This window comes from Microcebus murinus, chromosome 6 (genome assembly GCF_040939455.1).
Source record: "Microcebus murinus isolate Inina chromosome 6, M.murinus_Inina_mat1.0, whole genome shotgun sequence".
In the NCBI taxonomy this organism is placed as follows: domain Eukaryota; kingdom Metazoa; phylum Chordata; class Mammalia; order Primates; family Cheirogaleidae; genus Microcebus; species Microcebus murinus.
In genome coordinates this window covers 54,433,424-54,505,512 of record NC_134109.1, presented here as the reverse complement: position 1 = coordinate 54,505,512, position 72,089 = coordinate 54,433,424, and positions in this window count along the sequence as shown.

Below are 72,089 nucleotides of genomic sequence, written 5' to 3'. Positions count from 1 at the left end.
TGTATAAACATAGCATTTTGTCTTCTAAGGCATTTAACATATTCTCTTCTGGATTATGCTTATATATGTTTATATTTCTACCATGTTAGATTTAAACCTTTTTCAGGACACTTGATTTTTGGAGTTCTACTGCAAAAGCACACATTAAGGAAAAACAAAAAAGTATGTAGATGGAGAGAATAAATAAAGCCGAGTCAGTATCTGTGTGCCAAATAGCCTTGAGTGAATTACTTTAAGTACTAAATGCCTCATAGACAAAAATGTTAAGGGATGAATTATTATTTTAAATGAAGTGTGCTGTATATTTGGATATTGCTATTCTGAAGATTGATTCTATTGTATGCCTGTTCTATAACAACACTTTGTTGTTGTTTTAATAATTTTTCTTTGTTATAAAATATCCACCTTTCCTAGCTCTCTGCCTATAACACTTAACTGGCTTCTAGTGTCTGTCATCTGAATGTGACTTAATAATTTATCAACTACAGTGACTCATTGTTTCTAATAACAGCCATTGACTGAAATTTTTGGTTTTGTGAAATAGTAAATACATAAGTTTAAAAATCCTGAAAAATATGCACATTTTTATAGGAAAATAGATTGGTTGAAATTTTTTAACTGTCACGTCTGAAGTAAAAATGTCTATACCGTTAGTATCCATATTTGTCTTTTCAAAGAAAAAAACTTGCCCATGGCTTGTAATTTCATTGCTTACTCCTAGTAGTACTAGCTTAAGACTGATCCAAATGTCTAGGGCTTTAATGTCTCCAAAGTCAGTTAGCATGGCTGGTTTTACATCAAATGCAACACCAATCAACTACCTTCTAATTCTGCATACAGAGGGGGGAAAAGAGGGTAATATACATGAGCCAAAGGAAACTGTTAGAGAAAAATATTACTGAAGGTTTACTGACTGCTAGTGGATAATCAATTCTGTTGGAAGCTATTAATATAATGTATAGGACCCTACTGCTGTCAGTGAAGATGATAAGATTGAAGTATTTTCATTCTGCATAGATGGCTCTACCTAAGTCAGTCAGAAATGAAGACAACCAAGAATGACCACACTACTTACTCATCATTACCTATTTATGCTTATTTGAGATCCCAAGTGTGCTATTTAACATGATTAGCCAAGATCCACTTATTAATTTTGCCATTATTTTGAAAAAACCATATTTACTAAGTAACTTTTTTAAGTTAGAGACCATTCTAGGCTTTGGATAGACAGCAATTTTAAAAAGACAAAAATATCTTCCCCTTGTGGAGCTTGCATTCCCCTGAGGGAGGATCAGCAAATTAAAAACAAGTAAATAAATAAACAAGTTATCTATAGGATGTCAGATAATAAATCATTTGAATATAATAAATCAAGAGGAAAGACAGATAGTGGTGAGTATATTTTTTTATTAATACCAGGTATACATAATGGGCTTATTGATATGATGAAATTTGAAAGAGTTGAGGAGGAAACCTTAAAGATATCTGAGGAATGGGCTATCAAATCAGAAGCATAGAGTACTTGGTTAAGTTGCATTACTTGTGTGTTCAAGAAAAACAGGGAGGTAGAAAATCTGGAGAAGAATGATACAGAAGGAAAGTGGCGGGGAGAAGAAGTCACAAGGTACTGGCCGTTGAGACCCTATAGTGTCATTTCCTATTCTTTTCAGATACAGTTCACTCGCCATAAAGTTAACTAATTTGAAATTTTAAAAAATCATTGGAATTTATTTGTTGTATATTTTCTATGTTCTGTAATATTCCCACAATTTAATTTTATTATATTTTCTTTATCTTAAAAAGAAACTCTATACCCATTAACTCTTTCCCCAATTCACCTACCACCAGCTCTAGGGAACCTTTAACCTACATTCTTTTTCTGTTGATTTGCCTATTTTAGATAGTTTATGTGAATGGAATCATATAACATTTTCATTTGTGAATAGATTCTTTCACCCAGCGTAGTGTTTAATGATGCATCTATGTTGCAGCATCCAATCCATTTTATTGCATACCTTATTTGGATTATTTGTTCTAAGTATTCTTTATATATTCTGGATATAAGTTCCTAACTAAATGGATGATTTGCGAATACATTCTGTTGTCTTTTCACTTTAACTTTCTTATGTTATCATTGGAAAAATTCACAGCACAAAATTTTTATTTTGATGAAGCTTAATTTATTTTTTTAATCACTGTGCTTTTCATATCATATGTAAGAAACCATTGCCCAGTTTAACTTAATAATATTTATTTCTATGATTTTTATAAGAATTTTATAGTTTTAGATCTTACATTTAGGTATATGATTAATTTTAATTTGATTTTTCTATTTGTGTGAGTTAGGAGTCAAACATAATTTTTTGACATGTGAATATCCAATTGCCTCAGCACTATTTGTTGAAAACACTGTCCTTTCCTCAATTTATTTGAGTTGGCACTGTCATTGAACATCAAATGACCATAAATATATGGGCTTATTTCCGGATTCTCACTTTTATTTCTAGTGGTATATCTGTCCATATTTACGCCGGTAAATTGTCTTGATTACTGTAGATTTATAGTGCAGAACGAGCAAAATTTTACCTCTCCCATCTTAGAGTTTTTGGCTATGTCTGAAAGGAGTGGAAGTCCTAAAAAGTGGCAAAACCTAAACTTTAATAGAAGGTTGAATAAAGAGAAGCAATTGTGGAAAAGAAACTAAATTATTTGGAGAGGCTAAAGGAAGATAGGCATTACTTTAACAGTGTCTGTATGTACAAAATTCTCTTGACTATTACTCCCTGCTAAAGAATATTTCTTTTTTACTGATACAGGGAAAATATTTTCACATGGGAATCTGTAATCTCCTGTATTCAGGGGGAAAAAGGAGGAAAATTAGAATGTCCTTGCATCAGCTGTTTCTCAAGTGATTTTAGCTTAAAATAATCCTTATGCCAAACTATCATAATCTGAGTTAGTGTATTCTTCCACCCTTCAAGAGTAATTTTGAAATGAATATATTTGAGTCCTCCTATTTTGTGCTTTGTCAAGATTATTTTGGGTATTCTAGGTTGAATACTCAAGTTGGTTGGCTATTCAAGTCTGTGTGAGTGTAAGGATCAGTTTGTCAATTTCTGTCAGGAAACAAAAGATTTTGATAAAGATTTCATTGAATCTGTATATCATTTTAAGGAGTAATGCTATCTTAACAATATTAAGTATTTTCATCTATTGACATGAATTTCTTTCCATTTATTTAAAGCTGTTTAAGTTTCTTGGAACAATATTTTTTTCAGTTTTGTATAGTATATACATCCTGCACTTCCAAGAATTTTATTTTTTGATGTAATTATTAATAGAATTTTTTAAGTTAAAACGTGGATTTTTCATGCTAAAGCATAGAACTATAACTGATTATGTATATTGATTTGTACTCTAAAACATTGCTAAACTTGTCTATTAGCTCCAATACCTTCAGTGCATGACTTAGGATTTTTTATATACAAAATCATGTCCTCTGCGAATAGATATATTTTATGTCTTCCTTTATAATCCAAATGCCTTATATTTGTTTGGTTCTTGCCTAATTAACCTGGCTAGAATCTATACTGCAATGTTAAATATAAGTGGCAAGAACATACATCCTTGTCTTTCTTCCTGATTTTAGCATGAAAACATCTAATCTTTTATAATTAAATATGATGTCAGCTGTGGGTGTTTAGTAGATGTACTCAAGGAAGTTCTCTTCCATTTCCAATTTGTTGAGTGTTATTACCTTGAGAAGGTGTTTGACTTTAATATTTTTTTGTGTCTATTTAGATAATCACGTGGTTTGTTCTTTATGATACTAATATAGTATATTGAGTTGATTGATTTTCAAATGGTAAATCAACCTTGCATTATTGGGATATATCTCACTTCATCATGGTCTATATTACTTTATGTAATTGCTGGATTTTGTTTGCTACTTTTTGTTGAAGAATTTTGCATTTACTTCATAAAATATATTGATATGTAGTTGTCTTGTGATGCCCTTATATGTTTTTTGTCACAGTTATATTGATTTCATAGAGTAAATTAGCAAGTGTTCCCTTACCTTTGAGGTTCTTTGAAAGGATTGTGGAGGATTGGTTCTAATTCCTTCTTATAGGTTTGGTGGAATTTACCAGTGAAGGTATACTACTTGAGCTTTTTTAGGGGAGGAGAGGTTAAAATTGCTAATTAATCTCTTTATTTATTATAGGTATATCAAAGTTTCTATTTCTACTTGAATCAGTTTTATAATTTATGTTTTCTTAGTTATCTAATTTTACATAAATTTTCCCATTATATTCTCTACAATCATTTTTATTTATGTAAGTTGGGGGTGATGGCATTCTTTAATTTATCATTTTAATAAATTGAATAATGAATAATCTCTGATTTTTTAGTATCAGTTTAGCTATAGATCTGCTAATTTTTTTGATCATTTAAAAAATTGAATTTTGTGTTGCTTTGCTCTACTGGTTTTCTATTCTCTATTTCCTTTATTTTCTCTCTAATTTTTATTACTTATTTTTTCCTGCATGCTTGAGTTTAATCAGCTGCATTTTCTTTTTTAAGATGAAGGGATAGGTTTTTGATATTCTATATTTTTAAATGTAAGTTAATACATTTCCTCTAAGCACTGCTTTAGCTACATCCTCTGAGTTTTAGTAAGCAGTCTTTACATTTTTATTTATCTTAAGTACATTCTAATTTTCTTTGTTGTTTCCTCTTGGACCCATTGGATATTTAGAAGTGTGTTCTTTAATTTTAACAAATTTGTGTCAGCTTTAAATTCAATTCTTTTGTGGATATATTTTGTATAAGTTGAATCCACTTATATTTATTTAAACTTATTGCTTTAAATATGGCCTATCCTAGAGATTGTTTCATGTACATTTGGTAAGATTCTGTATTCATCAGTATTGGGTAAGTGTTCTCTGAATGTCTATTAGTTCCAGTTATTTATGGTGATCAGATCTATTTCCTTGTTGATGTACTACTGCTTGGTGATTACATCCATTGTTGAATGTAGAATATTAAAGCTCCCAATTAGTATTGTTGAATTATTTACTTTTCCTTTCAGTTATATGAGTGTTTGCTTAATGTGTTTTGAAGCTTTGTTGTTAGAAATATAGATACATGCTTATAATTGATTCTTCTTATTATAAAATGTCCCAATAACAGTTTTTCTATGAAAGTATATTTTAAGACATTCCAGTATTCTTTTTGTTACTCTTTGCAAGATATACATTTTTTTACTTTAAATCTCACCCTATTTGTGTCATTGAATCTAAAATATCTCTTTTAATTTTTATTCTAATAAAAATAAAAAGAAATTGAAGAGTTATGAATAGAGCACTGACATTTCTCTTAAATTTAAAAAGATTGTTTATTATTGTGTCAAATGATAAAGTTAGTGTAATGGTTAATACACAGTGATACACATTTGATACAACCCACACAGCTATACAAGACAGAATGAACCTTAATATAAATTATGGGCTTTATATAATGACGATGTAACAATATTTATCAGTTATAAAAAATGTACCACATCAATGCAATAATCAAAGGGGAAACTGAGGGTGGAAAGAGAGGATAACTCTGTACTTTCTAAGTTTTCTGTAAACCTAAAACTTTTTCTAAAAAGTTAAGTCTGTTTATAAAAATAAAAGGTTCCTATAAATGTCCCATATTCAATTTTGCTTCATCAGTTAACATGTCTTAAGAGTTTTTTAAGTCATACAGAAAGATTTATTTTTGAAAAATTATGTAATTTTCTAGCTAATGAGTCTCTTAGCATCAACAGTGATTAAACAATCTCTGAAAATCAGTGTGTCAAATTATGCTCATTAAATGGAAATATGTCCATATAAATATAAATAGATATATATTTCAGAGTTGAATTAAAGTTACAGCTTAAGATGATAACATGATTATTCTGAACAAATTAGAAATATTAGAGAATTCTACCTTAGCAGAGAAATTGTAAAGGCTTAGGTCCTGCTTAAATATAAAGAGATATATTCAAGTAGACTAAAAAGTAAATTATAGTAATCATGGCAGATATATTTTATATTTAAGAAAATTAAAATATTTTCTGAATACACACAATTTATATTTACTTTACATACAAGATTTGTTAACTGCATAGGTAATATATTTGTGTTTTAGTTGTTTTTATGTCTTTTACTATTTACTAATAAGATTCTAGAACAGTTTTTTCAAAAATATTTCCCAGAAAACACTGACCACAATAAATTTTATTAATTTTATACAAAAAGAAAGTGATGAAATAGATTGGTAAAATGAGTTGGAGAATCACTGAATAGCAAAATTCTCCTCTTACAGAGTTGCAGTGGGCATTAGCATTTTAAAGACTCTATGCTGTCTTGCACTAAAGAAAGCTCTTTTACTTTCTTTAACTCGACATTTTCAAACTTATTTGACTAGATAACACTTTTTTTTTTCTTTAGAGAACACTACTAATGTCTCAAGGAGACTGTATGCTCCAAAGGAACTATTAGGAACATACCAGTCCTATCCAATCTCCTAATTTTATAGTTGGGAAGATTTAAGACCCAAATCACTTAGACCATAACCCAAGATACATTAAGTAAAATAATTATGCCAAACCATATAGCAAACTAGTGACAAAAGTGAAACAATTCAAATCCAATTATCCACAACTTACTTTAATTTCTACTATCTCACACTATGATTTTCATTATTGGAATGAATTTCCTATCCCCCAATGTAAGTAATTTGGAGGACATTTAAGTGTTGTTATTTTTACTTTAAAAGACATCTATATGTATGTGTATATTTATTCATAGATTATAAATTCATGTGTGTATATATTTATGTCTTTATGTGTTTCTTTATGTCTCCATGAGTCTTACATGTGCATATTAACCTGCATACTTATGTTCATTTATATATACCCTAACAAGAATTGAGAAAAAACAGTGGCATGTACAAATTACCCTAGGTAAGGGGATCATTTTAACCTCTCTGTGTGTTGTCTTGTAGGGAAAATACATAGCTCTACTGGGTACAGAAAGAGCTTCTCTGAAATGGGCTGCATTATATCATTAAAACCTTGAAATCAAAGCCTAATACAAGAAAATTGATTCATTCAATGTATCAGACATTAATTCTAGTAAGTATTAATATAAACATGAAGGATAGGAAGATGGAATAAAGAAGGAGACATATGGCTAAGAGTGGCATTTATCACAAATTCAGCATTACTCAGTAAGTAGTTCTGGATATCAGATAAGATTCTTTATCTTGGTCCATTCTCAAATTATTATTTTCTTTGCATTGGTCCTTATTTTCCTAGAAAGTATAATGTACACAATAAATAGAAGTTTATTGCCCCAGGAAGCAAAATACCAGTCTTATTTCCTCATTCTCCTTTTGATAAAATGAAGTATTTTAAATAGTGACATAATATGAAATACTTTCCTTTCTTATGAAACATGTATTATTTTTACTCATAAATTTAGCATAAGCTACTCAAACATGGAAATCCTGAGTTACTAAAGTGCCTGATTGAGTTTTAATAGCATTCCATAGGAATTATAATAGAACCCATGTTTCTGTCCAAAGGTAAAAATCCACTTTTAGCTTGGTCCACAATGGATAAGTTATTCTTGTCAGAGAAATACATCTATAAGACTCCTATCTCCACATTAGTATAGTGAGAATGCCAAATAGAATCATCTGGACAAGAAACTCAGACAGAAATGCTAATTATTTAAGACCATGAAAACAGAAAAGAATGTTCTTCCTTGCATAAAAACGACTGCAGGAAATATTTTAGGGCCTCATTGGAGAAAACAACTGTTGTTTAAAAAAACAGCTGATAAAGATGATGTTTAAGATTTGAACACTGACATACAGTATATAGAGTCTTAAAATCACTGTGCAGTAAAAAAAAAAAAAAAAAAAAAAAAAAAAAAAAAAAAAAAAAAAAAAAGGATCACGAGGTGTATTAGTTTTCTATTCCTATATAGAAATCATCACAAACTTAGTAGCTTAAAACAAGAAAAAGTTATTATTTCAAAGTGTCAGAACATGAGGTACTGGGTTCTCTGTTCAGGATCTCATCTGACTGAAATTATTATTTTGATCAAGGGTTCATCTCATCTGAGGCTCAGTGTTCTCTTTCAAGCTCATTGGTTGTTAGCAGCATTTAGTTCCTTATGGTTGTAGGACCAAGGTGCCTGTTTTTTTGTTTGTTTTTGTTTTGTTTTGTTTTGTTTTGTTTTCCCCTAGTTTTCAGCCACTGGTGTCTTTCAACTCTGTAGGCCATATTCAAGTACCAGCCATAGGGCACTTTCACAACATGGCAGATAATTTCTTCAAACTTAGCAGGAAAATCTTCTTTTTTTTTTTTTCATTCACTATTGTGGGCCTGAGTCATATAAAATGTAACATAATCACAGGATTGATTATTCCATTACCCTTGCTCTGGTATAGCCTGAGCAAGAAAGCAAGTATCCCATTATGTTTTTGCAGATCACATCCAGCCTCAAAGAGCATGGGAATCTTGGAGGCTTTCTTAAAATTCTCGCTACTACACTAGAAAATTATATTCCATTTTACAACAGGAGGGAATGAGAAAAGCATAAGAACATAGAAAAGTTTCAGTAAAATTTGTATAATTTAACATAAAGTCAGAATGGAACCAATTATGTTATTCAAATGCAGATAATGGAAAATGTAGGTTCTCAAATTGAGATTTACTTCATTATTCATTAAGGCTCACATTTCACTTCATAGGTATCTTTCCCTTTTATAAAAGTGCATATTTCTTTCAAATTCTAAATATATTAAACTTTTTAATCATTGAAAATAGATATTGATATTCCTATTAGAGTCATTTTAATATAATTTAAATATATTATTTACAATAATTACTATGATTGAGGTAATTATATTTATATTTCATGTTGTTAGATCAATCTTTCTTAACTGAAAATACTGCTTCCCTAAAGTCTGACAAAAATAGTTCCTTTAGCTTGACAAAACTTTAAAGTAGTTTTTTCCAGATAATATGCCCCTGATCTCTCTTTTCTTAGAGCATTATTTTAGAAAATTTGCAATTGTAAATTCTCTTCTTTGACATTTACAAACTATACATGTTGTTCTCAAGGGCCCAGGAGCCATCCCTTTGAAAGGTAGTTATTGAAGGTGATATCACCCCAACCTTCTAGTTTCTATGGGAGTATAGTAGCCTAGTTTTAATAATTCACAACTAATAAATAAAGATAGCCTAAACACATTAACCACCCTTCTGCCTAACATCCTTCAGTACTTTTCCATTAGTTTCTCCACTGTTTAACAATCCTCCCACTTTTAGTTTCAGATCAATTGAATTTAATATCTTTCTACTCCTGCAATGGACTTGGCTGCTATTACACTAGTCTTGAATAAAGTCTTTTTAAAAATACTTTTTAAAAAAGTATCTGGTGCAATGTCTCTTTGATAAGTCTAGATTAAAGAATCATGAAAATTGTTGTTAATGTACAAGATGAATCTTAAATGACTATTTTATTTGAGTGTTTTTGATACCCATAAAAGATACATTATGTATATATGGAATACCCTTATAAACAGAAATAACTCAGTGAAGGATTATTTGTGTCAGAGAGTGCTATATACTATACTTTTACCTATATTATTTGAACTCAGGTGAATGTTTAGACAACAGCATTTACAAAGCAGCCTTATCTCATTATTAGGCAGCCAGCCAAGATCATCATGGTGCTATTGACTATGTAGCAAAAAAAAAAGAAAAACTTTGGTTTAATGGAAAGTTAGAATCTTTAACTAAGATTTACTTCATCTGCAATCATAAACTTGAAAATTCACATTGTAGGTAGTTTCTCCTGTTGCACATTTGCTTTTCTTTATCTTAAACCTTTTAAATATGTTAGAACTTATAAACTTAATTTTTATTAATGAAAACAATGTAAATGTCTTATGCTAAGGATGCTATATGAGTGAAAGTGCTGGGGAGAGTTTTTTTGAAATACAAAAGAAAAACTTTATTACTTTGTTGTAGGTTTGCTCAACTTCAACACTTGAAGTTTTGGGCTGAGTAAGTCTTTATCGTGAGGGGGTGTCTTGTGCATTATAGGATGTAATTATCTAGTTTCTTACCTCCTGGATAATAGTAGAATACCACTCCCAGCTGTGACATCCAAAAGTCTTCAGACATGGTGTGGCATCCCTGAGCTGTGTATGTATGTTGAGGTGGGGGGAGGAGTAAGTAGAAAAAAAAATACCCCTTAGTTGAGAAGCACCATTTTGTTGTTAGAAGATTAGCAGATAAAGACCTTGCTGCTGATCTAATGCATTTGGAATTTATCAAGGCATTAATATGAAAATAGATAATTCTCTTCCTTACATTGGAAATTATAACAGAAGCAGGAAATCATCATTTTTCATATATTCACTTGTTAGAGTAGGAGACTAGGAGACAAGGCTGAGACCAGATGCAAGGACTTGAAGATCAGGTGCAAGTGTTAAAGTAAGCAACTCTCAAGCAGAAGCTAACTAGAGGGGCAGAAGCTAACCACAGGTAAGGACTGGCTTCAGCTGTCTTATTAGCTCTCTCTGCCACCTTACATGAACTTTGGCTAATTGCAATATCATTTACATTGTGGTTTTAAAATTTCTCTACCTTTGAAATCGCTATGACAGTTCTGAAACAAGCATACAAAGTATGAAAATGGGAGAAAATTTAGTTCTAGAAATTATTACCCAAATTCTGAGTAAAAGCCAATCCCTTGGCTTTGAGTATTACCCTCCACTCAATTAGTATGACTACAAAAGACCTAAAACCACTTCCTCCCAGTGCAGCTGCTCTCTTTCAAGCCTGCCCACTCTACTCCCTGAGAGTATACTTTTGCTTTCAATAAAAAGCTGTCACTTGCTTGGCTTACATGGTGTGTACTGAAATCGTTTTCCCAACAAACCCCAAGAACTTGAAAAAATCCCCACTTGGAGACTTGTGGCACACTAATTGATCTCTGGGCGTGCCTAGTCTAAGACAAGAATATCTGACCTATTATCCAAGGGGACATGGCATTGCTGTCTGTTGGGTCTCTTGGATATGCAACTTTAAGAACAACAACAACAAAAAAAAATAACTTGTCAAGCTTGTTTGACAATCCTTGTACAGGAAATCAAACCATGCTATCTGAACAAAGGAAACAAGTTCAGAATTTGAGATTGAGATGAAATTAAACTGGTGAAGCATAGACTATAAAATTAATTGCTCTCTCCCTGGCCCTCTTGTCAACACTGTGAAGCAGGTTCCGTCAGGGGACAGTGGTGTCTTGTTCTGGCATACAAAAAGAGATGAGGTATCTTCAGACCAGAGTGAGAGGACTATATCCAGGCTAGAATAACATATTGGTGTTTTACTTACACTACATACAAAATATATTTGCTACATTAAAGTATTATGTCATCTTTCAAAACCTATCCTAAGTATTATTAATATTTCCTCCAGAAAATATTCTAAAATCTCAAATTTGAATACATGCTAGTTTCTATGTTACGGCACTCCTCAATCATAGCAGTTATTATAATATATTGTAAAGGTGTATTTTTCATGGCTTTTTATCACACTGGAAACAACTTTAAAAGCCAGGACTGTGGCCTATTTGACTCTGTATCTCCAAACATAGACTGATGCTGTGTGTGCAGTCACTGTTCATAGAATGAAGAATTTAATTAATTATATAGGCTATCAAATCAAAAGTAGAACCCAATGTCAAAATAATAAGTTAAACTAAAGAGCATATGGAGAGGCTAAAATATAAAATTGATAAGAAAATCTAATATACTCATAACATTCAGCTGTATTTGGTAAGGTTGGTATTTACTTGCTTATTCTTTTCCACAATGATTTCATAAAGTGAGGTCTCATATTTCCTTTACTTGACACTCATCTCTTAATTTCTCCTTGTCTAGGATCCATAAATAGAAAAAGTCAAAGAACAAAATTTTTCTGTCTTTTCTTCTGCCTAAGACTCCAGAATCTCATTTCCCAAACAAGAAAGCATCATCTGAGTATATCTACATGTGATGTGTTATACACAACTTTATCAAGGGATTATTGCAAACTTTTATTAGCAGGGGATAAGGCTCTGTAAAGTAGCAGCTAAAATAATTTTCAAAGTGCAGGTCATTATTTTTCTGCTGAAAAAATACTTCTTCCAAATTTAAATGTTCATATTAAAAAACAAAACAAAATATTTTTCAAATATAACACATATGACCGTGAGAAAATTGTTGAAGTGAGTTGTTCAGTAACAGCACTGACAGGGAAGTTTCTTTATAAATTGGTGCCAGAGATTGTAAATTTGTATTGATGCAAAACTCAGCCTTTGGACTTAAAAATTTGAGACACAGACTCATGATTTATTAAAAACCCTCTTGTTCCAGGAAACATGATGAATAATTGACTCCTTAAATGCATGTGAATTATATGCAGCCCTTTTTTTTTAGCAGACAGATACTTCTGCTGAATTAACATGAATGCTCCTTATGTATATTGAATAGAAAAGCATGTTGTTTCACACAAAAATTCTCTGAACAGAGATAAAATAAATAGAGCAATAACAGAATGAAAGATAGCCATCCCACAGAGTTGACTAAAAAGAGATCTAAAATGACAAGAAAAGAACAAGATACAATGAGGGAATCTAATCAAGGCAGAAGCAATGAAAGGATAAGTTGAAAAGCTGATGGGTATTTAAGATAAAATGAAGAAAAATTTCTGATTTAGTGAAGGTAAAGCAAGAAAAATATATTTAAAGTGCCAGAAACTGACTAGAAAATTTTTTCAAGAGTCCAAAGCCATTACATTCATAACAAGCATGCTAGGGTAGTTTTACTCAAACACTAGAAGGCTCAGATGAAGATATCTAGTTCTTAATCATTCTCAAGGTAGTAATAATCCTGTTCCCATCCCTGGTGCAATTAAGGTACAGGGACAAGAAAGAGAACCTAGTCTCAACCTCAATGTTGCAAAATTCAATAAAAGGTATTGCAAAAAGATCTCTCTTTTTCTATATATAGAGGTTAGACTGCACAAGGAAGAAGTAAAATAATGGGGATTCAGAATCATAAAGGGTATTCTGTTTCCTTTTTATATATGGAGAAGGTAGGTGTGGTGACAGTGGAGAAATAGTATTCAAAGATACAGAAATGAGAAGGAACCATGAAAGAAATAAACCAGGGGAAATTGGTACTAATTCCACCTTCTACTCCAATGACAGTAATGTGGTGAGCATGGGAGATAGTGAAGATAAATGGGAGGAAGGGCAATATGGGAGGATATAAAACTAAGATATTTCAAGATTAATGAGGTATATTTTCTCTCTCCCTCCTAAGGATGGGATGTTATCTTTGAGGGAGTACATTTGCCTTTTTATAATGTCCTTTAACTGTGTTTCTATTTGATTGTAAACATATTAAAGTTACATTTTTCAGGTTTTGATATGTTCTTGGAAATTGCAATAGACGAATGGAAGACAAGGTAGAGTAACCTTCTTTGTCATCCTTTCTCAAGTGATGATAAAAGAATGTAGACTGGATAGGGGAGAAAGCAAGTCCTAAATTGATTGATATAAAGAACAATTTTGGAAGTATAAATGAAGTCATAGATGAGTTTGGGTGGAAATATCATAGTGATATGTGGATTCTTATAGAATTAGAATATTAATGTAATTCATTCTAGTTGTCATAACATTTAATTATAGCCTTGAAGTATGGGGCCCACGGCCAGTGGAATAAAACTGAAGGACATTATAATTGAGGCAGGTTAGATGAATGTAAAGATGTAATTATGTATAGGTTATCTTAATAAGAATGAATAGCCTATACATGGTGATGTTAGTTTTCTATTGCTGAGTAGCAGATTATCACAAACTTAGCCACTTTGGAAAAATAAAACTATTTGTTATCTCATGCCTCTGCAGGTCAAAAGTACAGGTAGGCTCAGATGGCTCTCTGCTTAGAGACTCATGAGGTTAACATTAAGGTGTTGGCTCAGGCTGGCTCTTTGTAGAGATCCTGGGAATTAACTACCAGGGTACAACCACCTGAAAGTTAAAGCTTACAGCTCTTATAAAACAATAGCACAAGAGGGAAAATAAAACAAGGTACCATCTAACATGATGAACAGACCAATATCACACAAATCAATACTAACACTGAATGTGAAAGGTCTTAATGCTCCACTTAAAAAACACAGACTGACTGAATGACTTAAAAATGTGCTCCAAGTATATTCTGTCTCCAAGAAACACATCCCATTCAAATGACTAGCACAGACTCAAGATAAAGTGATGGAAAAGAATATTCCACACAAATGGAAACCAAAAGCAAACAGAAGTAGCCATTCTCATTTGAGATAAAATAGACTTTAAATCAACAATGGTAAGAAAAGATAAAGATGATCATTATGTAATGGTATAGAGAACAATCAACAAGAAGACATAACAGTCCTAAATATATATACACCTAACACAGGAGCTTCCAGATTGATAAAGCAAATTCTAGTAAATCTAAGCAAAGAAATCAATAGTAGCATTGTAATTGCCAGATATTTCAACACCCTATGGATAGAGCTGGACAAATCATCAAAGCATAAAATAAAGAAATAAACACTTGACTTAATGGGGATTCTAGAACAAATGAACCTAAGAGAGATTTATAGAACATTCTACCCCCAAACTAATGAATATACATTCTTCTCATATCACATGGGACATTTTCCAAGATAAATCATATCTTAGGCCACAAAACAGGCAGATTCAAATAATTCAAAATTGTACCATATACATTCTTAGATGAAAGTAGAATAAAACTAGAAATAAATTCCAAGAGAAACACTCAATTCTACACAAAGTCATGGAAATTAACCTGCTAATGAACAAGCCTTGGGTCAATGACAAAATGAAGATGGAAATCAAAAGAATCCTTGAGTTGAATAACAAAGGGGACAAAAACATTCAAAATCTATGGAATACAGTAAAAGTATCCAAGATAGATACTTTTGGATATCTATGGATATAGATGGTATAGATAGATAGTATCCCAAAGCCAGCAGAATAAAAAAGAAAAAAACAAAAAAACAAAGATCAGAGCAGAAGTAAACAAAATGGAAACCCACCCAAATGATACAAAAAGTTGGTTCTTTGAAAAGATAATTAAAATTGACAGACCACTAGCCAGATTAACTGGAAATAGCAGAAAAAGCACTCAAATAAGCTCAATCAGAAACGAAAAAGAGACATTACAAGTGATACCACAGAAATATAAAATATCATTCATAAATAGTATATAAAACACTATAATCATAAGCTAAGAAATGCAGAGAAAACGGATACTTTCCTGGAAATGTACAACTTCCCAAGTTTGAATCAAGAAGAAATAGAAATCCTGATCAGATCAGTGGTATGGTGCGCAGCAAGATTGAGCCAGTAATAACAAATCTTCCACCAAAAAAAAAAAAAAAAAAGGATTCACAGTCAAATTCTTCCATACCTACAAAGAAAAAATTGCCCCATCCTACAAAAATTATTTTATAATATCAGGAAGGAAGGAATGAACCCTAACTCATTTTATGAAACCAGAATCACCTTGATACTAAAGCCAGGAAAGAACATGATAAAAAAAGAAAACTACAGACCAATATCACTTATGAACATAAATGCAAAAATCCTCAATACATACTAGCAAACTAAACTTAAGAACTTATCAAAAATATAATTCACCACAAACAGGTGAGCTTCATTCCAGGGTGCAAGGATGGTTTAACATATGCAAATCAATAAATGTGATTCAGCACATAAATAAGCAAAAACAAAAAACATATAATCATCTCAATAGATGCAGAAAAAGCATTTGATAAGATCTATTATCCTTTCATGATATAAAACGCTCAACAAACTAGGCAGAAAAAGAGCATACCTCATGATTATAAAAACCATATATGATAAATCCACAGCCATAATTATACTGAATGGGGAAATTTGAATGCATTCTCCCTAAGAACTGGAGCCAGACAAAGGTTCCCACTGTCACCACTTCTATTTGACATAGTACTGGAAGTATTAGCCAGAACAATCAGGCAAGAGAAAGAAATAGAGTATTCAAATTGGGGAAGAGGAGGTGAAACTATCCCAATTTACTAATGATGTGACTTTGTGTCTTGAAAACTCTAAAGGCTCCACCAAAAGACTCTTATAAAATATAAATAAACGTATCCAAGTCTCAGGTTACAAAATCAATGTACAGAACTCAGTAGCATTACTATATACTAATAACAGTCAAGCTGAAAGTCAAATCAGGGACTTGATACCATTCACAATAGCTACCAGGAAAACAAAATACCTAGGAATATACTTAACCAAGGAGATGACAGATCTCTATAAAGAGAACTACGAAACACCCATGAAAGCAATTACAGATGACACAAACAAATGGAAAAACATCTCTTGCTCATGGATAGGTAGAATCAACATCATTAAAATGTCCAAAGTGATTTACAGATTCATTGTAATCCCTATCAAAATAGCAAGATCTTATTTCACAAATCCAGAAAAAACTATTCTACACTTTATTTACAACCAAGAAAGAGGCTGAATAGTTAAAGCAATCTTAAGCAGAAATAACAAATCTGGAGGCATCACATTACCTGACTTTAAATTATACTACAAGCCTATAGTAACCAAAACAGCCTGCTACTGGAATAAAATAGATGGAACAGAATAAAGAACTGAGAAATAAAACCATCTGCCTACAATCAATCCATGTTTGACAAAGAAGATAACAACATACTCTGGGAAAATTAAGACCTCCTCAATAAATGGTGCTGAAAAACTTGGATAGCCACATGCAGAAGAATGAAACAAGACTCCTGTCTCTATCCATAGACAAAAATTAATTCAAGATGGATAAAAAGCCTAAATGTAAGGCATGAAATTTAAAATTCTAAAAGAAAATTGAAGAAAAGCTCTTCTCACCATATGCTTAGGCAAGGAATGTATGACTAAGACTCCAAAGACAAATATAGCAACAACAAAATCAATAAAATGGGACTTAATTAAATTAAGAATTTTCTGCACAGAGAAGGCAATGGTCAACAGAATGAATAGACGATTTAGACAATGGGAAAATATATTTGCAAACTCTACATGTGACAAAGGACTAATACCCAGAATCTATAAAGAACCCAAATCAGTAAGAAAAAAAACAAAGAACCCCATCAAAATGTGGGCAAAAGACAAGAAGCTTATGAAAAGAAGATAGAGAAATGGCAAACATACAAAAAAAAAATGCTCAACATAACTAATCATCAAGGAAATGCAAATTAACATTACAATGAGATATCACCTTACCTTATCAGAATGGTCATTATTAAAAAGTCAAAAAACAATAAATGCTGGCATCGATGCACATAAAGAGGAATGCTTTTACACTGTTGGTGGGATGGCAAACTAGTACAATCTCTGTGGAAAACACTATGTAGATTCCTCAAAGAAATAAATGTAAACCTATCATTCGATCCAGGAATCCCACTGCTGGGTATCTACCCAAAACAATGGAAATAATTTTATCAAAAAGACTCCTGCACCCAAATGATTATTATAGCATATTTCTTATTTGCAAAGATGTGGAACCAATCTAAGTGTTCATCAATTCATGAGTGGATAAAGAAAATGCGGTATATGTGTACACACACACACACACACACCATTGAGTACTACTCAGCCATAAAAAGGAATGAAATTCTGTCCTTGCAGCAACTTGGATGGAACTGGAGACTATTATCCTAAGTGAAGTATTTTAGGAATGGAAAACCAAATATCATATGTCCTCACTAATAAGTGGGAGCTAAACGATGGGTACACATGGGTACAAAGAGATATAAATGACATTGGAAATAAAGAAGGGGGGAAGGTGGAGGGAAGATTTATGATAAAAACTTACCTATCAGGTACAATGTACACTAGTCTGGTGACAAACACACTAAAAGCCTTGACTTAAGGATCATTCAAGGTATCTATATAACAAAAGTGTTTGTATCCTCTCAATATTTTGAAATAGAAAAGAAGAGAAATGAAACAATTGTTTTTTGAAACCAAAATGCAAATGGTATTAAAAATAAACTTTTTCTATATTGTTCAGAACAACCTCAAACTCCTGGGCTCAAGCTATCCTCCTGTCTCAGCCTTCCAAGAAGCTGGAGCTACAGGTTAGCGTCACCAGGCCTGGCTAATTTTTTTCTACTTTTAGTACAGATGGAGTCTTGCTCTTGCTCAGGCTGGTCTCAAACTCCTGAGCTCAAGCTATCCTCCCGCCTTGGCCTCCCAGAGTGCTAGGATTACAGTTGTGAGCCACCATGGCCAGCCTAGATCTCTTTTAAATGATGTATATCTATTCACCAAGTTTTTACTTAATTATATATCAAGTATATGTTATTGTTTTTTGGTGAAACATAGCATATTCAAAACTACTTCTGTTTCATTTTCTTTTCCTAGTATTCTTATATTATGCAGAGTTTTTTTTTGTTTTTTTTTTTCCTTGAGTGTTCAACTCTTCAGAGCCAGGCATCTAGCTTATTTTACTACAGCTCATTCTTGCTTAATGTTAATTAAAGATATTCACACAGGTATTCTGTATTCAGCTATGAGACAAGTTCTTCAGTTCTTTTTGAATAATCTGTTGCTTTCTATCAGCTTTTATTACATTTTACATAGACATTTATTGATCTTTTACAATGTGAGAATGAAATGTAGCATTTCTTCTAAAATGATTTCTGTTTTTCTGCACTATGATTAATCAGAGCTTACTTTTTGTGTTTACAAGATACACGAAAATGCTAGAATGTTACATGCATATACTTAACATTTTAATAACATCAATGTCTTTTTTTACTATTTTATCTGACTATTTTTGAGAAAGTAGAAAATGTATAGAAAATGACTTTAGGGGGTATAAGATATTTTGCTCTAACCTATTACATACCAATATTGTGATGTATTAAGCTACAGATTTCCTTTATCAAATTTATTATATTTCAATTTAATAACACATTTTACGCATTCATTAGATGACTGATTATATTCCATAAATTATTCCTAAGTAATAACATAATTATTGGCATATTGCAAGCAACAATAACTTTGTTAGTATTAATAACATTGGTTTGTGTTCTGTAATAAAATGATAAACAGGTCTGTCTTTTCTAAGTCTTTAGTATGGAGGACTGATTCAATCTCATCAGTAGTAGAGCTGGTTTGGGTAATATTGTTGTTATGGTTACCCACAGAGTACCATATGCTTCAAATTCTTCTAGTGTTACCTTATGTTTAATGTGGTGGCTGATGCACCAGAAGATTTCTCTCAACGTGTGCTCTCTCCTCAGTTTTGGGTCTTTCCTTTACACCTTTGCTTCAAAGAATGTTTCTGTCTACTCTTTTGGCTCTCATGCAGCTGTAGACTTCTGGTGGATAAGGAAGTATTCCTTTCTGGTTCAGCCTCAGGTTTCAGTAGGTACTGTTTCTCTAGACTATCAGGGATAAAGTCTGCCCTCAAAAAGCAGAGCCAAGAACTTTCAGGGGGAGTGCCTCCCTACCAGTATTTTGATTTCATCTCATTGAAATACATTGAAGAATTTTGCCCTCAAAAACTGTGACAGAATGCATTTCTGTTGTTTAAAGTCATGTTGTAATAATTAGTTACAGCAATCATAGGACAATATTCATGTAAGCAAGAGATCATGCCCTGCCTCTTCTTGGAGACTCCCATCTTTCCTTACAATTCAGATTAGCTGGTTGCTCTGTGACCTCCACTTTCTGATTGGTTCTGATTGGTTATGACTTTGAAGATTAGATATTAGAGTAGTTATTAGATTTATACTGTTGTTATAAATGTGGGAACAACCCTCCAGCTTTTTACTTTTCAAGTCATGGTTTACTTTTCAAGTCATGTCAACAGTAGAGATATTGTTATTTTGAGCTGGATAATCATCTGTTATAGAAGGATGCTGTTCTATGTATTGGAGGATATTTAGCATCCTTGGCCTCTATCCACTACATCCCAATAGTACTAACCCAGTTGTGACAACCAATAGAACTTCCAGGCATTGCTGAATGTTTCTTGTAGGTTAAATTGCTCCCACTAGATAACCACCATACTAACTAGAAGCTAGAATTTGTGTACTTTTAGCATCTGTCTTCTTTCACTCAACAGTGTGTTTATGAGGTATGTGCCTAAGAATACAACTAATTTATCGATTCTATTGCTGATGGGCATTTGGATAATTACTTGCTTTTGTTATCACTTATAGTGCTCTATGAAATTCTAGTACATGCTTTTTGCTGAACAGATGTATGCATTTTTATTGGTCACGTAGCTAATGGTAAAACGGCCAGACCAGATGGCACACAGTCTTACTACTGCAGTGGGTACAACTGGATAGATTTCCAAAGCAATCTTACATGTTTATCATCTCTCCAGCAGGTTGTCAAGAGTTCTGTTTACTCCATATCTTCCCCCATACTGTCTTATGATCTATATACAAAAAATTAAAAACTTAGCCAAGTGTGGTGGCATACTCCTGTAGTCCCAACCACTTAGGAGGCATAGGCAGGAGGATTTCTTCATCAAACATCAGGAGTTTGAGGTTACAGTGAGCTTTGATGACTCCACTGCACTCTAGCCTGAGCAACAGAGCAAGACCCTGTCTCAAAAATAAATAAATAAATAATTAATTACATAATAAATGATTCCACTCGTATGACATTTTGGAAAGTGAAAAACAGCAGTGTCAAAAAAAAAAAAAAAGCTGTGATTGCTGAGTGCTGGGAGTTGTGGGAGGGTTCAATTACAAAAAGGCACAAGGGAAATTTTGGAGGGTGGAGATATGTATCTTGATTGTGATGATGGTTATGTGACTGAATGCATCCTTCAAAACTCACAAAGCTCTCTACAACTTTTACCTAATTTTTCTTTATATAAGCAAATATTTCCACAAAAATTATACTAAAAGCTGCTTCAAAGAACAAATTCTTCTTTACCATCAAGATAATTAAAAGTATCATCTTATATTAAATATATCTTGATATATTAATTTCTTATAGTTCTGTATTCAATAAAGCAAGTATTTTAAATTATAAAAAATATTAAATTACTTAAGCCCAATACATAAGATCATTGAGCAACTGAGGTTTCAATCTTACTCTGTTGTGTCAAAAAATAATTAAATAAATAATTTAATGCCATCATGTTATATAAAGCTTGTTGCACAAAAGTTTTAGCCATCAAAACTCTGTCTTATGACATGGCATTAGGATCATAATGTGTTAGATATTAATAAATGTTCTTGAATATAACTTAAAAAATTCTATTTTAACAAGTGTTGCTGATAAGAGATAAGCATATTATTCTATATATTATGGATACTACTATGACATTTCTCTCTTTATCTACATTTTTCTGGTTATAATTAATAACTAAAGAGAAAGAGTTCGAAATTCCTCTTCCAACAAAAATAAATAAATGGGACATGATCAAACTACAAAGCTTCTGCACAGCCAAAGAAACAGTCATGAAAGTAAACAGACAACCTACAGAATGGGAGAAAATTTTTGCATCCTACGCATCCGATAAAGGGCTGATAACTAGAATATACTTAGAACTCACGAAAATCAGCAAGAAAAAATCAAATAACCCTATTAAAAAGTGGGCAAAGGACTTGAACAGAAACTTTTCTAAAGAAGACAGAAGAATGGCCAACAAACATATGAAAAAATGCTCAACATCCCTAATCATCAGGGAAATGCAAATCAAAACTACAATGAGATATCACTTAACTCCAGTGAGAATGGCCTTTATCAAAAAGTCTCCAAATAACAAATGCTGGCGTGGATGTGGAGAGAGAGGAACACTCCTACACTGCTAGTGGGACTGCAAACTAGTTCAACCTCTGTGGAAAGCAATATGGAGATACCTTAAAGCGATACAAGTGAATCTACCATTTGATCCAGCAATCCCATTGCTGGGCATCTACCCAAATGATCCAATGACACTCTACAAAAAAGACACCTGCACTCGAATGTTCATAGCAGCACAATTTATAATTGCAAGGCTGTGGAAACAGCCCAAGTGCCCATCAATTCAAGAATGGATTAATAAAATGTGGTATATGTATACCATGGAGTACTATTCAGCTCTAAGAAACAATGGAATATAGCACATCTTATATTTTCCTGGTTAGAGCTGGAACCCATATTACTAAGTGAAGTATCCCAAGAATGGAAAAACAAGCACCAGATATATTCTCCAGCAAACTGGTATTAACTGAGTAGCACCTAAGTGGACACATAGGTACTACAGTAATAGGGTATTGGGGAGGGAGGGTTGGGGGGCGGGTATATACATACATAACGAGTGATAGGCGCACCATCTGAGGGATGGTCACGCTGGAGACCCAGACTTGTGGGGGGAGGGGGGGAAGGGCATTTATTGAAACTTTAAAATCTGTACCCCCATAATATGCCGAAATAAAAATAAAAAGAGAAAGAGTAATGGATAAATTAATGATTTTTATTTAAATATTGTTATTAAATTATATATTTTATATGTTTTATAAGATTATTTTTTTAGTAAAATAATAGAACATTTTTTGGCTCTTTAAAACATAATTATAATAGTTTTACTTATTTTATGTAAAAAGTTGCATTTTCCTTAAGGCCTAGTAAACATTTAGCTAAATACTTTTTTGGGGCTTTAATTTATATCAATGCTCTAAACTCAAGATATCTAGAATAAAACTCATTTTCTTTCTTCTCAAAACAGTTTATTTTTAGGCCAGGCATGGTGGCTCATCCCTGTATTCCTAGCACTCAAGGTCAGGAGTTTGAAACCAGCCTGAGCAAAAGCGAGATCCCGTCTCTACTAAAAATAGAAATAAATTAATTGGCCAACTAAAAATACATAGAAAAAAAAATAGCCGGGCATGGTGGCATGTGCCCATAGTCCCAGCTACCTGGGAGGCTGAGGCAGGAGGATCGCTTGAGCCCAGGAGTTCGAGGTTGCTGTGACCTAGGCTGATGCCATGGCACTCTAGCCCAAGGAACAGGGCAACAGAGTGAGACCCTGTCTCCAAGTAAAAAAAAATAAGTCTATTTTTATGCTTGCTTATTTTTGTTAGTGTTAGCCTCATTCTACCTAGGTCACAGTTTTCTGTAATTCTTGACTTACTTTACTTTTACCTTTACCTCTAATTAAGTCTTCAAATTCTCTTGAGTTTTCTTCCATGTCTCCTTCATGCATTCATCTTGTTTTATTATATGGTATTATTTCAGACATTTGTCAACTCACCATTGCTTTGGTCTTTTTACCAGGATATATCCTCTGGTCTTTCCCATCCCACTTATCATGGACCGATTAATTTTCTTAACAGAAATACAAAGAACACACCCTTAGGAGATGCATTTTCTCCCTTATTCATGTATACAAGTAAGTTAGCTAGTGTTCTCTTGCTGTGCTTATCTTATTACTCCCTTAACTCAATTTTAGAAGACACATAGACTCTGTTAAATGCTGTATATTTTTCAGAACTTTTTCTTTAGATTAGTAAGCACATCTTACAATCTTAAACTTGCATGACTGCTTGATTGATGTCTGTTCTCTTTTAGTTGATTAATTATAATCTCCAAGAAGTCAGGGACAGTGTATTCTTTGTTTCTCTTTATATATTTAGTATTTAGCATTATATCTAGGCAAAGTAGATGCTTGATAAATATTTATTTTGGGGAGGGAGATGGATGGATAATCAGATAAATGGTATATATCACATATAGGTATTTTTATTCAAAATCTTTATAGCCTGAGCAGAAGTGAGACCTCATCTCTACCAAATAAAAAGAAAGAAAGAAAGAAAGAAAGAAAGAAAGAAAGAAAGAAAGAAAGAAAGAAAGAAAGAAAGAAAGAAAGAAAGAAAGAAAGAAAGAAAGAAAGAAAGAAAGAAGGAAGGAAGGAAGGAAGGAAGGAAGGAAGGAAGGAAGGAAGGAAGGAAGGAAGGAAGGAAGGAAGGAAGGAAGGAAGGAAGGAAGGAAGGAAGGAAGAAAAGAAAGAAAGAAAGAAAGAAAGAAAGAAAGAAAGAAAGAAAGAAAGAAAGAAAGAAAGAAAGAAAGAAAGAAAGAAAGAAAAGAAAAATTAGCCAGGTATAGTGACATGTACCTGTAGTCCCAGCTATCTGGGAGGCTGAGGCAGGTGGATTGCTTGATCCCAGGAGTGTGAGGTTGTAGTGAGCTATGATGATGCCACTGCACTCTATCCTAAGCAACAGAGACAGACCCTGTCTTAAAAAAATTCTTTATAAAATATTTTAATGTTTCTAATTCTCCATTTAATAGATGAATTCTTGTTTCTACACTGCCTTCTTCCAATGTTTAAAATTTTTCACAATTAGATTAAATCTTTATTTACATTTCTTATTTTCAAATTTATAATGTAAATTTTAGAAATTGAGATTTTCTGTCAAAAGAGTGAGCATTTCTCAAAAAATTTATTGCTCAGGCCAGGAGTGGTGGCTCACGCCTGTAATCCTGGCACTCTGGGAGGCTGCGAGGTGGGCAGATTGCTCAAGGTCTGGAGTTCGAAACCAGCCTGAGTAGAGCCAGACCCTGTCTCTACTATAAATAGAAAGAAATTAATTGGCCAATTAATATATATATATATACGTATATATATATATATATATATATACATATATATATATAATTAACCGGGTATGGTGGCACATGCCTGTGGTCCCAGCTACTCCAGAGGCTGAGGCAGAAGGATTGCTTGAGCCCAGGAGTTTGAGGTTGCTGTGAGCTAGGCTGAAGCCACGCCACTTGCTCTAGCCTGGGCAACAAAGCGAGACTCTGTCTCAAGAAAAAAAAACAAAAAACATTTATTGCTCACACTCCAATGCTTTTGAAGAAATTTTGCACTAACTTTCACTTTCACTTTCATTATGGTGTGTGGCAAGAAGTAAATGTGTAAATTGTTATACAATATTAAGTTTTCTTTATGATTTTGTTGAATTATCTATTCATTCCTCATTTATTTGTGATGCTTTCATATATTTTCCATTTTTCAATGAGCTGGGTATAGTTTAAAAAAACTGTAGATAATTATGATGAGCATCTACTACTTATCAGTCATAGTGTGATATTCTTTAGAGGTTGCAAACTTTTTCTTTAAAGGGCCAAGTAGGAAATGTTTTAGACTTCGTGTGTCATATGTTACCTCTTCTATTTGCTCAAATCTCACATTTTTGTATGAAAACAGATATAAACACTATATAGTAAATTAGTGGGGCTTTGTTCCAAGAAAACTTTACAAAAATAATTAAACTATGTAATTTAGTATATTTATTCTGTGTTCAGCACCTTTATATAACCCAACTAACCCTAAAATTATTTTTAGTGTATTTATTGAGAAATTTACATTTGTAAACCTCTTGCATACCACGTCCTCAATTTTTTTTATTTGATGCCTTACATATTAGTCAGAGCATTAATAACCATGCCAAATATATGTGAGGAGGTTTTGCTTAGGGACTAGCTCAATGATTTCTGTAATATCATCATTAACTATATTATTGCTTTTAATTTGTTTTTTTCCTATCTTATATCATCTTCAATTTTTGGAAGATCTGTTTTGCTTTCTTTTTATTATATATTGAGATTATTTAATTTTCTTTTTCAAAATGATATGTTTTATTTTTAAATTATGATAGTACTAAAATATACTTGCAGTAATGGCATAAACATTTATAAGTGTGGTTACTAATTTTCAAATACGTTTCCTAATTTTATTTGAAGCTTTGATTTATGTTATTGACATCTTTACTCACTGAGTACTGTGTGTGGAGATGTACATTCTTGCTATATCTAGGATCAGAGATATTCTGGCATCATGGATTACATTAGGAATATTGTATTCTTTTCTATACTACAGAAGCATCTATAACTTGAAAGCTTAAAATAATTTAACCTAGAAAATTATGTCTTCTAAGACAATGAAAGAAGAAATGGGTTTTTTGGACAACATTTGTTTAAATTTTTCTACATTATTAATTCAGGTAGCGCAAGTTTTGTGTTTTTTTTTGTTTTTTGTTTTTTTTTTGAGACAGAGTCTCGCTTGTTGCCCAGGCTAGAGTGAGTGCCGTGGCGTCAGCCTAGCTCACAGCAACCTCAAACTCCTGGGCTCAAGCAATCCTGCTGCCTCAGCCTCCCGAGTAGCTGGGACTACAGGCATGCGCCACCATGTCCGGCTAATTTTCTATATATATATTAGTTGGCCAATTAATTTCTTTCTATTTATAGTAGAGACGGGGTCTCGCTCTTGCTCAGGCTGGTTTCGAACTCCTGACCTTGAGCAATCCGCCCGCCTCAGCCTCCCAGAGTGCTAGGATTACAGGCGTGAGCCACCGCGCCCGGCTAAGTTTTGTGTTTTGTTTTCAAAGTTAATAGAGATAATTTATATTTTTCCAGTGATTTTCCAATTTCATTTAATTTTTAGATAAATTAAATATCAAATACACAAATATATTATTTTATCTGATATATAAAAAGTCTATCCTGTAGTTACAGCTTCCCTTTTATTTCCATTATTTTGTTTCTGATTTCAGTCATTTTCTCAACTTTCAAAACTTTCAACTCTGTTGTATTTGTGCTCAAAAGAACTCTATTGTGAGTGTTTCTTTTAAAATAATTAGTTCTTTTTAATATAAGATCATTTATTCTGCTTTCTGTTTTTTATTAACTTTATGTTTTTGATTAACTTTTTTTTAAATTTTGAGTTGAAAATTTAGTTCATTTGTTTTATTTCCTCCTTTTGATGCTTTATTTTTGGTGTTTAAAAAAAGCCAAAAAACATTCCCTCCACCTATGTATAATAACATCTTGTAGCATAAAAGATGCAAATAGTTATGAACTTTGTGGCTACATTCTCACTTTTTTATAACCTATTCTAATGTAAAAATCGTATTCCTCATTTTTACAGATGTCTTCATTCTTTAAATGAAACATTTCTTCAGTTATTTGCATAATTTCCTGGCATATTAATAAAGTCTATAAATATCAATACCGATAAAATTTTTCTATATCCCATTGGTTACTGTTTTTTTTTTTTTTAAGAATCTTACTGTGTATGACTCTTTCTCATCTTTGTTCATTTTTATCTGTTCTTATTCAAAATCTTTACTCATTGTTTTCATCTCTTTATACTTTCCCTAATTATATGAAAACGTCTCAAAATTATTTTTTACCTGGGTCAGTTATATATTGAATTCAATACTATTTTTTAATTTTTCTAATGAATTACATTTTTTTTAGTGTCTCCTATTTTCCCCCTTATTTCTTGCCTTCTTAATTTATATTTCATCTTATTCTCACTTCTAATTTTAGCCATATGTTGAAAAATTATATCTCTTTAATTTTTATTAAGGATTCCTGCTCATTTTTAATTTTTTTAATCAGTCCTCTCAATGAGTAATTTTCAAAAGTTTAGCTGTTCTCTGTCTCTTTAAGGTTGTTATTTCTTTACTTTTAATTTGGTATTTTCACTTATGGATTTCAATTTTTTCTGTTCACTTATTCTGTACTTTTAAAATATTCTTTTATATACATTATCCTTCCATTCACAAAATTTTAATAACTTCTTATATGATTGGAAGAAAAAATTATTTTCTTTTTTAGTGAATTCTGAATCCTCATAATTTGAACACTCTAATGCCCAGATTTTATTCCCTTATACATTTCCCTTCAACTCAAACAAGGTTATATATTTGGTTGTTTAAGTTTCAACTGTTAATATGTTTGCTTCTAAAATTAGCCTTCTGTCAGTTGCCTTTTTTCCTTCCTAAAAGTTTTATAATTTCTATTTTTTCCCCAATACCCAGCTCAAGTTATACACTATTGGGAAAGTTTTCCTTCAAGTTTAGTACTTGTTAGTATTCTTGATTTCCGGAAGCATTGCTTTATGTTATCTTTCTTCTAAAACCTGTATTTACCATTAACATGTAAAGGTCTGGTAAGTAACCAAGATCAGTAAATCAACAATAAATCCAAGATCTTTTGTCCTTTCCTTATATGGATATGTTATCTGCCATTTATTGTTTAATAATTACTAGTTTCTATGGTATACTCTACATATTTTATTTTACTTTTATTTAGCCTAATTTTACAAATGTGCAAGCACAGAATTTGTGAAATTAAGAAAGTTACTTTTGTCCAGAGAATATTCAACTAAGATTTCAGGTTCCAATTTTCTATGTTATCAATCTGTTTATCTAGCAAGTAGTCATTTTCTTATTTATCCAGCCATTCAAACGTCTGATTTTTCATGCTTTATCTTGTCCCATATAAATTTTGAGAACAGGGTGTGGGGGCTGTTACTTTACACATTATAACATCTGGTAGAATTGGCAGCACATATAAAGGCATAGTGAATGTTTGCTGTTGAGAATGAAAAGAATCTGTGTTATGGAAATATGTTTATAGAAACTGTACATCACTTAAATTATGTAAACTTCCTGGAAACCAAGCGGCAAAACATCTGTTCTAGTGTGGGGCTTATTTAACATAGTTTCTTCACATTTTCAATTGAAAACTTGCTAAATTACAGACCACTTCCTTGTGAAAGTGAAAGCTATTGTTATCAAAAACACTGTTTATTCATGTTCTTGGCAACTCATGTTTGAACAATGTATTACAAGGCATATTTGGCAGCTGCAAAGAAACAAATCCAAATATCTCTCAATAATAATGCTTAGTAATATGAACAAAGGAGAAGTACATTTTATAATATGGTTATCCATGCTGACTAATTAAACTGAGCCAGTTGTGATCAAAAGGACTTATCATTTATAACTCAAGCTCAGCAGCCTCTCTCAAAAGTGCATCTTCAATCAAAAACTGCTTATAAGGCCAATGTAAAAGAAATGTCTTCTATAAACTCTACAGAGTTTATATGATAACTAATAATCAACAGCATTTTAATAAAATATAAAAAATAAAAGCAGGAAGTAAACATTTTAAGGCCAAATAACATGACCATACATTTTGAGAAAGTAGTTCTTGAGGGGCATCAGTACTCCCAAGTTTATTAAAACAAAATGGCTCTTCAAGTTTGGATACTATGAGCAAAAGTAACAAAATAATTCTTTAGTTGACTGCTTTTATAAGTGCCAATTTAGGTTTTGAGAAGAGCCTATTTTAATATTCAAGAAATTACAATCAATTAGTTAAATTATAAAGCAGACAAATTTTTTATAATCATTATAAATGAGAGCATAACATGGTAGTTCATAACACAGGCTCTAGGATCCCAGTTCTACTACCAAAGATATGTGTTCTATAGTTAGCTAAGGTTAATTAGCTAAGTTTACTTAGTTAATTAGCATCCTGTGTCTTGGTTTCACCATCTATAAAACAGGCATAATAATAAAACCAGTCTCATTAGGGTTGTTATGAAGACTAAATGAGTTAATATATTTGAAATGCTAGAAATGGTGTCTGGCACAGAGAAAATAATATGTATTTTAAAGATTATTCGTGTATGTAATGTCTTCTCTCAACCCAAATACACTGTAAAAAATATAAAACTAACACTTAAGCATATGTCTGTTTATCTTTACTAATGTGATCTAAATTAATTTTTTGTTAATTTTTTACTTCTACAGATGATTTACAGAAAAAAACAAAACAAATAGAAAATACAAAGTAATCACAGAGGTAATGTAAGTCATCTATAGTTTCTTGATAGCAATACCTATATTTTTGTGCTTCTTTTCTATTTTTCTATGCATACATGATTTTCCATGTATTGATATATGATATATATAGTCCTGTGTCATGCTCTTTCTTACTTAATTCCAAATCAAGGTATTTGTCTTTAAATATGTTCCATCTCTGATAAACAGCATTTTAATTAAAACATACATTTCATAATAAGGATGATTCATGATTTATTTGACTATTCCTATTTGGGGAATAATAATAAGGTGTTGCTTTTTAAAAATTCTATAACATATAGATGATAAAAGTTGTATGCCTTGCCTATATCTTAGTTCAGACATCAGATTATTTCATTACATTAGGTTATGAATGAAATTCAGTCATATTGTCTTTCTCCAATATATTAGTCATAAGTATACTTCAATTGGCAGGTTCACGTTTAGTGTTCATATGATCTACAAATGTGGTGAAAGTCCCAAGAATTATTGAATTTCAGAAGGAAGCTTCTTAACTGGGAAAGTGGTTCATCAATTGTCATTGTTTCTTGGATAAATTGAAGTCCAAAATTAAACTTGTTATCTATACTGATATCCCTTTTGGTAATTTGAGAAAAGAAAATACTATGTATACCCCCCAAAAAAGAAGACTGTCATAACCACGATAAAGGAACATTTTAAACTGACAGTTCAAACTGGATTGTTGAATTTTAAAGTGGGCTATAAAAGAATTGGCAGTTATATTTACAATGCCTTTCTTGTATTCACTAAAAGCAAAATATCTGATCATATTATAAAAATAAGTTCCCCACAAAAATTTTAAGCCATAAAAATTCAGGCAAATTGATTCAGTAATCAAAAACAGCTTTAAGAAAATTTTTACAGCTTGAAAAATTGTAACATTGTGCTGGAGATATTCCAAGTAATTATAGCACTTCAATGTCAAGAATGCATTGTCTACCTAGACAGTGTGATTAGGGATAACGATACTTATCCAAAAATGGAAGTGTTGGGTGCCCCAAACAGACCATCCTTCAATACCATCCAAGCCATGTAATTGCTGGCTTGGCATCTGTGTTGGGATTTCAGACTGTATTGCTTGCACATGTACGAAACTAAAGTTGAGAATAGATTATGATCTTGATACAGTCTACAAAATAGTCTCCGATTCTTAAAATCTCTTGATCTGATATGATCCCATCAAGTTTATGCTTGTAGAATACTTCTTAGGCTGTCTTTCCTCTTGACACTTGGTTATTCTTGATATGAGATAAACTCAAGCTGTGGGTTGTATTAAGATAGGGCAGAGGCTGCTGAGTAGGGGAAGATCAAAGGTGTCTTCAAGGAAAAAAGTGAATATGATAGTATTACATCTTTTACTCCAGTGTAAATCAATTAAGGAATAATTATCTCATAAGTAGTTTTTTCACTGTTGGCAATTTAAATATATATTTAAAAATCTGGCCAATTTTTAAATTTCTGCTTCCTGCTTTTTTTTCTTTTTTCTGATAAAATCATTTTATAAATTTATTTCTCATGATTAAAATAATTAAAAGTATTTTGAAGAGAAAAGGCCTATCTTTTTTTTAAAGCGATGATTTATTAAATGGGGGCTCCTTGTTGAAATGTCATTGTTGTAATAAAGATTTGAGGAGCACAAAATGTTTTTAAAATGTGATACTTTCAATTCTGCCAACTTAAAAAGATAGTTTCCTTAATTTCAGATTGTAATTTTCCCATTAGTTTATAAGCATAATTAAATGCATAATTTAATGTTATTGCTTCAATGTATAAACGTATTTGGTCAAGCTAACTAGACCAGCATGTAAGACCTATATAATTCAAGGAGGTAGGATCCCACTCAAATATTCCAAGACATAAATCATGACTCCATATAACATGTCATGCAACATTTCCATCACTGTTTGTGGCAATCTTAAAGTTAATTTTAGCTATAAGTAATACTGAAGGATTCTTAAATGTTCAGTGAAAATGTTACGGTCATTAAGGAATTTTCCACTCCAGAAACTATGAAGTCTCTACTGATATTATAATTTTATGCTTCTCGGATGAGTTTAATCAACTGACATCACTGATTGCCACAGGTTGTATGGTCACCTTTGGGGATACAAAAATGGATAGACACTTTACCTTCACTGAGGAATTTATGATCTAAAAGAATTTTAATAAAGTGATTAATGTAATGAGAATTTTATGAGCACAGTAGATTCATCCTTTGCCTGGCACAGGGAGATTAGGGTTTTTCAGGAGGATTGAATTTCTAAGATAAATCTCAAAAGGTGAGCCAGGAAAAGACAGGAAGGAAGCATGCCTTCCTGTCAAGCAGAAGAAACTTCATGAGCACAAGCAAAGATACACAACACTTGAGGTAAAGTTATGGCACTGCAATCTGTTTGGTGGTGCTTGAACACAGACTCTGGGGATTGTGTGGCAAGAGATGATGCTGTTAAACAAGAGAAAAGTGATGGAGGACATTGAAGGGCATAGTATAAAATTTGTGCTCCATCCTGCATGGTACATAAGTATTGATAAGATTTAGTAGCTAAGTGAGATTGTCTTTCTGGCCCAAAAAGAAATTTAAAAAGAGCAAGCCTGTAAGGAGAGAGAAGTTGGAAAACTATGCAATAATGAAGGTGTGAAGGCCAGTCTGATAATATCAGGGGAAGTGGTAGTAGATGGGTTTAAAATATATTTAGAAGGTAAAATTGACAAAGATTTGTGTTTGATTTATTGCTAATGTTTTCTAGGGCAGACACGACTCGACAAAATGTAAACAAAAGGATTTGAAGGAAGTATAAGTAATCCAGTCAGTCAACAATTGAAGTATTTCTAAATAAGTGGATCTTAACTTGGATGCACAAAAGAATAACCTGGGGAGAATAAAAATATTGAGGTTTCATTCTCTCCCAAGACCAATTATATAAGAATCCCTGTTGATGAGATTCAGGCATCCGTATTTGTAAAAAGTTTCCCTAGTGATTCTAATGTGCACGCAGTATTGAGCATCACTGTGGTCTAAATCATTCACCAGATGTGCTTTTAACTTATAAAACAAAAGAATAGTAAATGGAAAATGAAAATAGTATTAAGAACAAACTGTGTCCTAAAATTATTATAGACAGAATATAAAGCTCTGCATATAGTTTATATCATGACTATCCAATTAGGTAGATATTATTACCCAAGTTATATAGTTAGAGCAAGCAAAGTATGGGGTGTTTGAGTCAATTTCACAAGATCACCCAAGTATTAGGTAGCATAGGCTGGACTTGAAACAGATTTTCTGACTCCATATTCCATGTGCTAAAATTTAAAATTGCCTCTCTAATATATCTAAAACCACATAATTGCTTTACTTTATATTTTTTTATTTTAATTCATTTTAAAGTATATACTTTTGAAGCATTATTCTTTTTTCCAAATAGGAGTTTGGAAATTCCATGTAAATATTTAATAACTTGTTCTAGGATATTTATAGTAAATAAAAATGCATCTTGGGAGAAACAAAAGTTTTGCTGATAAAGGAGTTAGTCAAAAAGAATGCCAAATCCTAGAATATTTTCAGAAAATTTAGAAATACAGAGAAGTTCAAAGAATGTAGAATCTGCCTTGCTTAAATCAACTAGAATTAACTCTGCCACTGGCTTGGCACATTTCATGCCATATTTCTAAAGGAATAAAACGCTCTGTGAAATAAGGGATATTTTTCTCTTTTGTTCACTGATTTTTATAGTCAAGGAACAATAACTTATGTGAGAAATATCTTGTACCGAACATTCTGTATCAAATGTCCCTGAGCAGTGCATATTATCAAAGTTCAGTTTTTAAATTCCCCAATTTCATGGAAATTATTTTGGAGTATATTGTTGAGTAAATCTTCTTTACCATCTGTTGACTTTTCTGCTTCAGAAATATTGATTATATTTTATGTTGAATTTCATTTGTCTGCCATATGTATTCTTTATCTATAACTGATTAATCAATTTGTCATTTTTCATCTGTATTCCTTATGTTTTTTAAAGCCCTTTTTGCCATAATTTACCTTTCTGTACTGTTGTAAACAAGCCTTGCTCTTTCTAATTAATTCATTGGGTCTTTAATGATATTGCCTTTTTTCTCAATATGTTTTCTTAAGTTTGGAATTTTGTTTTTAATATTATTTTCATTTGATCATCTCATTTTTAAAACTCATGCTTTTATTTCATTGATATACAAAATTCTCTTGGATCCCTTAATATTTTTTTTCTGTTACAGTGGGCTTTATATATATTTTTTGTTTGTTTCTTTTATTTCATGCCATAATGTTTTTAAATATTTTCATTTTATCTTTTCATCTTATTCACATTGAATGTTTCTATTCAAACATAATTTTTTTTTATAATTTTTTGATTATCTTTCCCTTGGACTGGTTTGATTTTCCTTCCAATATATTTTTTGGGCAAGAAATTTATTGTTCTATGGGATTTCTGTAGCCAAAGGAAATAGTAAGGTGAGAGAGGTTTGCTTAATGGGGATGTGTGGAGGCTTTGTCAGAATACCTGGATGCTGCTCTCCTTTCTTACTGAGTTAATTTTTTTAATATACATAATGGTGGACACCACAAACATGTTTTATGTATCATGTCTTTAGGGATTGGATTTTTTTTTGTTGAGATTTCATTTCCTTCTTAGAGAATCAGACTCATTATCTTCTTTCCTGATTTCCAGCAGCCAGTTTCAAAAGTCTAAACTTATATAGACCTCCATCTGGTTAATTTTCAAAATTTCAGCATTTTACTAAAACTTCACAATTTAGTCAGCTCTACAGTGTGAATTCTGGGCTTAGATGTTGATATAGGCATTTTCCATTTCTTTGAAGTCTTTTTTAAAAACTTTTTCATTTTGAGTGAAGGAAATTCTGTAAGATACTTTGTTTTGAATTTCCTTTTTCCTTGAGACATGAACATATATTCCTAGTTTTCAGAGAAAGTACTAATTCCTACATAGTTTGAAGATGTTGAAGGCTATGGGAGGCTGTATAAATATTGTGTAAGAGAATGTTGGAATAATAAATATAGATGATAGAGTTGACTTCATACCAGATGTGGATTTATATAAATTTCTAAAAGTTGGTTAGAAATATGTGGGATTTTATGCTTGATCATTTCATTTTAAAAAATAATATAAGAAATTTAGTGGGGAAAAACAGGTAATGGAATGAACTGAAGAAAAAGGAACCTAAGAGGAAATAGTGCAAACTATTCTTTACAGAAATTCTTGTGCTTATACCTTTTATATTTTCTTTCCACTCCTATCTATGCAGAGTATACACACTTTTTTTTCCTTTTTGCTTGTGTTTTGCTTGCTTGCATATTTTGTTTTTATTTTGTCCATCTTTCTCTTTTGCTTTTTTTTGCCTATTATCCTACTCAATCCTATCTGAGGGCTTAAAGAGTCAATGTTCTCTCTGCAAGCGGAGGTATTCTTAAGTGACATTGAGGTATCGCACCGTAACTCAATTATTCAACTGAATGAAGGAGAAGCATTAGTGCAGTTCAGAAGAAAAATAATTAATTTGCTTTTGGCATGTGACAATAATGTTGCTTGATGAAACAGTTACTCTTCAAAGTCGGATTTGCCTAGATGAATATTAAAATTAATTCTTGTTACCTGGGCATAGGTTCAATGATGGAAGAGGATAGTAAAAATAAATTTTATTGTGCTTAGAATTATTAAGAAAATCAAGCATAAAATATTTTCATTTAAAGTACATATCCAGGAAATATTGTAAACCAAATAAAATTAACTTTACATATTAGAGGATACAGTATTCAAAATTAAGAAAAAAAAGACTTGTTAATGTAAGACATATAGCAAAAGGTGAACCTGACTTTGAGAAGTTTTAGGTGTTTATTGTATTTTTCATCATAGATAAAATTAATACATAATCACTTGCTTTCAGTGTTAATGTGTATGGAAAAGTAAGAATCGCAAGTTTCTTAACTACATGTGCCAGGATCCTGAAGGCTGAAGAATGCAATGCAAGTGCATTGATTTATTTCCCTTTACTGTTGTCTGAATTCTTGCTTTATAGTCTTGGATGATTGAAATTATGATGAAGAAAAGTGAGGCATCATTGCTTGGTCTAGTCTCACTTTTTTTTTTTAATGCCCTGCAGTGGAATTTTGCACCTAGATTTGTAAAGGACGGATTTACACAAGGGTGGAATTTGTTTTCTGCATTTTATTCTAGCATCTGGATAAAGCTGCAAGGCATTTAATGTGATCTCAAAGCCATTCATCCATTGAAACCCCCTGTTGTGACAAGCAATGAGAATAGAAAGCTGTTTCTAACTACTTGTCCTAAATTTTTAATTTGTGCACAACTTGAATAATTCATTAAAAAATATTTTGTCAGTTTAAATTAATTCCCTGTACAAGGTATAAGTGAAGTCTGCTTTAAAAAACACCGTATTCCACAAGCTATATGTGCCTGTGCTAGGAAACAACAACTCATGTTTTGTCTGTATAGACAATGTGTGAAAATGCACTTCTGAAATCTGCTTAGATGTTCAATGGAAATAGATTGTTTACTTATAGTTGAGATGATTTTGCATGTTGTCGGGTACTATCAGTACTTGGCTTCTTTGTCCTGATATTATGTGGATCAATGTCATGAAAAAAACAAACACATAATTGAAACAGATTTACTGAAGATTAGAGATGAAATGCTTTATCAGATAAATATAAAGGAAATACTACTTTTAGTATATTTTACTGTTCTTTTACCATACTTCTGACATACCTGCATATAATATGTCTTTTATGATTAAGAAAAATTGTGTAAGTGGAAGTAGTCAATATATAGGTTCTGGGAAGGAAGTGGTAGAATATTATTTCAGAGAAGAAAGTAGAAAAGATCATGAGAGCTGGAGTTCTATACTACAGAGATTGATTATATGTTTTTGGCAAAAGTAGATTCACTGAGAAATTAAAAACAGAAGAGGCACTTATATGGACTCATTTACATTTTTGATAGTTCTCTGAGATGCTAGTGTTGTGGATCAATATGCATGTAGTGAGCCTGGAAGCAAAGAAACTAAGATATGATTTTAATAATACAGGTGAAATAATGAAGATCATGGGCAAAGGGGCTCTAATCAGAGGAATGTTGGAGAAATAGAATCAAATGGATTTATTAACCATTAATTGAATGAGAGGGGTGCCTAAAATAACTCTTGTGTTTCTGGTATAGGCAGGAGAAGAATGATATTACCACTAACACAGGTGAAAGATGGGAAGGTGCCTGTGGAATACCATGTAGAGATATTTAGTGGCCGGTTTTATGTATATGAAACACAGAGATAATTTTGAGGCAAAAAACTAACTCTGGGAACAATTCACCCACTGGTAGTATTGAATATTATGTGTTGTTGAAAGGGTATATCAAGTATGAAAAAATAGAACTGTCTATAGACTCCATTGATAAATGAATCACAAATAAAAACACACAACTGAGTTTATAAAAAGTATAGAATTATTTCTCCCTCCAAGTCTATATATTCATTTCTATTCAATTTTTACCTGTCATACTGTGTAATTTCCCAGATACCCATTTTCTTTTTTGCCCACTGGTAAGGGCCACATTGTTTGGCCTTTTTTCCTTTCTTCCTGCAAGCACTGCTTCCATGGGTGCCTCTTCATAATTTCAGTAAGAAAAGGTACTTTTCTGAATGTACTGATTATTATTTTCTCTGAATGTCTTTTCTCCTCTTCATAAGGGGAGTTGTAGTGCTGTATGGAGTCTTTTTCAATGCTGCTTAGAGAAAAGTGATAGACAATATCACATAGGCTAAATTATGTTGCTGTAACAAACAATCTTCAAATTTCAATGATTTACAGCAAGAAATGTTAATTTCTTGCTCATGTTAAATGCCTGCCCCAAATCATCATTTTTACAGTAGAACCTTGTGATGGCTCTTACACATTTCTATTCACTTTTATTGTCCAAAACATATCACATAGTTAAGCTCAATATCAGTGAGCCAGGGATACAGAATCCTTCCACAGGGAGAGGGGCAACAAACATTTCAAACAATGCAATCAGCCACATATACCTATGCTTATTTATGTAATTGCATTATTAAAGAAACCCCAGCCACATCTCATTTTCTAACTGTTTTGTTCCTTTCTGGTGGGAGGTGAGGGGTTAATATTTCTCTTCTCTGTAACTACCACTCTATTATGGCCTACTATAATGCTAGTTTTTCCTTTTAATATACAAGTAAAATTTATATGCCTTGCCTCCTGGTTGACATACTGAAAACACAAAATCACATCATAAGATGTCATTGGTCTGGGTTTCAGCAGTGGTTCACTTTAGTTAAATCTACCTTCATGAAGAGATATATTAATAATTCTTTAAGCTAGGATTTTCCTAACCTTTGACATGATCACTGTTACAATGCTGGTTCAAGTCTTGCACTATATGATTTTCTTCTAATACACACACACATACACACACACACACACACACACACACACACACACACACACGGTGCCTTAAAGGCCTCATTAGGTTTAGCATTAAAGATTCATTATTGCCTTTTGATTATTTATCTCATACAGTATATGTGAGTGTAAACATCGTTTCCACTTCATAATCTCCTGAGATGTTAGAATCACATCAATATTCAGTTTGTATTTTCTTATTAAATACCATTTGTCAATCTATTATATTTTATCAAACTATGAAAATTGTGAGATCACACTCAAAATTATGCTTGTTTCTCAAGGTGGAAAGTTTTTGAACTAATAGAAATATGTTTTTAAATATATTATCAACCCAATCTTCTACTTCTTCCATATAATATCTAATTAAGCACTATCTATCTACATATGGCTCCAAAATGGTATTGGTACATCATTAGCTTAAATTCAGTTACTTGTTTTTGGCCCAATTCATATTTCTTTTTCTACTGACAACTACATGGTCCCTTCCTGATCCATTCTTCCATTCATTTTTATAATACACTTAAAGCTGCTTAACCTTCCGCCTTTATACTATGGAATTCCTGACTTTTTGAAAGTTTTCTAAACCTGTTTCTAACTAATTGATGTTCTACTTAACTAAGTGGAAGACCCATGTATTTTTTCCAACAGACGTTCAAAGCCTTTTCATACAAAATTTCCACTTGTCATACTCTACCAGGCGTCCTCAAACTAAGGCCCGTGGGCCACATGCCACCTGCCTAGGACATTTATCTGGCCACCAGGTGTTTTTGCTGCCGCTGCCTGTTCGGCTTGCAGCCAACTCGTCCCGGGCCCACAGTGCTCACTCTCCAACGGTCTGAGGGACAGTGAACTGGCATCCTGTTTAAAAAGTTTGAGGACCCCTGCCTATGCTGTTTTCCTTTCCCCTGGCTTTATGCAAATGACAGTGATGACTTGAATGTTTGAAGAAGGTGGTTCCCCAAATCACCACTATAAGACAGGTGTCTCCTGCAGATTAGAATATAGTTTTGGGCATCTCACTAGAAAAGTAATTAATATGAACTTCTATTGTGTTAAACCATTGAGATTTTGTGCTTTACTTCACACTGACTGGTATTACTCAATTTAATGCTAATTTTATAAACTCAATACCTGGCACTTCATAATGTTTCAATAAAATTTGCTGAATGAATAAGTAACATGTCCTAAACTATTCTCTGTTTAAAGTACAATAATAACATGCCTCCCATAAACATAAAACTACTCTTTTCAATGATCCAACTTATCCCTTCCTTTCTAATAATCTAAAATATGTAAATACTCAGAGTATTTACATCTAGTATTTCCATCTAGAATCCCATTAATATTTAGACTTTGTTATTTTCACTGAATATGGAGAAAAATGAGTTTAAATAGTTATGTATTACACAGTGACTTAATTTTCTTAATCAAATATTTTGTTTTTTAATAACTGAAATAATTACTTCATTTATAACAATGTATAGTGAGTTATAAATCTTTATCTAATGTGAATTCAAATGAGAAGCCCTATAAAATTCCTGCTTGTTGAAGCTGGAATGTAAGTTGTTCTTGACTCGGAAGAACACTTATTAAGTTTTATAGTATTCATAATTCCTTGAAATATTAGAGAATATATGGAATCATTTCTGTATTTAGATTTCTTTCCCTTGCATAGCAATATTTCATTGTCAAAGTGAAATATATATTTTAAAGACATACATTTAATAGTAACAAGTATGTTTTGGGAACTATGTCCATTGTAGTTTCTGTGATGTTTATATGAATAGGATATACAAAACTTCTGTATTAGTTATTCTTGCATACATTATCTGTTAATATGATATTTTCTGTATATTAAAAGACTATCCTGGCAGTTGTCTAACCCATATCTATTACTGTCAACTTCCAATTTTGATTATTTGACTCATATTCATTAAGATCTGATGGTGAGTGAAAAAAACTGGGGATGAATAAAAAATAAAAGATCATCAGAAATAGTGAGTTTATGTAAGTAAAAAGGTAATAAAAAGAAAATTATGAGAGATACCTGAGGCAGAGAATATGATTGTATGGGTTAAGAGTCAGGAGAGCTGAGATCAGGGCACAGAATAAAGGCTTTTGAGAAGAATAAGAAGAGTTTGACCTATGACGACTAGATGGAAAAAGAGGTTATATGTACATACAAAACTATTTCAATACTGAAAGAATATTATGCTACTTTGTGTGTATGCATTCTGATAATTTCTATAATTGTGCTTCATATGAACCAAGTTTAATTTTCTTTATACTTGGTAGTTATTTGAAAGGTGGTGGTCATCTGTAAACAATCAAATTTATTTTTGAGTAGATATAATACATTTATATATATATATATATATAATCAAAGAATGAAGCAAACTATATCATTTGACTTTTTGTTATGTGAGACAAAGAACTTAGCATCCATTTTATTTTTATTTAACCTAAAACTCAGGATTCATTAAATTAAAATGGGATTAATGATTAGACATTTTGACATATCATTAATTTTACCACCAATGTGTTATTTTAAAAATTTATCTTTGATTTTTCAATTGAATTTAAATGCATAATAATCTTCATACAATTTGTTTCATCTGTTTTCACATATTAGTTTATTCCATGTTCATTTCAACTAGAAATACTTCTAGTTTCCTATTCTATAGTTCTTAACTTTATTTTTTATCCTGAATATTTTATTTTGGAACAAAAATAACATTAAAATTGATATTTTGGTCACCTAAACATTTATATCCCTGTAATATGCTGAAATAAAAAAATTAAAAATTAAAAAATAAAATTGATGTTTTGGGCATAGAAACATAAAAATCAAAGTTAAGATTCTGCCCTCATTGTGAAAATTTAAAGAATAATTTTCTAGATATAATCATTTTGCTTATTAGTTCCTTAGTTTTTTTATTCAGTTTTCAACAGTTCATGTTTAGTGTCTTCTCTGAAATCTGTATCTTATGGGACCTGAATAACTTACTCTCTTTATCTGAGTCATCACTTTTATTTCTTGATAGAAACAATAAATTTACAAATATAGGGCATAGAAAATTAGACATTAGTACATGTACTGGTGCACAAAGAATCTCACAATTGCAGGTATGTTTTCTCTTCAAGGTAGTTGTAGTAGTCATTACCCAAAGCTTTATTTTTATTATCTTGCTATTGTCTTAGCTTTCACACATAAAGAAAAATGGTATTGTTGAATGACTTTATTGTGCTATTACTCATTTGTGTTTTCGAACTAAATTTTGTCTCTTGGACATTCAGTCCAAGTTTTCAGAAGAAAAGTCAATAAACTGTCATTTTTGTGAGTCGAATTGTAAGTAAAACTGTGATCTGTTCTGTGTTTGGTAAGCTTTTGAGGTAAATGTTTCAGAAACATCTCCAAAAGCAAACATTCCCCAGTGAACTTCCTCTTTGGAGATATTCTTTTGAATACAAAATGGCCTTAGTTCACTGGCTTTAATGAAACCTTTTTTAAAAAAAAAATCTTTTAAAGACCAAGATTTTGTAGCAATATTCTCTGAAGTAGAATCAAGTTCTGTAACTCTAACATTTAATTTTATATTTTATTTTAATGCACAACTGGGCAGATTCCAATAGCAAAGAATGTCATTTTCAGTAATAGTAAGATACTTAACACATTAATCTCCCAAATCAAAGGTTCCTTATTTTCTCAGCTCATTGACAGAATATATATTTAAACTCTGATGTCTCTGAGTCTGACACTCTGACATTTCCCTCAAAACTAACAAGAAGTAAAGAGCCATCTTCCAAAACGCAAAGATTAGTTGCTTGGTATTTGTGATAACTTCCCATAAAGTCACAATTCCTGCAAACACCTTTTTGCATGTATCATAATTATCTGTTAAGATTCACACTTTGAAGTGATAATCTTTATATTAGCTGCAACAAAGTTGGCCTTTTTAACATTTTTCTATATTACAGAGAGAGATACATTATCATTTTTCATGTAGTATTGAAGTTTTGTGCTAAGAAGTGACAGAACACTTGCATATTTTTATTATGTGTCCATGATTTCATATGCAATTAAAGCTTAATTTACAGCTCTTTCTGTGGTCCCATTACAAGGAAGCTACACTGGCAGCCAAATGCAGTCTTTGTTAGGCCAATTTGATTCAGACTAGAATAACTAATATGATATATTTTTACTGTGTTTCCATATCATATGTAACCTGTAACTCTGGAGAGAAGAAACCTTCAGGTTGCAGGTGTTCTGTTTATCACCAAGCTTTAATTATTGGATAACTTGTAAAACTAGTGAAGATATCAATGCCTTTCACCATCAAAATGAGGTATGAAACAAATACACTTCAGGTAAGATTAAGATATGGTAAATAGTGACTCCTATGTGGGAGATAAAATTCTTTCTTCCCTGTGGCATCTTGACACTGTACAAGTACAAATTAATAATGGCCACTTGGTAGACCCATGTCTGGTGCTGGAAAACCCAAATACATGACCATATCATGGTGTCAATGGAAATATGTTTATGTTTGCTTCTTATGAGCATCAAAATTCCTCCAGTGGTGATATTTGACGTTTATATGACCTACTGCTATGCAGTTTCTCTTTGTGTGAAATGCTTCATAGATAAATTTATTCTTAGTACTTATTTATTCATCATCATCATCTTGATGATGTTGAAGAAAATCTTGATGTTTTATATTTTAAAAAATCAGTAATATCTGGTACTGTCACAATATATTGTCATCATTTCCAAAGGCAATGCACTGTGTTAACTGGTTTATATAATGTAAAGTAAAGGATAGTTCCTTAGCTTCTTTATATTGTCTTGATAATTTTGACAGTTTCATGGGAACTAGCTAAAAGATATCTCATCCTTCTTTATTCATCATAGAAATATAGATGCCTCTTATAAGCAAGAGCAAAGAAAGCATGATGTTTATGTTCTATATGAAAGTCTTTACCAAAATGCCATCTATACTGTCCAATAGGTTAATTTTGACATACAAGAACAAGGTACAGTTGTAGATGGTTTGGGGGGTAAGATGGAATGTAGTCACCAAACTGTTGTGTGTACATGTGTACACAGTCTTCTCTTGTTGTGGCTTTGTTAAAGGTACTCAGAAGACACACCTGGATATTAGCCGTAAGAAGCAGAATATTGTCAACATATGAAAGCTTCAGCAATCTCCTCAAATTCATTAGATAGCATTTAAAAAGTCCCTTACAATTATAATCTACACAGAACACCATGAACCTAATGTTCTGGTTGCTGCCACCACAAAGAACCATACATAGTTTCTCATTCTGAACTACATTTGCTCAGAAAGAGTTACTTCCGATCTTAATTTTGATTTAATACTTTTATTCACTGAAGAATGTTATTAAATGTTTAATCTTTTATTTGGGGAAAATACTCATTAGTAGTGTATTTTCTAAAATTTTTTATAAGCCATTATTTTTTCTTTGCTCATAATAATTTATTTAGGTATAGAATGCTTGGGACATTACCCTTTTCACTCTAAACAATGTAGATATTGATGATACCATTTGAATATCTTCTGTAATTAGATGAGGTAGATAGAAATTCTGAAGCCATGGTATTTAGTTATTAAGTATGAAATGTCCAATTTCCTCAAGTACTAAGTTTGACAGTTTATATCTATGATATTTCACTTTGGCACTTCTTGTTTTATGTTTATTGTGAAGGTACATCCTCAGTCTTTCCAAGGCATGCTTTGGCTTGTGATTATATTTCACATTTTTTGTTAGAGCACTTTCTGTGAAACCATGGATAAATCAAAGATTAGTGTTATTGTCTAATATGAGTTAAATCACAGAACCAATGCAGCAATTGGAAATATCAACGAAGTGTTTGGGAAAGATGTGACTAATGAACACTCAGTACATCCATGGCTTGAGAAGTGCAATTCTGATGATTTTAGTCTTGAAAAGGAGCCACGTGGGCAACCTGAAACTGAGTTGGATAATGATGAGCTGAAAGCTATAGTGGAAGTCTATTCATCTCAACCTATGTGTGACTTAGAAGCAAGGTTGGACATTACTATTCCAACAATATTGGACCATTTGAAACAAATTGGCAAGGTAAAGAAGCTGGATACTGCATGAATTAAACAAGCATCAGAAGAGAAATCATCTTAAAGCTTGACTTTCTTTCCTGTCATTATGTAAAGGCAAACCATTCCTACACCATATTGTTATGTGTGATGAAAACTGGATTATTTTTGACAATTACAAGCATTCTGCACAATGATTGGATAAAGATGTAATGTCAAAACACAGTACAAAACAGAATATTTAAAAAAAAAAAAAAAAGCTACAGATGTCTGTTTGATGGGCTATTTTCCACTACAGCTTCATGAAACCTGGTCGATGGATTATAGCAGATGTCCACTGCCACAAATTGGATGAAATGATAAGGATGCTTATGATTAAGCAGCTGAGATTGGTCAATAGAGTCAGGCTAATCCTCTTGTAAGACCACGTGTCACAAAAAACAATACTGCTCAAACTGTAGAAGCTGGACTTGGAAACTCTGTGTTACCCACCATATTCACCAGTCCTTGAACCAACTAATAGTACTTCTTCCCGGCTTTAAACCACTTCTTGCAAGGAAAATTATTCAATTCCCAAGAAGCTGTGGAAAACACCTTTCACAATTTCATTACCACTCATTGTCTAGGGTTCTTCGATGCTGGCATAAAGAAGCTACTTTTAAGATGGCAAAACTGTTTCAATAGTTTAGATATATATTTTGATTAATTGCACTGCCTCTTGTTTGACATATAATAAACTATACTTTTGATGCAAAATCAGACAATTCATATTTAATAAGTTAATAATTTTTCTTTTGTGTTGTTCATATACATTTTGAGGTTAGATGTAAGATTGTATTTTTAGATTCGAAATCACAATTGCAGTACAAGAAGATTTTCTTCAGTTTTTCCTTTGTTTAAAACATTTTGGCTTTTTCTTTCAGAAAACTTTATTTAAAACTTGAATAACTTTTCTCTAAACCAATCTCTCATTATCTCCCCTAATATCTTACTACTCTTCATTTATGTTTTTTTAATTCTTAGATATGTTCTTAATTTTGTATTAGAAAAATTTTCAATCAGTGATTAAGTTTTATTTCCCATGACTTTCTCAAATCAGATTTTAATTTTGCTATTGTGATTTTCGTTTTTGGGGGATTTTCTTATTTCAATATCTACATTTAATCCACCATCTTACCATATTCCTGTTGTCTGGAGGCCATTACACCATACATTTTATTGGAAACATAGGATAATTGAATATAAAAAATTCTCTCATTATCTACTAACTTATATCCAGAATATGATTTTCCTTAAACATTCCAGGATTATTTCCCTTCATTTTTGTTCTGTTTTTTTCCTTTGTTCTTCCACAGGTCTTATTCTCCTTCCCATTTCCTTATCAATGAAAAACAATCATTTAATATTCTTCTGCCAACCAGCAGAGTAAATGGAATGTCATTGACTTTCTTACTGTTTACTTATATAAGTCTGGATTTGTCCACTTGGATATAAAGCTAGAAAGCAAATTAATGTTCACAAACACTAACTTTTATCCAAAGATCAGCATCACAGTCATCTTGTACAGCACTATTAACAAGGTAGGATGTTCATTTAGAGCTGCCTAGATCTTTGTGTTTATTGGGAAAAATTATATTATCTATACTTTATTCCTGGAACAATATATAAAGGACAGTATATCTTCACACAAGTCTATACCCAACATAAAATTTTCTTAGTATTCTTCTTTTCTTTGCCTTAGTTTATGCAGTTTTACATCCCAGGATGCAATGTTTGCCCAACCCTCTCTCCTTTACCCTATTTATGTTGTCCTGTATGTTGTCCTGTAAGAAGTCTCTGAATACATAATAAATTGTAAGATTTTGTGTGTAATAGGTACTGTTACACACTGTTAAAATAAGCCCTAGCAGGATTTCTAAGCACTTGCACAATATAAGCCTTACGCGGAAAATAAGACTTAGTGATGGGCGTGGCTGTCCAGCGTATCTGCACAACCCATGCATTTCGTCGTAGAGTGATAAAGAAGATGAGCAGCCCTTCTCATCTGCCCCATGAAAGCTCTATTGCTTGACATGAGACGTTGGGGCCAATGGTTCTAAAAGAAATAGAGTTGCAAGAAATTCAGGATGGAATTCGGGGTTTGGAGAGTTATGATGATGTTCCAGAAGAAGATGACTTAATTAACTATATTTGAATAAATGCAGATTGTTGTACTGTATTAAAAAAAATAGCACATCCTCTGAAAATAAGTCCTAGGGTGTCTTCTTGATGAAAAATAAATATAAGACCCAGTCTTATTTTCAGGGAAACACGGTAGGAAATAAAATGAGTTTGAACACCTCAGAGAAGAGTGTCTATGGATAAAATAAGGCTGATCATCAATTATTAAAATCTCTACATACCCTATCTAGAAATAGAGATGCAGCTAAATTTATATCCAAATTATTTCCTACATTCTTATTGGTTGGCAAACTTAACTAAATTCAGAGGCCCCTGTTATGTTCCTTACTCAACTCCCTAAAAGCAGCAGGTTAGCAGACATTGTCTCTAGTCTATGGACCATGATATTCTGTATTATTTTTATCAATTGCTAATATGTTTTTATAATCTTCATGAGATTTTTTTAAATAAAATTTGGACAATGATAATAAATTAATCCTTAACAGCTAGCTTGTATGATGTTATGACTAGGTATTAAAGCATTTCATTTATTTTGTCTATTTTCATTTAGGAACATCCTTGGAACTTTAAAAACATGTTCCATGCAAGTTTTCTTTCTCTCATTGTTTATACATATTAGATAATTCACGGTTGTTCTGGAATGAATTCTTTTCATTTTTTCTTAGTGACTTTTTGTCAATATAACAGTCACAAATTACCTGAAATACAGATTTTATTTTGTGTATTGTATTTTGTCTTTTGATACTTCTTTTATGTCAACTTATTTTATTATCTGCTTTTTTAATAAGGGAAATAGTCATATTTTACTGAAAATACAAATATTTTTTCTGTGTGTACTTATTTCAGAACCATTCTTTTTATCATATAATTTAGGTCATTTGTTAATCTTTTCCAGACCTTCAAATGATATCAATAAGCCATTCTAATTGTCTTGTTAAAAATGAGCCAAAACCTGGAAAGTGTTCCAGATATCTGAATTATCTTTATTTCCTCTATATTGCATGCAAATGCTTACAGGTATTTTTTAGAACTTCTGATAAAATTGGTAGATAAAGTGTTCAGCTAAAGTTTTGGTATTTAGTAGTATTTATTGGGTAAATAAACAATTTCTCTTTGTATGAGGGAAAGAGTTATCTAAATCTCCCAAACAAGTCAAAGATACACTAAATCTTGAGTGTCTTGAGATTGAATTTTGAGGCAAAGTCCCTCTGATTTAGTTTCTGCTGCAAAGATCAAGCTAAGCTCAGTATTTTTACCACATTAAGGCAAACTTTAAAGCACCTCTAATCCTCTGCTGAGAACTTCCCTCCCCGTGCAGGGCAGTGTTTTCTCTCTAAGGAATCTACTCTTGTATCTTATCATACCTAGAAATTAACTCTCTATGGGTACTTGGAAATCGTTTCTCAATGATAGCAGTTAGAAGGCCAATTCCTCAAAATTTATCACCTTAAAACCAATTTTCTGGATGGCTGCTTCATCTTTGGTAAAATAAATTTGTTAAATTGACCTATCTTACAGATTTACCAAAGTTATACCATTAATATTTTTATGCCAGCTGGATGAATGAAACCCTCAGTTTCTTTTCTCTCTGCCCTTTGGTCTACAGTCTCTTTGGAATCAATATTGAGTCTCCTCATGTCCCCTTTCTCTACACTAGAACACATTCAGTTGTAGCAGCAGAGAGTTGAAGCAGAGACAAAGGACTACCCCTTAAAAGAATTTTAAGAGGAAAAAAAAAATACCTAAAGCTAAACTTCACAGAAACCTCCAGTATCCCATTGAATTACTGTATTAATTAATATGATTATTGTATACTTTATATTTAATATGAGTTACAGAAAACTATATAAATGATTAAAAGTAACAAGTAAATGAATTGAATTGGCTATTTGGCAATTTCAGTTTCTATAAATTGGCTTTGGCCTATTAAGTTTTGCTAAATTAACTAGATTTAAGGGTGGCTCTCCTCAGAAATCCTGAACTCTCCACTATGTTTTGCTGCCTCTGCTTCTCCTTCCAGTCAGGAGCACATCACCCCAAATGGCTAACATCTCTGAGTTAGGATAGTTCACTGATTTTAATTAAGATCAATTAGAGTCACACACCAGCTATGCATTTTGTTTTTAAGATATAAACCAAAGCTCATGGGCAGCTGTTTGCTCCATTTCTAAGTATTTTCCCATTCTTAAAGAAGTCTTTTAAACTCTTTGTTTGGATATTTGAATATCCAAAATTCTTATAATTAACTTAGAGTTCTATTCTGTATTCTTTTCTTTTTAGATATTATACATTATGCCCACCATATAGCCATATTAATGAAAAATAAAGAAAGGGAATATTTCATTTTAGGACATTTTTATTTAAGATATTAACTTTTCACATATTATAATATTTGCATTTCTCTTCATTTTTTATTCTGTTCTTTATCATGTTTTATAAACACAATTTGTTATTTTTTTGAGTAATGTTCAGATAAAACAAATTATATGTTCATATTTTGAACCTAAATCATACATTGAAGTTTAATGAACATATAAAAATTGCTCTGAAAAAAAGATAATATTTGATTAAAATTAGTTGACAAATTTGTTGTAACAAAATATTAGTTGGATAATATGTTCTATAATGGGTTATTTCTGTTAGATGAAAACATTGATGACATTTTGAAAGTCTGCTTTACATTTATTATTATTATCATGATAACCTCAGTATTTATAGTCCTTGGATTTGATAAGTTAACTTAGTAAAGGGAAAGATCAGAAAAATTTATTGTAATTTAGGAGACTTAGTTTCTATATGCTAATGAAAATTATGCTCCCTGATTTTTCATGTTAATCCCAAACAAATAAATACATTTAAAAAAATCCAGGATTAGTAAGATAACATGCATAATTTCTTCTAAACTTAACATATTTTAATCTAAATTCTGGGAATACTCTTGACATTCTTATTCTGTCTTTTAACATGAAAGAAGTCTATTTTATTGCCATGCATGTATGCTCATTATCTATCCCTAATAAATGCAGTATCTAAACTAGATATGAATACGTTTTCTAACACCAAATCCTCTTTTTCTATCATCATTCATCAATAGAGCTTATGGAATGATGAAAATATTGCATATCTGCACTATACAGTATGATAGCCACTAGCCATATATGGCTACTGAGTACTTGAAATGGAGGTAGGACATTAACATTATGTAATTTTAACTTTATGTAATTTAACTTTATGTAATTGAAATATAATTTTAAATAGCTTCGTATGTTTATGGCTATACTATTGGATACTACAATTTTTTTATTAGTTATAAATATTATAGGTACATAACAGTTGTATATCTTTATAGGATACATGTGATGTTTTGATACAGGAATGCAATGTGAATTAATCAAGTCAGGATAATTGGGGTATTCACCACCTCAAGGATTGAGCATTTCTTAGATACTATAATTTTAACTATTCCCTGACCAACAGCAATATATCAAATACATAGGTATAGATAAAGATATAGATAAATATAGATATTACAAATAGACAAGGAGAAAGGTAGTATAAGCTCAATATAAAATATAATATATAAAAAGAGTGAGAGAGTTTTGACATTTTGAATTAAAGCAGTAAGACAATAATACATAATCATGGGGGAAAAAAGTGTCACAATAGCAGTAGAGTAGACATTTAATGTAAATATTAAGTGTTCTTTAAAGAAGAGTCCATGGGATAAAAATGCAACTAATTGGCATCCTAAATATATTTTAAAAAGCATAAAAACAATATCCTGCAAGAGTAATTATTTTGATTAGCTAGTTACTAACATATGTACATATAATGTATATATATACCATTTGTGCTTAAATATAAAGCATAATTAAAAGATCAACTCATATCATACAGAAGTAACAATTAATAAGACCTACAGCCAGGTGCAGTGGCTCATACCTGTAATTCTGGTACTTTGAGAGGGTGAGGTGGGAGAATCTCTCAGGTCTGCAAGTTCAAGACCAGCCTGGGAGATATAGCAAGCCCCTGACTCCAAAAATAAAAATAAATTAATAAAACCTCCTCTTTGTATGCAAAAACTCACAGTCTAGCAAAGGAAATATGCATGTAAATGATAAGTTTATTAATTAATATAGAATTGTAGGTGAGATTATAGGGCTATATCCAGGGTTCAGTGGTAGTATAAATGAGGGAGGACTAATATATTCTCTAAATAAGATTTGGGAATGGTTTACAAAGAAGGAGGTGTCCAGGCAATGAAGGGTCAAAATGAAATGCTAGGCAGAAATGCCAAAATGAAAAATAAATAAAAAGGTAAATAATAAAAATGACCAGACTTATTAGATGTTGTGAGCTGGAGAGAATGTTATTCATTAAACTGGAATAGTAGGCAGGGGACACATATGTTCTTTAAACAGAAGAATTTCTGTTTCTATCCCTAGAAAAAAACAAGTCTCCTTCAAGAACATTTTATTGTACTTCGTTTATTTCAAGATTTAGAAAGTTTAGTAATGTAACACTTGATTTTTATGAAAAAAATATGTTTTTTGCCTTCCTATAGATAACCCAACAGTGAAGTTAGAACTCAGTACTTGTGTAATAAAGCAAAGGAAAGAGAATATATTTTGAAGTTTACATCTGTTTTCAGTGTCTTTAAAAAATTTCAAGTGATATTGTAATATGTTCATTTTTCTCATTCTGTCATGTGCTGAATAGTTTTCTAGATCTCCAAAAACAAATCTGTGTTTATTTAGTAGCCACTTTGAAGGAACACATGTGTTATGATATGGTGTAATATGCTTAACTAGAATTGGTTATTTTAATTTAAAAGTAAATCCATCCTTTTAAGTCATAGTTGGATTTAGATAACACAAATCCTTTTTTGTTGCTTTTGTTGCCTAATATTTTGTTTCTCTGGGAAAAAACACACAGATTCTTGTATGTACTTTCCAAAACTTGTTGCTAACTACACTATCAGTCACATTTTTATGAATTCCTTTATGGTTTACTATAGAATTTGAATTAGAACAAACCTCAGGATATAATACAACTCTCTTTGTTTTATTAAAGTTTATATGAAAATCTTAAATTGCAGCAAAATATCTTGAGCCTTTATATTCCAAAATTGGCTACATGGATATTAACAAAGTTCTTTGAAAATTTATTAGTTTTGGTGTCTGTTCCTGAATATATATATATTTTTATATATAGCATTGAACAAAAGAGGACATGCCGACATATACTCTGTCTTCATATTCTGGCTTGGTATCATACTGACTGTGAACTAGCACAAATTACTTTACCTTTCCACATCTCAGTTTCCTCAGTTTGTTTTGTGTGGAAATCAAAATAAATACTTAGCAAAGCACATAGCAAAAACATCCTGGAAAATGTTAAATACTTGAAGCCTGAGTATCTGAAGGCTTGTATTTAAACCCTAAAATTTTCTAGCTGCATAAACCCAAGGAAGTTACTTTTCTAAAAAAAAAAAAAAAAATTGTTTTCAATTATTATGGGTACATAATATTTGTATATATTTAGGGTACATAATATTTGTGTATATTTATAGGGTACATATGTTATTGATACAGGCATACAATGTATATTAATCAAATCAGGGTAATCGGGTATCCATTAAATTTGCCATTTCTTTATGTTAGGAACATTCCAAATTTACTCTTTTAGGTATTTTAAAGTATTTAAATCCTAACGTATTGTTGGTTATAGTCCATGAATGCTCATCTGCAAAAAAATAGAGATTGTCATGTACTTCCCTCACATAATTTGTTAACAAAAACTTGACGTGGAGAAAACCGTAATATTGATGCCTTTTTAAGTTAACCCTTGAATAACTTTCACTTTCCTGTAGTATGGAATGGCTACCTAATTCTTCGTGGGTAAAATCTTCAGCAGGAAGGACACTTTCAAATCTCAATTCATATCTCTAAATAAATGTCTTATCATTCTTCATTATCTGGTTATGAATGAATGCATGATGCAATTTTGTTTACCTTTGGTTCCTTGTTAACCTACTGAAGTTTTATTTTACCGTAAAGTCACTGATCAAGTATTCCAATTGGTGTTCATAGGCAGAGTTGATTACTCTTATTTCTGTACCAATATATTTTAATTATACACTTAGCATAATTTTCTTCATTCTGTAATATATTTTACTACTTTTTTCTTATTGAGGTAATACATTTCTAAAGACAATGTAGAATTTTCTTTTTCATTATTATATGTACAAAACCTAAGATTGTTAAAAAGTGTCATTGTTTGACACATCTGTGTTCACCATGTATATTCAATGTTTAAATGAATAATATATATGAATTTATTCAGCATGTATGGTTAACAAAATCTGTATTTGTAATTTAGCTTTAAAAACATCACTAATTTTGAATAGAGAAAAGAATATTAAAATATGACTTATGAAAAATTAAATATATTTAAATATCAATATTTGAATTAATTGCAGTGACTTAAAATTTTGAAGCATTTTTATATTACTTATGAAATTTAATACACCATAAATAAGTAAGGTTTTACCAGACTATACTCTGGGGGATATGTTTTTTTTTTCTCTTTTCTTTATCAAATAAATTGTTTTTATCATCATTAAATAAACATATAGATGATTATTTCTTGTCTCATGACAGACTCCAAAATTGTGTGTAATAAGTAAGAATATTCTGCATCAAACATTATGAACCTAAGTAAATTCTACAATGAAAATATACTAATTGGAATATTTATACACAGAGTTAGATCTATGGAAAAATAAATAAAGTACCACTGCAAACAAACAAAACAAATGCTTTCAGAAACTACAAGGAATAATATTAGCACCACATATAAAAATGAAGCCAATATTTTATGTTCAGTAAAGTCATACACAATGAAAAAATTATTCTCTTCTCAAGGTAGGCATATTAATATTAGCATAAGCTATATATATGTAATCAATACCATGAATTTAAAAAATAATTTTAGTATGTACTATTTCATTCTTTGGTTCTCACTTAATTCAGAACTCAGATATAATAAGAGAGCTTTGAGGCTTTGTTATTCAGGTGGAAATTGTACAACACTGGTCCTTGAAATTATCTTTCAAGTAAGAAATATCTGAAATCATGAGTAAATACACAAATTGGTCTTATTCAGTTACTGAATAAAAGCAATTGACCATTTTAAATTTCAATATTTCAGCATTTTAATTTTTGTCTATTTACAGACCCAGGTAAAACATATTCTCCTATCATTAGATAATAGCCTGAACAATTTTACTATTGTTCATTTTGAGTTATAGGCACATAAAATACACATCAGATAACACAGTGCAGGTGTTCATAATGTAAAAATATGGAAAGGCCCTTAATTATATAGCAGACTATAGATGCCTTTTTATGCAACCTTTCTTCAAGGTAATCAATTCTTTCTTTGTCATGTGCTATGGCAATAAAAAACTTAACTGATATTCTTTGTCTAGAAACCTAAGAAAACTGCAGCTGTTCATCAAGAGCATTTTAGCTTTTACCAGAACTGCAGCTGTAGATGCACATAATTCATGTGGTACATTGGAGCTGTCCATCTGGTGGGTGCTGAATTTACGGTTGACTAATCATCTGTAATAGAATTCCTGTCTAGTTGTTTGTGCATAATACCATATTCGAATGACTCCAGATCATTTATCTTGCATGGATTTAGAGCAAAACATCATGTTATTTCCTCTGGAGAAATGCTATTAAACAACACTAAAAAGTAATTTTATTAAAAGCAAAATTCCAGACATTTGAAAGCATCTATCTTAGCAGTATACATCAATTATCAAACATCTAATATAGATTCATGAATATTTAGATCTCTATAAAGTCCTAATGTTTCCCAGGCATTCCAATACAGCTTCATTTGGTTGAGAATGGCTATTGGTGAACCTTAACAGTTATTTAGTGCTTGCTATGGGTCAGGGACATTCTAAGAAAATATAGGTATTAATTTAAATAAGTCTTACATCAAATTGATTAGTTCAGTATTAGTATTCTATTGATTATAATAATCATACTAATTTTAAATTATGCTATTTAACCTACTACTATTAGAAATTTTTAAGAAGAAATTATAACTGAAGAAGAGATAAAATTATTTGCCCAATCAAATAATTCACTCATTTAAGCAAAAAAATAATTATAGATACTATACTATATTCACTTTGAAGCCTGCTTGTATGACAATAATGACCAAGTTTAACTTGGGTCCTTGCTTTTATGCAATGAGGTAATTAAAATGTAATGTGATAGTAGAAACAGAGGATATTGTCCAAGAATCCAATGAGAAACTAACCCATTGTACTGTGATTGATACTGCTTTTGCTAAATTTGTGTTTATATTTCTTTTGAGGGTAACATTTCACTTTGTTAAGGGAACCACCCTTTTAGTATTCTCAGTCTATGTGGTTTGACAGCAAACACACCTATCTTCCATCAGGGATATATAGGTAAACTATACCTGGCCTATCAAAGAATTCCATTCTCTGGTTACAGTGATTAGTTCAGATGCGTAAGCCAAATAAAGCCAATAAGACATACTCTTGTATGGTGTTAACATCAGAAAGAAAGGAAACTTTGCTCTTCCTTTGGGCCAAAAACTGAGAGGACACTAAGCTAGTACTACTGTCATTATTAATACTGAGAGATTTGCTCAGAAGAGTACCCAACATAGAAGAAGAAAGAGATAAGAAAAACAATAACAGAGTGGCTAGATCCTGATATATTATTAAAGAATGGAATCAGCAGTACTTTCAGCCATTCCTGGCCATGAAGTTTTAGTTACAGTAGTAGCGGCAGAGGGAGCTTTATTTTCTATAAACTAATTTCAACTGGAACTGTGCCTCTTGCAACCCCAAATCCTAATTAGACACACACTTAACCAAGGCTTACAGAATCAGGAAAGACATTGAATCTTACACATTTGATTCTCTCTCTCAAAATCCTCACCTGTTGCTTCCACCAATCCGGAAATGCTGTATTATGATCCTTACATAACACTAATCAAGATTGTTTTATGAAAAGGCCTGCCATAAACCAAATTGGCAATTCTCAACAAATATGATATTTCCTTTCCTTTCCTGAGACAGTGACAAATTTTGTGAGGTGATGTTTTCCCTTTCTATCATAAACAATAAATTTGGCTTTGTCTTACAAATAGTTTTTTTTTTTTTGTAATGTGTGAGGAGCTAGCTTTTGACAACGGCATAGAGAGAAAAGTCATACCAAAGATTTATTAGAGAAAGACTTAGAAATTTTTATATCGGGAAAAAATAAAGTAGTAGGATATGAACAATCTGGCAGCATCATAAATGGACACCTGTGTTAAAGTGAAATATATGAGTGAAATATATGTAGTTCAGGAAATATATGACTATAAATAAAGAAAACAAATTAATTGAAAATTAATTAAAAGAGAAGACAATAATTAAGCAGATGATGAAAGGAGGGAGATGATCAGAGGAAAGGAAGAGAGTATGAAAAAGCATCATAACAATTTTGAAATCTCAGATGTGAGAAAGTGAATGTTCCATTAATAATCATCAAATCTTCCATAATTATGCTGTTTTTTTATGGTCTGGCTTAAAGGATACTGACTAGGATAAAGAAATTACCTACTCTTATGGAGCTCAGAGTTTATCAGGTAATCTTAAAACTGCAATGCATTACAAATGCTCAATCTAAATTTCATTATTATTGTAGCTGAGAATTTGAGAGAATAATGGAAAGAAGTAAGTTGGACACAAATTTCGAATCCTGCAGTGACTGGTAAGTTCTGTTTAGGTGATTGCTATATTGATCTGGTCTATATAAGATAGTTATTGGCCATAAACACAATCAATGACTCAGTCAGAAGGTGAAAACAAACTTCCTGGAACTCCCAGTTTTGTTTCCTTTCCATAACATCATTCATGTACATATTAGAATTAATAAGCATTATTTATCTTTACAAACTTCAAAAAAATGCTAGTAATAATTCAGGATCTGAGGTATTTCATTTTCTTATTGATAGACATCGAAAATCTCTCTGCACTAAATGAACGTAAATGACATTTCATTTTTATAGTGTTCTTTCTCTGTTTCTTTCTCTCTGTTTCTTTCTCTCATCTCTCATTCATATATTTCTTCTTTATACATCTCTTTTTTTCAAAATTTATTCAACTAGACTATGCTTAATTAAAAAAAATTTGTCTTTCTGTATTGTTAAATTTAAAATATCCATTTAAGCCATTCATAGATTGTGAAACCAGTCATAACAATATAAAAATTGCATTTACTCTTCAATTGAGGTTGCTTGCTTAATTATTTAGAGGCTTTAGTAGCTCAAATTGATGACACAATGGCTTATATTCTGGTAAAAGTCTAAAATAAAATTTGGGAAACTGAGCAAACTTAGACTAATAATAATGTCTTATTATGATATTAAACAAGAACATAATTTTGTCCCAATCAACAAATCACTCAGACTTTCAGAAAAGTTATTGTTTTAGTTAAATTTAGTTAAATTTGTGAAAGATAGTTTAGATTTCTCTAGATATAATTTAGCTTTAATTTAAAGTTTGCTTCAGAATTTAAAAAGTAGGGGAAGGGGGATCCGACATTCATTTTTCAACAATAGTTTAAAGATCCTAGTCAACCCCAAAATGACATTTTAAAAATTACCTTCCTAATGTACTTTCTATAATCACACATTTACCTATTTCAAGATTTGTGGATTAGAGAAAAAAATTCATAAATTGAATAGATTTATTTCAGTGGTTACTTTATAGTTAATATAATGCTAACACTAATATGAGTCAGGTAGTTTCTGTCAAAAATATTAATAAAATAAAAGAAAATCTTTTTGCCTCTTTGCTCTCTCACCATCAGCCTCCTTGCAGGTTTGCTTCAGTCTAACTAAATAATATGAAATGTCAAGTTTCTACTCTAGAAGACTTTCTATTCTGATTTCGTAACCTCTCTCTCAGTGAAATAACCTCACCACAGTTTCAAATGGTCCCAGATGCCTAACCTATTTAAATCTCCAATACTAGCATTTCTGCTAAGATAAAAACTTAACTATCCAATCCTTTAGTGGAGTTTTACGAGGCACATCAAATTTGAAATGTGCAAATCAAAACTTAGGAAATTCTCACCTAAACATGTTCCTCATTTAAACAACATTACTCATCTTTTGCACTACCAAATACCTAGGAGATAGCTATGCTCCCCGTATATGCTTTATCCAATCTGTTCTCATATTTTGTGTCCTAAATGTTTTCCCAATCCTATTAGTTTCATATTTGTTATCATTACCCTATACCAAAGCTACCATCAACTTTCACCAAGCTGAATTCTTGTAGTATCCTTTGGGATGATAAATTTGAATACTACTGTATTCTCAAATGTGTTCTCTGCCTTCCAATTCAAATTTTGCCTAAAAAAGTTAAATGGTATTTATGCCTTTTAGAAAAAATAAAACAGAATCTTTATAGTATTCTGTATCTTCAGTTCTTTTTTAAGTGACTGTAGCAGATTTCAGTTACATTCCCTGATGGCCAAAACAATATCTCCCATGCCACATGATCTTACAATATGATGTATGTTCCTCCCATCCAGAGGTTACATCAGTATTTTCTCCCATTGGATCTGCATAGACCTCTGACCATGATATTAGTTTTTCAGTTAATGTGGTTGATTATTCTATGATGACCACAACCTCTGACACAGCTTGCCCCTACCCCATAGACAAAATAGTAAATTAAAATTAATATTTCTTTTTGTGGGTGGATGGTAGAGACTACTGTTTCCATTAATAAGATAAAGAATGTAGAGATGGACTTTGTGTCCTTTTCATTCTTCAGCAAAGTCCCTGCAGAAAATGGATGGACTTTGGGGAAGTGTTGTAAACAAAAAGGTTAATAAACTTTCTTTTTCATTTTGAGTGGATTCAGGTTAGAAAGGATTGGGATATTCTACATGGGAAAATCTCAGAAGTGCAGCTCAAAGGATTCTATATTTCATAAGGATTTTCACTTCTCCCAACCATAGAAAGGGCTCTTCTGTCTCCTACAGTTTCCTTACGTTAATATCAAGCTCCAAGTTCTGATGTTCTATTACATATCTGGGTAACTATAGCTAATAACAATGCATTATGTATTTCAAGATAGCAAAAAAAGAGAATCTTGAAAGTTATAACCACAAAGAAATGGTAAAGGTTTGAGGTGATAGACATGCTAACTGCCCTGATTTGATCATTATACAATATATGCATGTATTGAAATGCCACACTATACTCAATAAACATGTACACTTATGTGTGAATTATAAACAAAATTTTTTAAAAATGTGTCAGGCTGAAGAAAGTCTCTGCTCAAGAACTCACATCAACACACTCAATTGCCTATCTCATGATGTGTTTTCTGAAAGAAAAAGATCACATTTTCTTTCTCCCTACTGATTCTTTATTTTTTTTATTTTTATTGTGGCATATGATGGGGGTACAGATTTTAAGGTTTCAATAAATGCCGTTTCCTCCCTACCCCCACAGGTCTGAGTCTCCAGCATGACCATCCCTCAGACGGTGCACGTCTCACTCATTATGTATGTATATACCCACCCCGCCCCCCTGCCCAATACCCTATTACTGTAGTACCTATGTGTCCACTTAGGTGCTGCTCAGTTAATACCAGTTTGCTGGTGAGTATATGGAGTTCTTGTTTTTCCATTCTTGGGATACTTCACTTAGTAGTATGGGTTCCAGCTCTAACCAGGAAAATATAAGATGTGCTATATCACCGTTGTTTCTTAGAGCTGAATAGTACTCCATGGTATACATATACCACATTTTATTAATCCATTCTTGGATTGTAATGTTTCTCTCTGCTTCTACTTCTCCCTGTGCCCCATTTTCCCCTAACTTCCTTACCATCTTTCTTTCTTCATCTATGCCTGCTCCTCATTCTATAATAATGTGGCATAATAATGAAATCTCACTACTGCTTTGCAGAAAAATGTTTTATTGTGGAAAACTGTTTTGGAAAATTACTTAATGAAATCTCTGAGACCATTATTAATTCATATTGAAATTTTAAATCCGTTGAGTTGTGTGTTATATTTTTGTAACTCATTGTTTGAAAATACTTTTACTTGTTCCCCATTTACAAATACTGTAACTTGCATATATATTAATATATGTGTATATATATGTTTCATGCATACAAAATAATACACATCTGTATTTATTAAAACATACAGATGAAATTAAAATATTTCATTAACATATTTTATTATGCATAAAAATAACCCATCATTATGTTTCAATACCAATATGTATAATGTTACCATGATTTGAATGGATCTTTATTACCCACATGATGCTTCAGAATTTGTTGAACATTTAAGTCAGTTTTAGTTTATCTAACATATGCCTAAGTAAAAGTATAATATCAGATGCAAATTTATTTATTCACATATCATTGTATACTTTTCAAATTATTCCTTAGAGATATATTTATAGTAAACTAACTGACATAAATTTTAATGTGGTTTTGCTTAGAACATAAAGATGAGAAAAACCTGAAAATATGAAACTTTAAGAATTCTAGAAGAAGATGTTGGGAAAACCCTATCAGATATTGGTCGAGGCAAAGAATTTATGAGGAAGACCCCCAAGGCAATCACCGCCACAGCTAAAATAAACAAATGGGATCTGATCAAATTAAAAAGTTTCTGCACTGCCAAGGAAACGATCATTAGAGCAAATAGACAACCCACAGAATGGGAGAAAATATTTGCTCTCTACACTTCCAATAAAGGTCTAATAACAAGAATCTATCTAGAACTTAAAAGAATAAACAAGAAAAAATCAAACAACCCCATCAGAAATGGGCAATGGAAATGAACAGAAACTTCTCCAAAGAAGACAGAATAATGACATGCAAACATATGAAAAAATGTTCACCATCTTTAATCATTAGAGAAAAAAATCAAAACCACAATGAAATACCACCTAACCCCAGTGAGGATGGCCTGTATCAAGAAATCCCAAAACAACAAATGCTGGTGAGGATGCAGAAAGACAGGAACACTCTTACACTGCTGGTGGGGCTACAAATTAGTGCAACCTTTGTGGAAAAGAATTTGGAGCTTCCTCAAACAACTAAAAATAGAAATACAATTTGACCCAGCAATAGCATTGTTGGACATCTGTCCAAAAGAACACAAATCACTCTATTATAAAGACATCTGCACCTGAATGTTTATAGCAGCACAATTCACTATTGCACAGACATGGAAACTACCCAAGTGCCCGTCAATTCATGAATGGATAACTAAAATGTGGTATATACTCACAATGGTATATACTCACAACTCAATCCTAAGAAACGATAATGAACTAGCACCGTTTATGCTATCGTGGATTAAGCTTAAGCCTGTAATACAAAGTGAGACGACACAGGACCTGGAAAATGGGCTACACATCTACTCGCCATCAAATTGGTACTGACAGCCTAAAACTATGGTGTTCAAATAATTGTAGTGTTCAACAGGGATCTGAGGCGGGGGGAGACCCACATCTTAAGGATGTAATGAGCATTGTAGGGGGGAAAGGATTACCTCTATCCCTTTTAGGAAGAGGCAAAGAAACACACTGTAACCAAAATGTCTAAAAATTTTTTTTTTTCTTAATGGGAGGTGAACAGGTAGAAGGAGGGAGGAGGGGAAGGGTACGCACTTTCATGGCGGGTGCAGGGCGCACCACTTGAAGACTGGACACGCTTGAAGCTCTGGCAAAGCGGAGGGGGGCAGGGGCAAGATATGTAACCCTAACAATATTTGTACCCACAGAATTTGGGAAAAAATAAATAAATAAATATTTTTAAAAAACTGAAAATACTTTTCTTTGTCCAAGTTACCAGTGCAGTATTCTAAGTTTCTATTTTCTGAAACAAAAATTTTGAAAGGTAATCTTGTATATGCCTTAAAATAAGAGTTTTTAAGGTACTCATGACTAGTTATAATTTTGTTAGGCTGTACAATTAATAATATATGACTACGACATCAAACTAGAATTAGTGCTATAAAGCATAACCTATGAGAACAAGAATTATAGTGTAGCAGGTAGAGGCATGAATTAGAACAATTAACAATGTCGTTCATATAAGCATAAAATATTTTGCTCCTTTCATCTTTTATAACCATAGGGCTAGTCTATTTTATTTAAAATGTAGGGAAGGTGTATTTTGCTTTCAAAATTCAAAACAAGGTAACAATTTAAAACTTGGTTTCTATTAGAACACATACAAGATAAATAATTGGTGTTACACAGACCTATCAGTATTTTTTTCCACTATAATCTGTGTATAAAGTATCTATGACAGTAAGGCTATTGTGTTATGGTTAAAATTTTGTTAGAAGTTCCTGCTTTACTCAAGAAATGTACTAAAGACAGCTAATCTAGGCAAACTAATAAACACCAATTTGGGCCATAATATGGCAATAAGAAGTCCAGTCCCTTGCAGCAGCCAGTTATCTTGTACAATAAATGACCATAATAACTTTTTTATACTTACAAGACACATATCAATTTGATTCTAAGGGCTTTTTTGAAAAATAGAGTAAGGCAGATTCTACTTTTTGTCTTACACTGCCATTTTGCTTCATTTCTGCTCCACGTCACTCTAAAATACTTCAATAGAAATAAATTCATACTAACAGCAACTCGTTCAGTAATTTCTTACTTTGTACTGTATTTGGATGTATAATATAAATAAAATTTTATTCATATGAATAAGATCTGTTAATTGGTTTATGGATTCGTAATCCCCAAGTGTATATCACAAATCTGTATGATATTCCTGGACCTGCTTTTACATTTAGAATTCAGAATTTGATAAATAATGGGTATAATTACATGGAGCCAGCTGGCTCTCTTGTGACTACGCATTTACAGAAGCTTTTGCAGGTCGTTTATTACAATCATATTTGGAATAATTCAACCTCACACAGGGTCTTTTTTACTATTTTTAACTGAAAAAAAGGGAAAGGAGTATTTTGTTTATTAAAAATAAGGTGTCTTTGAGCATATTAAATATATATGTATAGTTATTACACATGAATGCTTTATAGAAAATTAGGAATATAGTTCAGCATGTTATTTCCATTTTTATTGATTAATTGGTAAGCACTTATGAATTTGTACTATGCAATTAAACTGAAATATTAATCTTTAAGTAGTGTCAAGCTGCATGATTTCTAAATTTGTGGTTTTAGACATATAAAAGTCATTCATGGTTGGACCAGTTTTTATACATATATATTTATATATACATATATATGTAAAATGATTAAATATCAATTAACCATATCAAATTAAGTGGGTTTTTTTACTATTAGAATACATGATTAAAATCAAAATAATCTAAATAATTTATATTTTATTTTGAAAAATATCTTCTTTGGTGGGAATTTGGTATTATATTTTATATTTCTGATTTTTTATTATGGTAATATGTTAGTCATCTTGTATTTGTTATGTTTCATTATACGTGTAGTAAAAATTTATTTAACTTTAATGTTAACAGGTGTCATGAGGGTGTGACCAGGAATTCTAAAATATACAATTATAATATATGTTTCTCTAAATCTATTTTTGTTGATTTTCTTTAAGGATTTATCTTTTTAAAAAATCCAAAATATTATATTATATATGATTTTTTATGATTATATCTTTTAGCTTTCTGTGTATATCAGGTTTCACATTGGCAGACAAGAAATACTACTGAAAGATACGTTGATGTAAATATTAAATTTTATTTTGGTCTTCTGATTTCATCTGACCTTCAAACAATATTACCTATTAGTTTTACTTTCCAATGTGAGAAAATATTGACTTTGTGAAAATGAAAGTGAAATACAAAGATGTATATTAATTTAGGTGGTAATTCTTAATGATCCTTATTTTTCTCTTACATCTGTCACTTTCAGCTTTCCTTGATGGCAAATACAAACTCAACTTAGAAGCTCTAGAAGGTAATTAAGTCGTTACGCTTCTTAGAAACAGTCATTACAGTGTTACATATTGGTGACAGAGGGTATGGAGTAATTCAGTTTCATAACTTTGATTAATTTACATTCAGTGTAAGAAAAATAAGAATGTTGTAATACACACAATCTCAAAAGTTAATGATTGACTTTATATATCTCTTAAAAATCTGCTTTCTTTATTCAATCTTTTAGTTCTATTTTAAATTTTCACCTTTTACACCTCTTTTTTAATTTCAAAATATTAAGGGTTTACAATTTTTTCTGTTACATGGATAACTTGTAATGCTTAATTTGTGGCTTTTAGTCTGCCCAATCACCAGAATAGTGTTCATGCCTGACAGGTAAGTTTTTACACCTCATTCTCCTTCTCTTCTTGGTTTCCAATGTCCTTTACATCCATTTGTGCCCATGTATGCCCATAATTTAGCTCCCAATTATTAGAGAGGATATGTGGTGTTTATTTCATCCTGAGATACTTTGCTTAGGGTAATGGTCTGAAGTTTCATTGAAGTTGCTACAAAAGATATTATTTCATTCCTTTATATGGCTGAGTATATCCCCTGATATATACATACCACAATTTATTTATCCATTCATGAAATGATGGGCACTTTGGTTGATTCCACATCTTTGCAATTGTGAATTGTATTGCCATAAGCATTCAAGTGCAGGTGTGTTTTACGTAAAATTACTTCTTTTCTTTGGGTTGATACCCAGTAGTGGGATTGTTGGATCAATTGGTAAGTCTACATTTATTTCTTTGAGGAATCTCCATACTGTTTTTCATAAAGTTTTTCATTACTGTCCCACCAATAGTGTGCAAGTGTTTCTTCCCCTCTTTAATCATGCCAGCATCTATTGCTTTTTGAATTTTTAATAATGACAATGTCGACTCTACCAATCCATGATCAGGGGATGACTGACCATGTGTTTCTGTTACCTATGATTTCTTTCATCAGTGTTTTATAGTTTTCCATGTGGAGATATTTCACCTCCTTGGTTATGTATATGCCTATGTATTTTATTTTCTTTATATTAATAGCTATTGTGAATAATATTGAGTATTTATTTGACTCTCAGCTTAACTGTTGTTTGTATATAGAAATGCTACTAATTTGTGTATGTTGATTTTGTAACCCGGGTCTTTGCTGAATTTATCCATTCTAGGAGTCTTTGGTGTAGTTTTTAGGGTATTCTAGAAATAGCATCATAGTGTCAGCAAACAGAGATAGTTTGACTTTCTGTTTCCTGATTTGGATACCTTTTTTTCTTTCTCTTTCCTGATTGCTTTGGCTAGGAATTCCATACTATTTTGAATAGAAGTGGGGACAGTGGACATACTTGTCTTCTTCCAATTATTATAGAGGAATGATTTCAACTTTCCTCTATTCAGTATAATGATGTCACTGGATTTGTCATATATAGGTTTTGAGATATCTTACATTTATGACTAGTTTTTAAGGGTTTTTATCATGAAAGGGAATTGGATTTTATTGAATGCTATTTCTGCATTTATTGAAATGATCATAGGGTCTTTGTTTTCACTTCTGTTTATGTGTTGAATCATACTTATTCATGTGTATATGTTAAACCATCCTTGTATCCCTGGAATTAAAACCACTTGATCATGGTGAATTATCTATTTGATGTGCTGTTGAATTCTATTCGCTAGTATTATTTTGTTGAGGAATTTTGCATCTATGTCCTTAAGAGATATACTGACCTATAGTTTGTTGTTGTTGTTATTGTTGTATCCTTTCCTGGCTTTGGTATCAAGGTGATACTGGCTTCATAGGATGGATTCGGGAAGATTCTCTCCTTTTTTTTTTTGTTTTTATTTCATCATATTATGGGGGTACAAATGTTGTTAAGGTTACATATATTGCCCTTGCCTCCCCTCTCCCCCCAGTCAGAGCTTCAAGCGTGTCCATCCTCCAGGTGGTGCACATGGCACTCATTATGTAAATATACACCCATCCCCCTACTCCCCCTCCCACCTTCCTGACACCCGATAAATGTTTTTGTTTTTGTTTTTGACATTTTGGTTACATTTTATATCTTTGCCTCTCCCTAGCAAGGGTTAGAAGTATGCCCTTCCCCTCCACAATGCTCACTACATCCCTAAGATGTGGGTCTACCCCCTCACCCCCGAATCCCTGGTGAACACCACCACCGTTTGAGCACCATAGTTGTAATCAGTCAGTACCAATTTGATGGCAAGTACATGTGGAGCTCATTTATCTGATCTTGTGTCTCCTACTTTGGATAATGGTCTTAAGCTTAATCCAGGATACTATAAGTGGTGCTACCTCACTGTCGTTTCTTAGAATTGAGTAATATTCCATTGGAAACATAATGGAATATATATATTCCATAATATTCCATTGGAAACATAACCAAATTTTAATTATCCACTCATGAATCAACGGGCACTTGGGTTGTTTCCATGTCCTTGCAATAGTGAATTGTGCTGCCATAAACATTCAGGTGCAGATGACTTTATAATAGAATGTCTTATGTTCTTTTGGGTAGATGCCTAACAATTCTATTGCTAGGGTTGAATGGTATTTCTATTTTTAGCTGTTTGAGGTATCTCCAAATTCTTTTCCACAAAGGTTGCACTAATTTGCAGTCCCACCAGCAGTGTAAAAGTGTTCCTGTCTCTCCACATCCTCACCAGCATTTATTGTTTTGGGATTTCTTGATATAGGCCATTCTCACTGGGGTTAGGTGGTATCTCCTTCTTGATGTTTTGAAGTAATTTCTGTATGATAGGTATAAATTCTTTGTAGGTCTGGTCAAATTTGGCTGCGAGTTTTTCAGGTCCAGGGCTTTCATTTTGGTGGGAGATTTTTTTTATTACTGCTTTCATCTTGCTGCATATTATTGATTTGTTTAGGATTTTTATTTCTTCCTAATTTAGGCTTAGTAGGCTGTGTGTTTCAAGGAATTTATCTATTTCCTCTACATTTTCTAGTTTGTTCAAGTAGAGGTTTTTTATACTATTCGCATATTATATTTTTCCTTCCCTGGTATATGTTGTAATGTCTCATTTATTTTCATTTCCAGTTGCGCTTATTTGAGTTTTTTCTCTACTGTTTCTGGTTAATTTGGCTAGTGGTCTATTGATTTTATCTTTCTAAAGAACCAACTTTGTGTAGCATCAATCTTTTGTATTTTGAGAGGTTTCTGTTTTGTTTACTTCTGCTCTGAGCTTTGTTATTTCTTTTCTTCTTCTGCCTTTTGGTTTGGGTTTCTCTTCCTTTTCTAGTTCCTTGAGATGTGGCACTAGATTGTTAATTTTTGATGTTTCTATTTTTTAATGTAGGCATTTAAGGCAATTACTTTCCCTTTAAGAGATTTTGCTTTATCTCATAGATTTTGAAAATGTGCGTCCCCTTTGTCATTCAGTTTGAGGAATCTTTTGATTGCCATCTTAATTTCATCATTAACCTAACCATCATTTAGCAGCAGGTTGTTTAATTCCCATGACTCTGTATAGATTTGAGTGTCTCTCTTGAAATTGATTTCTAATTTTATGCCACTTTGGTCTGAAAAGAAACATAATATAATTTCTATTTTTTTAATTGGCTGAGACTTGTTTTGTGGCCTAAGATCTGATTAATCTTGGAAAATTCCCCATGTGTTGATGAGAAGGATGCATATCCATTAGTTTTGGGGTAGAATGCTCTGTAAATGCCTCTTAGGTTCATTTGTTCTAGAGTCTCCTTTAAGTTGAGTGTTTATTGATTTTTGCTTTGATGATCTGTCCAGCTCTATCAGTGGCATGTTGAAGTCTTCAGCAATTATGATGCTACTATTTATTTCTGTGCTTAAATCTAGTAGAATTGGCTTTATGAATCTGTGAGGTACTGTATTAGGTGAATATATATTTAGGATTCGTATGCCTTTTTGTTGATTGCTGTCTTTACCATTATATAATGATCATCTTTGTTTTTTCTTACAATTGTTGATTTAAAGTCTACTTTATCTCATATGAGAAGGCTATATCTGTTTGTTTTGGTGTCCATTTGTGTGGAATATTCTTTCCCATCACTTTATCTTGAGTCTGTACTAGTCCTTGTGAGTTAGATGTGTTTCTTGGAGACAGAATATATTTGGGGCATGTTTTTTATACATTCAGTCAATCTATGTATTATAAGTGGGGCATTAAGATCTTTCACATTCAGTGTCAGTATTGATATGTGTGATAACATTCTGTTCATCATGTTGAATGATACCTTGTTTATTTTCCCTCCTGTGGTATTGTTTTAGAAGAGCTGTGAGCTTCAACTTTCAGGTGGTTTTATACTGATGATTAATCTCCAACGTCTCTATAAAGAGCCAGGCTGAGCCAATGAGACTATCTAGGCAGTGGTTATGGGTGTCGGGGATGCAGGCATTTGCTCCATTTGGCTCCTGGTGTGATGTAGTCTCATAAGGCTAGAGGGTCCCTGGTGGAACATTGGATTGCAGGGGTAGTTCCTGCCAGGTGAGAGCCATAGGGGCAATGCCATGGATTACAGTGGCAGTGCTACAGCCACACAGCCCAGAGGCAGTGCAGAAGCTACTTGAGTGGAGCCGTGCATTCAGACAGCAACATGGGAATTACAATGATAGCGCTATGGAGCTAGGTTGCAGCATTAGGATCAAAAGGGTGAGACTGCAGGACTGGACTGTTGGTGACTGGGGCACTCCTCCTGCCCAGGTCCCGTTAAGGCAGGTCCCACTGCAGGGCTTCTCGGGTGGTATTTGTGGTACCCATCCTTCTCAAATCCTTCATGGGAGGGATGGGTTTTCAGCTCCCAGTCATGGGGCTTGTTAGTGCATCCACTCTCCCTGCTCCATCCCCTGCCTAGCCAAAACTATGTGGAGGCAGCAGTGGCAAAGCTGACCCCTGTGTAGACCAGGCACTCTGGACCTGAGAGTTCAAAATGGCATTAGTTGCAGGCCCCAGGAATGGAAGCCACCAGGTCCCTGCTGTCTGGACCAATGTCACTGCAGACTTCAAGCAGCTCCCAGATTAGTCCGGAAGTCTGCAGTAGTGGTGGGGGCACCCACACAGCTTGGACCACAGTGTCTGCTGTGGGGAGCCCGAAGCCCCAGTAGTCTTTCCTCTTTTTCTTCCCCATGTGTGAGTGTCTCCTCCAGGTAATTTCTGATCTTGTTTAGTGGATCACCCTGTCACCTTCTCTTCCACTCTGAATGCCGTCCCCACCCCCGTCACTTCTCCAATGATTCACAGTGGTCTCCCATGAAAGTCCATCTGCAGGTGGGCATACAATTCAAGTCTCTCTTTAAGAGTGGTGTGCTTGGGCTGCTTCTAGTCCACCACCATGCTCCTTTCCCTTTTAATCTTCTTAAGTCCCTTTATACCAGCCCTTCTGTGACATACCTCAGTGTTGCTGACTTCTATACCTCTATTAAGCCTATTTGCCTACCTCCTTGAAGAATGATATTTGATATACTTTTTCAAGTTGGTTAGTTCCCTAAATTTCCTTTTATATGCCCTCTCATTTATTATTTTGTGCATAACCATAGAGTTAGTCTATATTTTTTTCTGAAAGGTAGGGAAACTATATTTTGCTTTCAAAAATCAAAAATAGGTACAAATTTAAAAATCACTTTCTATTAGATCATATATATAATAATTGGGTATATTCTGACGTATCAGTACTTTTTCCACTCCTTATATTTTTACATCTGTTTTTCATTAAGTAATCCTATTTTTACTCAGTCCTGACTATATATTTGTCTTATTTATAAGGTCCACTTTATAGCTTATTCTACTAACCATTAAATACCTAGACTTTTACATGTTACTTTTTAAATGATTTTTTAGACACACCTGGAAAAGATTATGTTTGAATGCAAAGAAATCCAGGATCAACTATCCTTGCATGTGCTTGCCTTCCTCTTCATTCTTTAGGTCATACATGAAAAGGAATTCCAAAAACTTAATTTTGTTTCATAAGTTCTATTAAGATATTGACATAAAGAAGATTAAGTATGTAAAATTTCTACAAATATTTTATTATATGAATAAATTTCTTTCTTTTTTGTATCCCTTAAAGATGTGGATAATTTTATTGAGCATGAATATTTATTCAATCTTTACACTTTTTTTATTAGATGCTAAAATGATGTTATAGACAAAACAGGTAGTATTTAAATAAGTCTCTGCATAGTATGTAACCATCTTTACTAATAGCAGGTCCATTTACTGGTTGTATTTGAAATTAAAACAATAGAAAAATAATACAGTATAGTATATTACCAAAATTATACATTCATTTACTCAATACTGTATTGGCTTTTTATTAGTGCCTATAATGCACCAAATGTAATGGAAAGCAATATTTTTTTCCAGTGGTGATGTTTTAAAGTGAATCATAACTGTCATTTAATAATAAATATTGCTGTCATATTTAAATTTGGGGCCTTTTAAAAATTAACTGTAAGCTAGAAGAAAAGGGTACTTCTGACAGCAATGGAGGCACTTATATTGACTTAATATATAATTAGTTCCATGAGCTAGTACTATGATAAACAAATACTGTACAAAATCTCATGTAATATTTTTTGCACTATTTCAAGACTCATATTTGCAATGGATTCTATTTGAAGGCAGAGAAGAAATTCTAATAATATCTATTTTGTTTAGTACAGAGTAACCATCCAATTTTCTTTTTTATGTGTATGATCAGCTATATTTCCCAAGTTTATAAAGCTAGAAACTAACAGAGAGAGGTTATAAGCCCATGCTTTTCAGAATACATAGTCATCATTGTGTATATATTACTTTCTACATAGCCTGCCTAGGTACCAATTAAATATACTAACACTTCTTAGGCTATCAATGTCTTAGTAGTATTTAATTTTCTTCAATACTCTTGAATTAAATTGGAAAATATGCAATATATTTCTAACTTTTTACAATGCCTCTGTGATTTTTACTTGCTGTTTAAATATTCTCATTCTGAAATGTGTGGTTTTACAGAAGTAATGACTACATTTGTATCAATGAATTCCTTAAAGAGTTTATTTAAATGATTAATGTAAGAATCACTTTTATGATAAATTTGATTTTGAATGACAGCCATTTTAAATTTCCCATTATATTCCAAACACGTGAGTATCTACTATGCAATTCATAATGCATAATTTTAACATAATTGGTGTTTTATAAAGCTAGTTTGTATAACCATGTCCTTGACAAAGGAGAATCCTGTAATTCAGGAATTATATGATTATATGTTAATAAAGAAGTAAGTAACTTAGGAAACTCATTATTAAAAATGAAATTCTATTAAAGAGCACTCAAAGGGTCAATATACTTACTTTGAGGTAAATATATTTTATGAAAATTTGAAATTGAATTATAACAGGTATTTTTATGGATAAAAACACATGTACATACATCATACACTCACATGCACAAAGGTATATTATCCCCATTTACTTGAATAATTGAAAAAGTTCAGAATCATTGAGCCTTTAAGTGCTTAGTCATTAAGAAGGAAAATAAATTCCAAATAAGTATATGTGCAGAGCCTAAAATAAAATACAGATACTATGAAGAATGATAAATTGTCCCAAAATACACAATGAAGCAAAAACTCAATATTTTATTTTTAAATGTCAATTTAATAAATATAAGAACATGGCATTCATCAAGATAATATCATGTTTCCTCATTTGTAAGGTTTATTCAGTTATCCAACAATATTTATTGAGAACCTACATATGTCCAGGTATGTTCTAGGCACTGGGGATACATTGATGAATAAAACCAAGTCTGTAGCCACATTGAATTTACCTCCAAGAGAAAAGGCAAGGTGATAAAGAAGTGTAAATATATCTCTGGTATAATCCTGTTAGGGATCTTTAACTGGGATCCAGCATGGGCATCTTTTAGGAGCCTACATGAGAATTCATCTGCAAACGAGATGAAAGAGACAGCCTTGAAAATAAGTGAAGGGATATCATTTTGGACTAAGAGGACGGCACATACAGAAGTCCTGAGGTAAGGATGAGATTAGTGTCAGAGGAACAACAGAACAAACAGAGCATAATGAAGGAGAAGAAAAATTGTAGGGGCTAAGGTTGAAGATATAAATAGGGCCAGGTCATCTGGGTCTTTGTAGGTTATAGTAGAGTAGTTCCTATCTGTGCTTGACACATATCCTTTGTATATTTACCTCTGTATCTGAGATTCTATCAGAGGGTGGTTATTTTTCTTTCCCAACCACAAATGTTCTCTTGCCCTCACATGACACACCAAAATTCCAGAGAATTAATTCCTGTAGAAGCAGCCAATCATGAACAGAAAATCTGCTAGACTAATATCTGGTTTTGTTATTTCCCAGTTTAGATAACTCTGAAGC